The sequence below is a fragment of the Pagrus major genome, chromosome 11 (genome assembly GCF_040436345.1).
Source record: "Pagrus major chromosome 11, Pma_NU_1.0".
Lineage (NCBI taxonomy): Eukaryota > Metazoa > Chordata > Actinopteri > Spariformes > Sparidae > Pagrus > Pagrus major.
The window spans coordinates 14,489,989-14,562,077 of record NC_133225.1 but is presented as its reverse complement, the minus strand read 5'-3'; the positions used below and the strand labels follow the sequence as shown (position 1 = coordinate 14,562,077).

The 72,089-nt window shown below is 41.5% G+C and overlaps 3 protein-coding genes across 9 annotated transcripts in view; all 3 read right to left on the bottom strand.

Annotated features, from left to right (window-relative positions):
- tle2a (TLE family member 2, transcriptional corepressor a) overlaps positions 1-6,598 on the bottom strand; it is a 44,886-nt gene extending 38,288 nt beyond the window's left edge. For all 4 annotated transcript variants that reach the window (XM_073477070.1, XM_073477072.1, XM_073477073.1 and 1 more), the window contains exon 1: positions 6,141-6,598. In XM_073477070.1, coding sequence (XP_073333171.1) covers positions 6,141-6,164 — 24 coding nt within the window. In that variant the 5' untranslated portion in view covers positions 6,165-6,598. The remainder of the gene's footprint in view (positions 1-6,140) is intronic.
- Positions 6,599-22,684: 16,086 nt separating this feature from the next.
- plpp2b (phospholipid phosphatase 2b) lies at positions 22,685-42,926 on the bottom strand. The gene is made up of 6 exons (XM_073477047.1): positions 42,444-42,926; positions 30,041-30,192; positions 29,502-29,764; positions 28,819-28,876; positions 27,044-27,220; positions 22,685-26,086 (listed from the first exon to the last, which is right to left on the bottom strand). The coding sequence occupies exons 1-6, from the start codon at positions 42,517-42,519 to the stop codon at positions 25,928-25,930; spliced, it is 885 nt and encodes a 294-aa protein (XP_073333148.1). The 5' UTR covers positions 42,520-42,926; the 3' UTR covers positions 22,685-25,927.
- A 9,289-nt stretch (positions 42,927-52,215) lies between these two features.
- mier2 (mesoderm induction early response 1, family member 2) lies at positions 52,216-65,430 on the bottom strand. 4 transcript variants are annotated; one of them, XM_073475829.1, is made up of 13 exons: positions 65,234-65,430; positions 63,923-64,073; positions 62,324-62,437; positions 62,103-62,214; positions 59,832-59,911; positions 59,303-59,372; positions 59,029-59,180; positions 58,492-58,573; positions 57,268-57,362; positions 57,002-57,132; positions 55,924-56,066; positions 55,197-55,294; positions 52,216-54,367 (listed from the first exon to the last, which is right to left on the bottom strand). In XM_073475829.1, exons 2-12 carry the CDS (start codon positions 63,947-63,949, stop codon positions 55,239-55,241), a joined length of 1,062 nt encoding a protein of 353 aa, XP_073331930.1. In that variant the 5' UTR covers positions 63,950-64,073; positions 65,234-65,430; the 3' UTR covers positions 52,216-54,367; positions 55,197-55,238. The 4 variants fall into 4 exon arrangements, with proteins under 4 accessions (XP_073331930.1, XP_073331931.1, XP_073331933.1 ...); XM_073475830.1 differs by having other exon boundaries at positions 55,197-55,291; positions 65,234-65,319; XM_073475832.1 differs by lacking the exon at positions 65,234-65,430 and having other exon boundaries at positions 55,197-55,291; positions 57,268-57,359; positions 63,923-64,039.
- Between the last annotated feature and the right edge of the window lie 6,659 nt (positions 65,431-72,089).

Below are 72,089 nucleotides of genomic sequence, written 5' to 3'. Positions count from 1 at the left end.
TTAAGCCATGTTTCTTGTGTTGGTGGATTTACGTAAACTTCACTCCACAATTTACAATTATTAATCTTTTTGTCTTTTATCACCAAAAACAGAAAAGGGGTGGTAGTTTCTTCTATAACTGACTGGGTTAAATGGGCAGATGATATTGTTTCATATCAATCAGAGGACTGAAAGCAAAACTGCAGCATGGCAAACTTTATGACACCAGCAAATATCCTAGTCATCCAAAGAAACGATATCATAGCGTATCATGATGAAACTGGTGATCTACAATAAATACCGTAACAAAAAATGACTGGCCCTCCCAGTTCATGTCATGGTTTTTCTTGTACAAAAAAGTAAGTTAAGTTCTGCAGGTATTTGGTCAGAAATCAAAACCTATTGAACAGTAGAACAGATCATTTTGACCACATGTCCATTTTAATTCATCCTATAGTTCAGGGAAACATGAAAGTACACATTTTGAGCTGATCGTATAGTAGATGTTGAGATATTTTGACTTGCTGGAGGAGCCACAGAAGGTGCCAACAGTCAGAATTCATCCTCTGGGCACCATCAATGCATGTACAAAATTCCATGTCAATCCAGCCAAAAGTTGTTGAGATATTACAGTCTGTACCAAAGCGTGGGATCGACTGACTCACTGCCATCCCTAGAGCCGTGCTGCCAACAAGGCTAAAAAAAAAATAAATAAAAAAATACTGTGCCAAATGTTAAGATCACAGTTTTTTATTTGTTTAATCGGAGTTGGATCTCCCTGTCTGTCTCTTTTAGCTGGGAAGATGCTGTGCTGTTGCCTCCCTTCATATAGCTCATTAGTCAGGCCACTAATTACACTGCTTACCCACAGAGTCGATCATCAGAGTAAACACCCACCAAGCTCTCTCTCTTCTCCTCTCTCATCCAACTACCACCAAGGACGCAGTGACAGTAGGTCTAACCCAGAATAACATTCCCGAATGTGTATCTTTGAGTATCCACCCACATACGCCAAAAAACACACACCTCCCCGTCTCTGAGGGCCATGAAACATGTAGCCCAATACACTGTCCTTCCTCAAAAGCATTTGAAGTTAAAGATTGAATAATTTTATATAAACACGACTGTCAACATTCAGCAGTGATTTGGATCGTTGGAGTGGCTTGCAGGTGGGGAAGAAAAGACGCAGGTTCGTCGCCCCCCCACCTCCATCCTCCCACCTTACATCAGGTTGCTATCTGCTTGGCTGAAGCATGCTGATAATCTCTCAATGATTCCTGCACTTAGAGGGGAGGGGCTGCCAAGCACCTGTTTCATTAGCGCCACACATCTCTCTTCCTCAGTCCCCCCACCGACCCCTCCACCTCCTCATTCCTCTCTCCTTCCTCCCGCAAGCCTCGTTATTCAAATTTCCCTGCTGTCAGCCCACATTAGCGAAGCGCCACAGTTTGCCTGTCAGCTGGCTTAATTGCTGGAGGTGCCTTCTTTTATTAGGTAACCCCCTCCGCTCGTTTGTTCCTTCCACCGAGACGCAACTCCACAACAGCTTGTGTAAACGTGAGATCCCTTCAGCCTCTTTTCCTTCATTTCCTTCTGCCTTCTCTCTCTCTCTCCCCCCCATCTAATCGGTGGCTGAGCAAAGCAGGCGAGCTCCTGATCGATAGCCACACTCTCACCACTGGACAACAGTGGTGATAAAGAGCTAAAAGCATGCTAGGACTGGGAGAGTGGAGGCTTGCTTTGAGGACAGAGAGGAGAAGACCTCATCTCAGCTACTCATTCAAAGTGCTCTCCCCACAACAGCCTGTGTCTCCTACCTGACCATATCCATCTTCAACTGATTAGATATTAATTTAGAAAAACCTTCCTTGAAGTGATTGGATGATAAGAGGAAAAAGGAGACACATAGATCACATGGTCACACTTGAGTTTTGTTTTTTTTTGTTTTGTTTTTACATGGCTCACATTTACTGTAAGAGTGTCATGCAGTATGGGGCTCGCACTAGTCTTGGTCTCAACCCCTCAAAGTCTTGGTCTTGTCTCGGTTTCAATACACTCTGGTCTTGGTCATGACTCTCTGTTTAGGTGGTCTTGATTACAACACTACCAGCATTTTGAAACTCAACTAGGAACTGTGTTTAAAATTGGTCACTATTTGGATCTTTACATTAGGTCTGCTAGCAGCCTCTTAAATCAAAACAATCAAAACAAAAGACGTAGTTCGATGATGAACAAAGTTTTTGTCTTCATTGTTAAAAAGCCACCAGTGTCAATGAAAATCTATACGACATGACTGGCAGAGAAATGTTTATGTTACATGACATATAATCTGATGTTTTGCTAGACATTATAGCGACAGGCAACCAAATCAAGGGCACCACTGCCTTGAAAGAAATGACCAGTTTCTCTGTGTTTGAACAATAAAATTGGTATAGGGTTACATATTTGACTACTTACACTTCTGAAGGTGAAGTTAACTCATTATACTATAACAAAGAACGGGTCTAAAATGGTAGAGCAGGAACTGATAAAGACAAACATCAAGCCAAAACTCTGACTTTTGGGGTTTAAATTTGTTTAGGTCCATGGGGACTGAGCTACATAAAAATGAGCTTTTCAAGATAATCCACTGGGACAGGCACGAGCAACAGTCAGACAATCAGTCATAAACAAATCCACATGAAGTGTATTATCCAATCCAACGCATTTGGAAGAAAAGACTGGGGCAAACACATCCAAACTGTGTGTACCAACCACTACAGTTACCGTTTGTACATATAGCAGCTAAGTCTATGTTGAACCAGGAAGAAGCTCTGAAAAGTTTAATGAATGTTTACAGAGGACAGTCTGGGTAGCAACCAAATCAGTGGTTTAAATGATATGACGTCTTAGAAAGCTGTGTGATCACTGTTTGCCATGATAGACTAAAAACACATTACCGAAATGGGTATGAATGACAGCAATAATTCAACCAAGATTCACCCACGATTAGTAGCCTTCAAAAAAAAACCCTCCCCCAGCCCAGGGTATTGTTCAGGATAAAATGGTTGTCGAGGGCTGTTGCTAATATTATGAATAATCTTATTGTGACCTTGGAGAGGTTTGGATGTATTTGAGCACTCACTGACAATTAAATTATCTCCCACAGATTAGATCCGCTTTGGCAACAGAGAGATCTTTAAATCAATGGTTAGTATCATTGCAGGCCAACAAAACAAGTTGGTAGTTTCTGATTTGAATACGGTTTCATATTCTGCTTGGATGCTTTCTTCTTCATCCATTTTCAGCCTTGTATGTTTCTGTCACTGTGGGGAAACTGAAAGAACATTAAGGCTTTAAGACAGCTGGCCATGCCTGCCATGTCCTATACACTTCTCAGCTAGTCTACTTTATTTGGCAAAAATCCCAAAAACCATCTGAGCACATACGAGGGCCTGAAGCATTTTCAAGAACGCTTCTCTGTCATGTTTATGTCATGTAGGCACCATAGTGTCATTGCGTCTGTTCACATAATTAGATTGTTAATCTCTTGTGAGGAGAAGTTCGGCTTAGGTATGTTTCTGTATTTAGTCAGGACATAAAATGAATGTGCAAGATGTTTGATTACAGATGTTTGCATTGCACTTTGAGAAAAAGGATTCTCTAGTCACCTCATGATTTTATTCAATTATGACTTAGAGGGCTATGATGCTTTTATAACACGATACTCGATGCATCTTTATGCAACTAAAAATGTTTTATTTCTGTGCTTTATTTTTTCTCCACTTGCTACTTGGAAAACATTGTTTATTTGCCATCATTAGAATAAACAGATTATTTTTTTCCCATTATCTTTGCTCACACTCAGCCATCCTCACCAAAACTCAAGAAGTAGCCCATTTTATAATGTGTTAAGAAAATGAATTGACCACTCTGATAATCTTAATAATCGATTAAGCAGCGATTTAGTCATTTTCGAGCTCAAAATTAAGAATTTGTTGCTTTTCTTGGTCATTTATGACACTAAATGAAGAGTCTTTGGGTTTGGGGCTGATGGTTGGATTAAAGAATCAATTGGAAGACGTCACTTTGGACTCTGGGAGGAAGATTTTTTTGGAAATTGACATTGTATGGACTGAAGATATAGATTAATCTATAATGGAGATAATCATTAGTTGCAACCCTAGTTCATCATCCAGTTGGTTCAGCCGTAAGAGTCCAGCACAAAATTGTTACAGGGAATCATGATGTTGAGAACTGGGTTTTAAATTTCTGATTGACTTTCCTGCATTGAGACCATTCAAGAGTATCGAGAAGCATCTAAGAATCAATGTTTTCCTCCAGCCCTAACTTCACACCATAGAAATAAAAAGAAATTGTGACTATATGCATGTGCTCTATATGGTGGAAACAGTCTAGCCCAGAAAAAAAGTTATTACCAAGTTCATATTTTACATGAACAATCTTAAGGGAAGATCTGTTGTAAGAATCGATAAACATGCAGGTTACATTAGGTGCTAGACGCTACAACCGCTCTTGTTTGAGATCTGAAAGTGCACCATATTCTTAGGTTTTTATGTGAAGAAGAATAGCTATACATTTGTTAATATGGGTCAGGTATTTATGTAATATATGGGTCACATCCTTCACAGCAGACCAGTAGCCAGTGATGACAGGCTCCTGCCAGTCTTGCATTTCAGGGATTAAACAGTTTGCCGGGGTGAGTGGCCCTTCACTCGGAGGTGCAAACAAGATCTACTGATGGCCCGACGGTGCTGCTGAGATCTGCAGAGGGTTGAAATGAAACGAGGCCGCTGGCCTAAACATTCCACCCAGACCCGCCGCAGTCTGCTCCTCTCGCCCTGGGACGCCTGCCCATACATTAAGATGTGGTTTGGAGCTCTCACAGGAACACAGCGAGGAGAGGCTGGATGAGAGGGATTGGGTTTACAGTGCAAACCACAGACCCACAGTCTGCCTCCTGCCCTGCCTTCCTGCAGTCAGCTACACTACATACACAGCTGCTGCTGGGGTGTGTGTGATGTTTGTGTGTGTGCTGTATGTTTGTGTAGAGGGGACTCACAGGATCCTTTTATCACTCAGAGGAAGTACAGGGTGAAATAAAAGTTGCAATGCATCATGGTAGTGCAATTTAAGCATTATGCAAACACACTAACAATGCAGAATTAATTAAAGTGGCTTACACACACACACACACATTCACATGAAGTTATACGTCACAGTGGGCTTAATCTGGCTCCAATGCATGGGACATGAATGTCAAAACACTGTCAGGGGTGGGGGTGGAGGGATGTAGATGAGGGTTAGGCAAATGAGCAGGTCTTAATTGATACTTCACACAGCTGGAGGACCAGTGTTTATGTATTTCAGTCCGCTCAAAAGCTCTCCACCTAACTCGACTAAAACAAATTAAAGCCGTGCAGCATGAATATCTCTCTCGTAGGGATCTGTCTCCAAACACAGACAGCATGCTGATTTCAGTTCTTTTTTTTTTTTTACAGTCACATACTGTATAGCTTCTAGTTTCCAGTCTTTCAAAAAATCAGCCACACCATTGAGGTTGTTGAAAAGAAGAAATAAAAAAGAAGAAGGCAGATTATTATTTTTTTGTTTGGGGTGAAAATGAGTGGTACTTGAGAGGGGCAGATCATCGAGTGAAGGTGTCAACAAGCCATAGCTGACTCACCCCCCCTCCTCACCCCTCCTGTGTGAGGAAGGGACAAACAAACACACACACTTCATCATCTGGGTCAACTCCACAATAGTGTGGAAATAGAAGGAGGCTCCATGTTTCTAAACCGGCGGAGGTGGACACCAAGGACATGAGGTTTCACACACAAAGCCACTCAGCAAAGTTGGACACCGATTAAGGTGGGCTAAAGATACATCTCACTGACCTTCATGAAACAAAGATCGCATATTAGAGACTATGAAGTATATTCAACACAAAAAGGAGTCCCCGGAAATACAAGAGTAAGGGATGACAAAGACAAACAATTTTCGGCTTGCACTTTCTCACTGAGGACCTATAACTAGAGCTCAATACGGTTTATAAAAAAAAATCACCACAGACACGTCGTATTCAATGGAGGTTCCGGGTATGAAACAATAACCCGGTTAAAAGGCGTGTAGACGGCTTCATAGTAGCGTAGCTTACTCACCGGTGGTCGGTTTTGAGGGAACATTGTAGCCGCCGACTTGTGCGTCTCCCTCTGCGTGTCTCTTCTCTCGTATTCGCCCTTCTTCTTTCTCCCTTCTGGGGCGGAAAGCTTCGTCGAGAAACACGAGCAGCAGCCGATGCACTTATTGTTGGTCTCAGAGAGGCATTTGGCCCGGTTTCAAAGGTAAAGGCGAAGCTAGTCTCGGCTCGCTCATTCCTCGCTCCAACACTCCTTTGTTCTGGGTTATATCTCCAACCCCAAACCGCACCGCGCCGCGCCGCACCGCTCGACGTGTAGTAGTGAGGGGGGGGACGGCGGAGGAACACCCGGTCCAACGGGGAAGCTTTCCTTCCAAGTCCTCAACTTCCAGCAAATAACGCAATCGGTTTCCCTCTCCGGTATCTCCTCGTCGCCGCCGTGTGTAGCATAAAAAAGGCCAGAGAGAGAGAGAGAGAGAGAGAGGGAGAAAGAAGGGGGGGGATGTGGTTTTTGCTTGTGGCTTCGGAGACGGACACACCACCGGCACATTGAATGCAGCCGCAGCCTCTTTTGTCTCTGCACTCTTTTCACACACACAACACTCCCAGTCCCTCACTTCTCTCACTCCCCCCTTCTCTGATCCTCAATGGGACATAACATATGAGTAGCTTTCTTTAAGGAGGAGGAGGGAGGAGGAGGAGGAGGAGGGGGGCACCTAAAGACATTGGCTTACCACCCACCCCCCACTCACTCCACAGTTTGTTTTATCAGAATTAGTAACCTAATGCTTTATCATGAAGAACACCCAATCCTATCCAGCCTTTAAAAAAAAGCTGGAAATACTGAGAGAATATCACACAATGCTGCTCCTCAAATAGCCTGATGATGTTTGCGGGGAAACCTTTTGCTGCCTCTCGTTTGCTGCTGCATTGTAATTAGGTTCATCCTCGTGGAGTCGTGTAATTGAAAAATCTATCCACGCAATTAGGGGAATTTTAATTTTGGGAAAAGTGCACAAAAATGTCTTTAGGAAGAAGGGCTGCAGAGGAAATATTCAGTGATTGAATGAAAATCTCCACGTGGGGCTCGGCCTCGGCACAGTAAACACTGCTAAAGCGAGCCAATGAGCGTCGAGGGGACCCACGTGGGGCGCGCTGACCGTTCGCTGATTGGAGCGTGCGGGGAGCACAGTGCTCCGCACGTCAATCAAGCGAGCTACAACTTGCTGTGTGAGGTTAACCCCTTCCTGGGCACAGGGAGTGATTGAGGGCTGGTGTGGTGGTGGCTGTATCAGGATTCAGTGGTTTTCCTTTTTCTCCCCACAAGCCCGTCAATGCATTGAAAAATCGCAGGCTCCCCCACCATTTCGTCCTCGTTGATGTGGAAATAAATAGACTCTAGCTCTAACTTCTGCATCATCCTGCTCGTTTCTGGATGTCAAAAATTAATCATGACCACAGGGAACTGACCGGACAAGCAAAGACAGAATAGATCTAAATAAGGGCCAGAGAAAGGCGCCAGAACCCACACAAACAACAGTGATAATGCTGCAACGATTGCATGCCCATATATCGAACCTGTGCATTGTTGTTACCTGGAATAAAAAAAAAAGGGGGGGGGGGGGGGGGCATTATTCTGGAGACGAAGGGAGAAATGGTGGAAAAATTGGTATTCTGGTGGCACGACCCCTTTGGCGGGGCTCATAATTAGAGAGAGAGATATTGAAAAAGCAATTTCTGACAGTGGAAATCACAACCTGCCAGAGGTGGAGTTGGAAAATATAGATGGGTGTGTGTGTGTGTGTGTGTGTGTGTGTGTGTGGATATATGTGTGTGTGAGAAAGAGACAGAGAGGGGGTGTGGGAGGGAGGGAGGGAGGGAGGAGGAAGAGAATAAAGGATGAAGGACAGCAGGGGGGATGCTGAGAAAGACGAGCCAGTAGGAGGGTTAGAGATTGAACGAGAGGGAGAGTGCACACGGGTGATGAAAAAAAAGAGTGCATGCGTGCGTGCGTGTGTGTGTGTGTGTGTGTGTGTGTGTGTGTGTGTGTGTGTGTGTGTGTGTGTGTGAGCAGACAAGTGAGGGAATGAAAAAGAGGGAAGGGTGAGGGGAGCAAGTGGGAGAGGGAAGGAGGGAAAGAGAGAGGGAGAGAAAGAAAGATTTTATTGCCATTTTTTCCCATGAATTTTAATGCACAGCACTGGTCTCCCTCCCGGATTCTGGGATCACATTTATTAGAAAAAGAAAGTCATGAGGAATGCAGTGCTTTGCAGTCTGCTGCTGCACGGGGAGATGTTTCATGTTGGTGTGTGTGCGTGTGTGTGTGTGTGTGTGGAGGTGGGTGGGGGTGCTTGCCTGGCTGGGGGTGCACAGGATGTATGAGGCAGCGTCGTGCTGGGGGGAGGCATAATAATATAGATGATAGAAAATGATAAGTGAAGGACACATATTATTGCTATTGGCAGGTCAGATGAAGGAGTGTGCTGTGTGTGTGTGTGTATGTGTGTGTGTGTGTTGGCTGAGCTCCAGTGATTAAATACACCAAGTCCACAGTGCCCTTCTCTCAGAGCAGCGGGACATCAAAGTGGCCCCACAATAGGGACGGGACACAATGGTCGTAACGCTGCGGGAGCTTTTGGTTTTAGCTCGGTCGTGTGAGGTTGTAAAGAGACAATTGTGTCAAACTCGTGCAACTAAACACATGCTCACCTACGCACACCTGTCTCAGAGGGCGAGACAGTGGAAAAGTGCCCGAGGGAGCAGCAGCATCTCTTACCAACTACAACTGCCAGTTATCGATACAGCAGGCAAATTACTACCGAGTGGCAAAACATCAGGAGGGAGTGTCTTTCAAATGAGGTGATGAAAACAAGTTTGCTTCCCACGAAACTTAATTCCCTTGCGGTCGCCAACAAACATGTGAGGATGGTATTAGCACTAGATGATGCCCTGATAACAGAGGATAAGGTCTACTGGACAGATGATGAACTAATGACGTCTTTTGTTCATGGGAAGGCAGCGCCACGAGACAGTTTGGATCAATAAGCTTCACTTGTCTGATGCTTGTGGGATTGTACTCTGAGATCCCATAAAAAAACAAAAAACAAAAGTATGAGTTGCAGAAACCCTCTAAAAATCAAGCTCAGAAGAAAAATACACTTGAACCACAGCAGAGTGAGCAGTGGTGTTGCTGCTGGTGCGTTTATTCACCTATAACTTCACTATATTTGCTCTAGAGCTACTTGTACTATTGATTTCTGTAAAGTGTTCAGCTATGTTAAATACTGATGGTAAACATCAGGTATTGAATCAAAGACCATCTCTCCAGACCTACAACTGTGCACCAGCCACACTGGCCTTACAGACCTGAATGCACTGGAGCTACAAGATATGCTGCATTTTGAGATTGCGTCTACATTGTTTCTTGACCCACCCTCATGCCTTTGGGAAATCGAGTTAAGTTTTGTAGTCCACAAAAAAGTTCTGGAGCTTCACAGCAAATCAGTATTGCAGTGTTCTCCTAAACAACTGACATAGATGGAGACTTGTTTTAAAATGTAAAAAACAACCAAAAGAAAAACATTAAATGGCTCCTTACAGCTCGTCTGGTGTGAAACAAGTCTACAGAAGCCTCTTCACTTCTCTCCATTTGTACCATTCTGGGCTACTGTAGAAACATGGCGGTGCAACATGGCCGACTCCGTGGAAGAGGACCTGCTACCTCTGTAGGTATTAAAGGCTCATTCTAAGGTAACAAAAACACAATGATTCTTTGTTTCAGGTGATTATATACTAATAAAAAATAAAATGATCAATATCATATGACATTTCTTCTGATAGATCCCTCTAAATCCTGCACAACAGACCTTTAAAAATGACATTTCATTTCAAAATAAGCACTAGAATACAATTAAATGGAGCCCTGGAGGCAAGTTAAAGAGGGGATTGTTCCTTTACTTTGCTCAATTCATCAAATGACATCCCATGGGATAAAGGATCATACTGGAGGACGGGCTTTAGCTGGGGTCATAAACTTCTGGTTTTGTGGTGTCCCTATTTGCTCCCCACCCTTCCCGGCACCGCCACCTCTCCCCAATTCCCCCGGTGCCTTCGGGATGGGGTCGAGAATGGCTCCTGCCCAGCGTGGGCTTGAGTGACATGAAGACAAGGCCACAGTGTTGTCACAGTGGTGCCTTCCCCCACCCTCACCGCCACCCCCACCCCTACCTCATTTCGCCCCCCCCCCAGCCCTTCCCTGTCCCTCATCAGACAAGCTGGGTGTCAGCGCAGAGACACACCGTGATTTATTGGTCTCAACTCCTCTGGGGTAACCCCCCGCCCCCCTCCCCCCTCCCCACCTTCTCTAACACACACACATCCTCACACACACACACACACACACACCCTCAACCCCTCCCTCCTCCTCCTCGAACTCCCACTCTACCACCCTCCATTTTTCCCATCCCCCCCTCTGCCCCCACACCCCTCCATCCATCCCCTCCCCTTCTGTCCTCTCCTGCTGCATGGCCCCTGGGAGAAGGAAGGGGTAATGACCCACATCAGCAGCAGCTATGCTCACATGCACACACACACACACACACACACACACACACACACACACACACACACACACACACACACACACACCTCACTCTCCTCCTTGCAGGCACATACAAATAAATACCCTCTGTGACACACATACGCACACGTATGCACACATAAAACAGACGCTGACACATTTCCGCCCACAGGCATGTGTATCTGGGAATTCCAGTGTCGTGCCGTAACGTTGTCTCCCCGCTCAAAAGTCTCCTCCAGTCTTCACACCACACAACACAACACTGAAGGGATCAATACTGAATCATCTGCATCTGTGGTATTTACTAAACAGTTCTTTCTTTTAGCAGAGAGGTCCCGTTGTAACCTCAGAAAGAGGGAAAGTACACCTCTCCTTTTCCCTGGCATATTTTCCTAATAAGTCAGAACAATGGGATGATTTGTGTGTCTCTGCAGTGAAGTGGAATACAATCTCCTCTTGACTTTCCAAATGTCTGTGAAAGCACCAGCTTGCACAATTTGGCCCTGAAATCCAGAAATGTAATGATGAAGCAAGAGAACCTTAAGAAAGTTTCCTCATGGCGTCTTGTTGCAAAAACTACATATGTGCCAGTGGAATTTCTCGACAAGGTCAACCCGACGGTTCATATTCTCACAGTCTGCTGCCGAGAGAAAAGAGCATCTCTACAGTGGCTGATTTTTGAATTCAGGCAGTTGAGCCACACTGAAGGGAGAGTGAAGAGGTTAAATCTGAGCATTGACTTGCAAATGCTACTGACAGCACTCTGCGCGTGCTGTCACTCATCTCTCACACAGCGGAGAGACGCTCTCTGGCAAAATGTGTGCAGTTACTACCGCGGGATTCCACTTTACATGAGTGTTGGCAAGCCTGAGTGCAGGTCAGGTGTTAATTTGTATGTTAGAACAGGGAGGAGAATACATAAATTATTTTTTTTTATGCAGAGGAGGATAAGGGATGTAGTAGAGAATGAAATGATATGTTGGATGTTCAAACTGAGAGCAAAAAGCATTGTAGTTTTTGTGTTTTTTGTTAAAAAACAAAAACAAAAAACAATCACCCAGTGATGAATAAAAGATAGATGTCAACTTGTGCTTGTGGTTGACTAAATTACACTAGAGATACTGAACTTTCCCCTGAATTAATAGCACTAATAAGTCACATTTTTAAAGAGTGGGATGTTAAATAATGGAACGACTTCACTTTTGTTTCGTTACAGGCAGTTAACAGTCAATATAATGATGTCTCCCATATCTAAACTCAAACACTGTGTTGATGAAAGTCTGTTGTGTGTTTCTACCTGTAGACGGACAAGCTGGATCACTACACTATACTGCCACCTGCTGCTCAACAGAGGTATTGCTGCCAGATTAAAACTGAAAAAGGCTGTAAGGAAGCCTGCACAGTATTTCTTCTGTCTGTGATTCCAGGGCACAGTACTGCTGCTTAGGTAGCCTAATAAGTCATAGTCAGCACTCTTTCATATTAAAGCTAGGGGAGAGGAAATGTTCAGGAATTGAAGCAATTAGGACTTTTAATCCATAGTTATATAACTTCAAATGTTGGTACAACAACCTGCTGTTCTGGTTGTTTTTTAATTTACCTGCCACACAGCAAACAGTCCAAGAAATACTGACAAACAGCTCCTAACTGTGCCTGCAGATGAATTACATATTTAATATCCACTTGTGAATAGTGAAGGCTTTCTACGGTTAGGAGAGAGCACTGAACTAAAGGCTACTGTATACTGTATCCAGCAGCACACTGCAATTATACTTTTGTACCACTTGGTGTCGCCATTATACTGTAAATGCCGAACTAACAGTAAGTCAATGAGGATTCAAGACAGGAAGGTGCATGTTCATAAAATTGGAGTATTTATGTGTGTGGAGATGTGACGTATGCAGGTATACATGTAGCCTATCTTAAGTCAACACATAGATGCACAGGTGCAGTTAAATCATATGATTTACTCTCAGGTGTTTTCACAAACATCAAGCCCACTGATGGATTTACCCCAGTGGGTTTACAGAAATAATAATAATATTTCAGAAATTACAGCACTCAAAATAGAATGTAATCTTAGCTCGCCCCTTCACTGTTGCCCTTCACCCATGAGGTGCCTGTGGACAGGATTATATATCCTGAATTTAAATGGAAACTGATTTATATAACCTCTCTACCGCCCAGTGAGATCCTCATACTTTCACATGTTCACACAAATATTTATCATGTTATGAAGAGTTACGACTTTGATTTTTTAAAATTGCTGACATTTAAAAGCTGCCTTTTGTAAAACCTATAAACTATCGAGTTCTGTTAAATTCATTTTATTGTATTTCAAGTAGAAAAATGCCATCTGGTTAACTAAGTGGTTTGGTCAACTTGCTATATAATACATTTTCATCAGTGAGATTATTAAAATTGTGAAGATGGCCTTGTCAAAAAAAAAAAAAAATGACATTGTTTTCTAAAACTAGATGATTTTTTGTTATCAATGACAGACCTGTAACTTTATGTTCATATCTCATTGTGTCAGGTGTTGGATGCAGCTGTGTTGTTAGGTACTGTCCCAGCAGGGTTTGACTTCAAGTCCAAAGATGTTTCAAATCTAGATTAAACCTGAGAAAAGGCTTGTTGAAAAGCAAAACATTTTTAAACATTTAGGTTACTTGTAACTGTAAACAGAAGACATCAGCTGTTTAATGTAGCCCACAGCATCCTCTTCTGCTTGTTGTTGTTGTTGTTCTTCTTCGTCTTCTTCCTTTTCTTCTCGTCTGAAACATGAAGCTGTGTTTAACAGTTATCTCTGCGTGAACTATTAAATTACAACAGCCACAAACTAGTGAGCTCATTGTTCACTTAGTAATGAAACCAATATGTGTGGAACTTTTTATTCCTTTAACTCTTTCAACTATTAAATGTGAAGCCAATTTACCCCCTTATTAAATCTAGAAGAATGCATCGTATTTTATTGATAAACTGATCATATGTTTTGTTTTAAAAATGTTAACCAGCAAAGTTACGAGCAACTCTTTGCATCAAAGTAAGTAATGCGAAGTAGCATAAAACTAACATGGATTAGTGATAAACCACCATCTGTGTTCGTTCCTTGCTTTCACAATGCTATTCGGTGCCAACTATATTACCACAGGAAAATGCAGGGAAGGGAGCAAATTGAAAACTTGCCTCTCCTGCTTCAAATGTGTATAGTACTTAACTTGAGTAAATGTATTTGGTCACTTTCGAACAATGGTAACGATCTAGTCGGTGACACTCTCGTTCCCACATTCTGTGATTAAGGGACAGCTTGTAGTTTTGATTCCTGTTTTTCTCTCTCCCTCTTTTTAACCTCCTAATTGCTGTGTCATAAGGCGAAACTGCAGACAACTTCAGGTCAAATTGCAGCCAGGGAAATTTGAGCCATAATGTCTACCTTACGTGATCCAAGAAAGCAAAACTTTCTATATTATAAGCTCCATCTTCACTGCTTTTTATAATGCAAAAAGAGAACTCAGCCACATCCATGTTTGTTTGTCTCTCTTTACTTTTCCTTATTATTATTGAGGTAAATGCAGGTTTTTTTTCTCCTTCCTTTTCCTCCTCCAGTTCTTGCCAGCGCTTTCCCTTCTTCAGAGGATTGTTGAATTTGATGGAATATGAACCACCTTCTTCTTCTTGGCTGGCAGCGTGCACACTAACATTTTCCCTTCTTTCATTCACTATTCCCTCTCGATGTGCAGATTTCTGGCACAGGAAGGCATCTTGTATTTTCCAGGGGAGACCAGACCCAGGCCTCCCATTTCCCCTTGTGGTCCTTCAGTCTCTGCTGCAGCTACATGGACAACAACTACCCAAGAAAATAAATGTAATTATCTTAAAGGAAAACTAATTTGTTTCTTTTTCCTTTCCTTCAGTGTGTTATTACATTCTTGTGCCTGTAAAAGATCTTGAAAGGTAAAAAGATCCAAGTCCGCACCAACAGAAGCTCCTCTCTCCCACAGAAAACACTGCTCCTGAAACGCCTCGTCAGTAGTCCTGCCTTTAATTCTGTGACTTCATGACATCACTACGTCACACATTTGCATAAATTATGCTTGGCGGCTAGTTTGGCATGTAAGAATTGATTTAGCAAAGCTGTTCTGTTGTTGTTAGTGGGGCTGGTTCAGGCGTGTGTTGCTGACCAATCAGAGCAGACAGGGTATTAAGGAGTGGGGGCCTTAAAGAGACAGGAGCTAAAACAGAACGTTTCAAACAGAGAGGGACGACAGGGCTGTTATATGAGACCAGTGTGTTTTTTGAGCATTGAAGCATGTAAACCTATTCTAGCAGTAACCCAAAATAAAATGATTAAAATATGTTGTCTCCTTTACTGTAATTTATGGCAAGAATTAGACCTGTCCCAAGAGTCAGCATAAAGTAGTGTTATCACAAAGACAGACCATAATTGGAGTAACTACATAAACAGGAGTGTTATGTGAAGTTAAGTTCAGGTTGATATAAACACCCTTGTACCCCACTGGGGGTGAGTGAGTGTATATTCAATGTAACTGATTTACTAACCAGTCAGGCCGTTCAGTTTGAGTCCCTCAAAAATGTAGTTAAAGTGTCATTTACAAAAACATGTTGCTATTTGTGAATTACCATCCCTTAAACTGTGTCAATGCTGAGTTAGCGGTGTTTGAATCGTATGTGTTGAGCTCGCTGATGGGTTAAATCCACACACACATGTTATGCTAGGCCTGTATCTTCTCTCTGGCCCCATAAGATAATACAGAAGTCTGTGCAATCTAAATCTGGAAACTTAAACATAACAGAGCAGCATTATAAAAGTGTCAGGAGTTAAATACTGTAACCTAGCTGTGCGAGAGGCTCATACCATCCTCGGCTGATGAGATGGGTGGTCCCTGTATGAGCCCATGCATGTGAGCTTTACAGCATGTTACTGTATATTATTTTCAGAGACAAACCTCCACCTTTCTTGATTATCACTCTTGTGCATTAATAACTACAGCCTGTATTCATCCATGTGGCCTCCACTACGCGCCTCTGGTCCCTTTGGAATGACATCATTCCAGCCCTGAAACAGGACCTTGGGCTGTTTCCCAACAGAGGCCCTGTCACACACGGCCTCTAGCGACGTGCCCGAGGTTTGTTTACCTCTCAGTGTCGCTGCTGCTCCACAGCGGGACGCATTTTCCCCTCAACCATAAATCTATAAAGTCCTGCATGACTTGCAGGGTTGAGGGGGGGTGACGTGAAGCCCCTTGCCGAGGCGAGAGGAGCGGTGTGTGAGCGTAAATATATAAATATATAAATCCCTCATCGGGGTCACTGGTGGTAGTGGTGAGGATGGCTCACAGCCAGATAAGCTGCTTCTGCTCTCTCCCTCTCTGGCTCTCGCTCCCAAGGCTGCCTGGAAGAAATGTGCCATTATCCGGCAAGGCCCCTACAGCCGGGCCCCCGAGCATAGAACTGCTGTCCAAGACAACATGCAAAGGCCAAGAGACTGGAGACTGGAAGCTGGAGACGAGAGAGCTTTAGATACCTCCTCAGACTGTTTACGACCACCTCTACTACAGCCAAGAGCTGCTCACTGCTCCCTGCCTCACTACGTTTCACTCACTACTTCTTTCTTTCCAGCAGGTCATTGCAAGCGAGAGTGTAACGTCTGCAAAACACACTGGCTGTGTGGGCAATGATGAGTCCAAACTGGACTGATCTCTAGAAAATTGGGTTGTGAGAGTGTGCGTGCGTGGTCTCATCACTCCTGACAAGGATCTTCTGAACTCCCTCTCGGAGACACAAAATTGCAAGAGACTGAATAGTATATTTCCAGTATTACATTAATGTAAAAATCTTTGCAGCAACCACCTGCTCTGACTTACTACTTATCAGACAACGAAGTATAACTTTCTCATATTGTTGAGATGCTCCAGATATGAGCATTATAGCTAAAAGTCAAATGCCAAACTATAATCCGATTTTGATAATAAATGACATAAAGCCTGACATTATCATAGAGCCCAGAATATGATTTTTTCCTCATTTCTCTTTAAGACAACTTGCTATAAGACACCTATCCTGGTCACAGCTCAGGTTGCGAGTAAAATCAGCAGATCAAAGATAATATAACTTTCTGTGACAACTTCCTCATCCTTCCTGGAAATGCCCAAATGGCCCTGAGGCAGCAGCAGGGGGATATAATCACTTTATCATATCCAGGTTCTATTTTTGGGTCTTCCTGAAGGTTTGGTCCCTATCTGCAAACTAGTGCTTGGTGGCCCAAGGTACCAGCCACAGCTCATCATTGAACAATTACTGTACCTTTTTGACTCAACACATGGAAAGAACATTAAATTTTGATTCAAAGTGTCAGAAGGAAATGTAACCATATGTGCTTATCACTGAATTAGAGGTGTAGTTTGTGAGAAATGGCCAGAACTCAAAAGTAGGAAGGCACTTTTTGCTGTACCTGTCTTTGGCAAGTGACTGGCTGTTAGCAAGTGAACATGGCTGGACACCAGTCTGGGATTGAACATACTCTCAGAGACCACAGAGGTCAGTTTGAAGACGGGATACAGTATGGAGGTGATTTACAGCAGTTCTAATCAGGATAATAACAACATTTATTAGGATAGATGGGTTATTTTACCAAAATAATTTAAGATAAACTCCTGAAGAATAAGATCTCAATAGGGCATTTTACAGTGTGCCAGCCTACATGACCAAAGTGCTGCTGAACTTCTGGCTGCAGTTGTTTGTCACAGTGAAGCTTCCCTGCTGCCATTAACTCAGTCTGGCCTGTCAAGTGCAAAGGTTAGTGTCATTATCATTGTTGTTGTCATCAACATCAGCATCATCATCAACATTACCAGTCTCCTCATCTTCCTCTGTCTCGATGTCACTCTCCCACAGGCTTAGTTGTGTATTTAAAGGTGCCACAAACTAATCACGGCTTTGGAAGGGAAAATGAATAACAGGTGTCATGTCGTTAAAGGGAAAAAAACTCTAAATATATCCAATTTGATTAAATCTATGGATCAGTTCCGAGGGCAAAACAGCTGCAGGTTAGTGGGCTGGAAAAATTAAACTAAAATAAAATGCTCTCAGTGAGTTAATTGTAAATGGAAAGGAAACTAGGATGTTGTCCAATAGGAACAAACTTCATGCTCCATTTATATGTAAACAGGCTACCTGACAGCACTGTAACTGTAGAAAAATGAGCTGAGTATTTTGAAGGATGACGCTCCCACACTACAAACATGTCTACTTTTGTAAAATGACTGTCGGTTTCCTGTTGTTAATGCACAAATTTAAAAGGAAAGCTCAGAAAGCAGGGATGTGTGCCTAAACTGATCAAATATGTAAGGTCAGTAGCAGCTGCCTCATTGAAATGCAGTCTGTGAGTAACACATTGAACCTCTGCACGATTTCAAAACTCTGATCATAAAATTATTCCCTCTGCACAGACGAGGTTAGAGCAGACAATCCATGAGATTTGAGTCTGGTGGGCTTAATTATAAAATAACATATTCATGCTGTTATTTCAAATTACACAAGGCCGTGACACTGGCTGACGAACCTGCATTAATAATGTCGGTATGTGTGTGAATGTTTGTGTGCGGAATAGAAAAGGGGTTAATTAGTGTGCCTCTTTGCAAAAGCAATACTTCTGGCAATGGAACAGGAAGACCAGCTACTGTCTATAATGGGAGGAGGAGAAAAACAACAGAGACTAGCTGCTCATTTCTGGAGGCATTTTAATTGCTAGAATACAGCGCCAAGCTAAAAATGTCTCCACCGGCCTGCAGCATGAGAAAGTAACAGAAGCTGCTCTCTGTGACACCTCTGAATCGGTGCTGCAGAATCATGTGTCATAATACATGAAGCTAGATCTTCAGACAACTGTAAAAGTTCCTGTTGTAGGCCTCTGTACAAATTCTCCTCTCTCTTCTCTCCTCAAAGGCCCCTCATGTCCTCAGACACAGAGGGTCAGAAGTCTGTCTGTGTCACTGCGGGTGTGTGACTGTGCAGCACTGAGTGACTTTCTCAGAGGCCGCTCCCCCCTTCGAGTGCTGAAAGCAGGATATAAACAGTTCCAGCTCAATGGAACCCGCAAAATAATAAAGTTAAATTTAACACAGGTTGAAGAACAAGACTGTGCCTGTGCCTCCCATTTATCCACTTCTGATCATGGAAGTGAAGCAGCTCTCCTCCATGTCTGTTTCAGCTTTATAAACCCCTGATTCCCTTTGCGTCTTATGTTGCCTCCATGTTCTCTCTGTCAGTTTCTACCAGGACCTCGAGGGTCTGGTGAGGCCACCCCAATTTCAATCTACTCCTGCTGGAACATGCCAGAGAATACAATTATTCATTATTTCAGGACCTTAAAGGGACAGTTCACCCCAGAATTAAAAATACATATTTCCCCCCAGACCTGTAGTGCTATTTATCCATCTAGATTGTTTTGGTGTGAGTGTGAGTCAAGTTTTGGAGTTGTCTGCCTCTTCTCAAATATATATGGAAACAGGATGCCACTTGGCTTGTGGTGCTCAAACCGCCAAAAAATACAACTTGGCAGCAATGTGTCTTTCCAGAAATCATTACTCAAGATAATCCACAGACTTTGTTGTGAGCAGTTTCATTCACTTTCACTGCACAGAAGGAAGAGTGTATCTACTCAAAGCTGAGAAGCTTGCCAACTGAGCTAGCAAACATTACAGCTCAAGCAAAGATGATGCCATTGATGCTTACATTGTGCAATGTCACGAGCCTCTTGTCCATGAGCACACCCACGCCTAATTCTCCGAGGTAATATGGTTGGCGGGTGTAGTTTGGTAGAAAGAAAATAGTTCCTCCATTAAACTGCTCACAACAAGGTCCGTCGATTATCTTGAGTAACTGGGTCATGATCTGTCAATCCGGAGAATGAGGCATATGTGTCCAAGTAATATTCGTGATTGATGAGAGGCTCATGCTTGTGACATTGCAGAGTGTAAGCATCAACGGCGTCCTCTTTTGCTGAGCTGTAAGGTCAGCTAGCTCATTAGCTTGGTCAAGTAGCCTCTTGTGCATAAGCAGATGCACTCTTCCTCCATTATATTCTAGAGAAGGCAGACAACTCTATGACTTTCTAGCATTTTGGGTTGAAGTGTCCCTTTAAATCAGCTTCAAGGATCCCAGAATTTTCTCGCTGCACTCCTGTCCCACACTCATTCCTCACTCCTGTTTCTGGTCCTGAAATTCCAGCTTGAGACCATATGGCTGTCGCCCACGGGGACACTGACCAAAGTGGGCTGAACGTTTGAGCATTTAACAGTCAGCGACGTCCACCGCAGCATCAAAATACTGGCAGCCGAGTCTTTTCTGTCATGCTTTACTGCTTCCAGTGCTGAGGTTTTTCCCAAAACCGCTCATCTCAAAAGCCACTTCTCACCAGGCTCTGGGTCATTCACAGAATCCCATCCCTGTGGAGCAGACCATTCATGATTTGTAATGGTTTCTAAGGAATTATCTATTTGCTTTGTTTGTCAGACACACCACATTATTTTGATATAAAACCTACAGGTCGTGCAGCATATTTAGCCTCTCATGAAACACTGTTATCAGGATATATATATATTGCATGACAGAATCTGCTATATTATTCCATATTTCCAAGGTTATTCACAGCATGCTGATGGTTTGGTGAACAGTTATAGAGATAATGCAAACCCACAGGAGTCTGTCTATCTTCAGGTAGAGTATCAGTTTCATCCGCCTCATTAACCCCTCGGGCAGAATCTAGATCCATCTGTCAGATACACAGTGTCTTACTATTTTCATCCACAGGCTGACATACTGTTTAGGAAGCTCAAAAAAGCCCTGGTTACCATAGTGATCGTCTCTCATAATGTAACAAGGTACATTTACTTTTAGGCCTTAAGGATAATATATTCAGCAGGGGTGGATTATGTATCTCAGGAGAAATTAATGACAAAGCTGTGAACTCACATATTGTAAGTCACCCTGAGGAAGAAGAAAACCCTAAATGGATAAATAGTCATGTAAATAAAATACCTTAATGTCTTCCATTCCCAGTTGTTTTGACACCACCGTTAAAAAAAACAGCCCCCACGTACGCATAACTTTCACAACATGCAAGTGAGTAATATTGTTTTAAATAAGGGACGACAGTGGTTTTCAATAGCGCTGCCAACACAACTCCCACAAATGTCCCCACGGGTCCAGTGTTTATTTCGTTATAAATATATGTGTTTATTTTAGTGGAGCGTTCCATTCTCAGGCCTGGACGCACTCAGGCAGCGGCGCTTCTTTGATTAACCCCTCCTAAATCCTTGGTCCTTGGAACCCTCCGCTTGGTTTGAATTATTCTTATTTCAAAAACTCATCCAATGCACAAGGAAGTCATGTTATGAATCAGTCACTTGACAGAATGTCTCCAGAGGTAAAACTGTAAGTCTTTAAGCACTGCTGCACACGAGCACTCAAACCATATGCTCTTAACTTTGTACTCGAATCTGTCTCTGAACTATTGCAGTGACCTTTAACCTCGTCTTTCCTGACAAATCTCCACTCTGTACTGTGCAGTATGTCAAGGCTTTTGTTGTTGAGCTGACAGGAGGAAAGTCAAGTGAAGAAAACTCCAGTGACTTTGGTTTTCCACTACATTCAAAAACATTGCCTACAGGAAGGACAGATTGATCAGAGAATAGAAATCTCAGCTTCTTTCATTGTACTAGTGTGGATACTGTAATCTTAAAGATGGATGACTCAAAACCTTTGCTGATAAAACCAAAACTTTTTGCATGTCAAAATAAAACTGGAGTTAAAAGAGTTCGGGCGTAGAGACCTGTTATCGGGTTTCTGAGAGCATATGGTGGATTCATCATGAAATAAACTACTTCCAGATAATAAGTCATTAATAAACCACGGGTGCCCTCCACTCCTTGTTACAACATCAATATAGAGTATGTTGACATTCTGACTTGTTCACTGAAGAATTTTTACTGTGCAAATAAAAAATTCAAGGGAAATTGCTTAATCAAGATCACAGTGACCTCGCCAGGAACATATTTCATTTAAAAAAATTCACTATCTGTGGCTTAAAAGGAGGAAAACATCACAATCTATCAGGTACAGCTGACATGAAATACAGTATGCCTCAAATCTTTGTATCAAGAATTTAGATCGTTATTCCATCCTGAGGGTTGGGTGCATCAGATGGCTTTGAAATGTAGTCAATTACTGAATTCTAATTACTGTACATGGCAATTTGTGTAATGACACCACCTGCGTATAGATCAGTTACCTATAAACCTTGTCATGTTGCCAACACTGACTTTGCGACAGTGGCACCAACAGTAATACCACAGGGCAACACTGACATGCAGGTGCGGATTCCTTTTTGATATGTTTTTGTTGCTGCTGGTTTTTAAAGCAACAAAATTTTACTTCCTGGAGAAAGATAGCTCACTGTTGGGTCTCATCTGCAGATTGTCAAAGACACTTTGGGGTGGCAACCCGGTTGGTTGCCACCCCAAAGTGTTTTTGAGCACCTGAGGCTAGAAGCTACAAGGCCAGTTGGAGGACTTTGCTCTGGTAACGCAAGAGGAGCACTCACTCAAAATGTTCATCTGAAACAAAAAGGAATAAAAACTTATGTTATCCATGATTCATCATTAAGAGATCACTTGTCAAAGAAACCCTGTGTCAGATACACTTTTCACGAGTTAAAGCAACACTGGTCATTAAAGTTTCATAATTTTGAAATTGCCATAATTAAAAACAAAATGAAAAATGTATCAAATAATTCTTGATGATGTAACTATAACCTCAATACACATTAACATGTTCTGATTAAATGCACTTATTTTCTGTAATCTGATTTCACAATCCCGATTACATGTTATCTGTTACTACCCATCCCAGTCTATCATAACATCAGTCACATTAAATGTATAAATTAAAACAAAACAATTTAATTCAATGTGGATTATATCTTTATTTAAAATCCTTTGTTTTAGAGCCTATAGATATAATCTATGTACAAAAAGAGCAAAAAACACAAATCATACCTACAAGTTGACATATAAACAGGAGGCTGGCCAACCAGTGCCTACTTTAAGGCACTAATTCAATAAAGCATAACAACACATGGAGCCACATCACCAGCTGAGAACCTCAGTTACCATGAGGGGAATCAAACACATGACGTTTCTACATCCTCATTTGGGCTATTAGTCTGGCTGCAGGAATACACAGATGATTTAGATGTAGGCAGCAAAAAGAGGGGGGGCACTTCACTGCAACCAATTCCAGCTGTTTCTTGTTATAAATCTGTGTTTTTAATGTGTAGAAGACCCCGGGGACTGGAGTTCACCATGGGATACCCCACACCCCTCCCCTAAAAGTACCCAGCCTTTCTCTAGTCGCAGCTCAGCTTCAGGGCTTCACAATCACTACCAGGTGAGATTCTCTCTGTCTTCCTGTCTCCCCCCCCATCAGGTTTGTGGTCTGTCTGATGTGTTGTCAGTCCTCCAGGGGTCTGCATGCTGTACACGATCTATACAGGAGGCCTTATTCACAAATTAACCCCATCTATCAGCACAGGAAGGGGAAAAGGAACACAGACGAATCTTTGAAGTGGCAACGGAGCGGTGTTACTAGCTTCAAAAACACAGTTGGGTATGTAACCCTTTATCATTACAACAGCCCTTTAAAAGCCCTGCCAAGGCATCTGGCTTATGTTTGGACCTGGAATTGGATCCGTTTGTGTGGCGACTTCAACAGCCACCAGTCTGAAAAGGCACAGGCCAAAGCACACTGTACAGGCAAAATTAAAAATGTACCTACACATGAAATACAAACACACAAGCATGTATATACATCCTTCACGCAACATGAAACATGTCTCATAGCATTAGTACATACATTATTTGTGGCTCATAGTGGCAAGCAGGGGTGATTGCACAAAAACAGCGCTGGCATTTCCAACCTTGTAAGAGTAGATAAAGAACTTCTTGTATTTAAAATAAATTAAACACCATTTTCAAAATGGCTGTCTCATCCTTCTTTGATTATTATAGTTGGAGATAAAAAAAACTGAACGAAGAAGACAATATAGAGGCCAAATTCCTTAAGATTTGATTGGCAATATAGTAGTGGTATGACACATTATAGTCCAACAGGGATTGAAGTCGTCTGCATCAATGGTTTCTACCACTGCAGTCCATTTAACACAAGGGAAACACAAGTCACTCATAAACTCCACAGTTACATTTACACATTTTTAGAAAAGCATCACTAAATTTGAGGGTGAATCAAACCCTGCCTGGACATCAAGTCTACCCTTAAAGGGTAACCTCGGCCAATTTTTCAGATTAAAGTGTGTTTACAGGTCTTGGGGGGTAAGTGAAGAAAGAAGTATAAAGCGGCATGTAATCTGCTAAATTACCCCCAGTGATGGACATTACCCACAATGCAGCTCCATGCATCACTGGAGGCAATTTATCAGATCAAATGCAGCTTACTCTGGAGCAACAAAAGGCTTTATACTTCTTTTGTCTCATATGCAGCTGTATTTCCCAGGACCTTTAATGTGGAAATTGGTGAGGTTACCCTTTAAGACTCATTATATTTCCTCCCCACAGTTGAAATTTCAGACTAGCTGGCACCATCAAGCTGATTCAGCAAGTCAAACTCTTTATCTGGACACACACAGTGATACAACACGACGCCCAATAAGAATAATTGCTGGGAGTTGAATTCGACTGGAACCAGTGAATCAGAGTTGATCAAAGTAGTGTGAGTCATCGATCACGAACACGACAAGCCTGTGTAGTCACTTTTAAAAACATTACATTGTTCACCCAGACCTGTTTGTGTGGCAGTTAGGAGAACTATTGTCAACTACTTTCAGATGCTAGTTTGGCGTGTTGGTTAAGTTGACATACATCTTTTTTCAAAGAAGCTTTGGGGTTGGCCTGCAGCTGACATTTTGAGTTTTGGAGCTTTATTGCCAACAGGGTGGCATGATCTACGGAGAAAACTAGCTCATCGACTGTGAACTGGTTGCCATTGCAATAATTTGTTATGATTTGCAACACTCTTCTAATGTGAAGCCAGTTTAAGGTGCACTCAAGTGAAGCTAATCAATCAACAAATTGTGCTTTTACCAACAAATATTAACATTCTTGTCTTTCTTCTTCTGACTTGTTTTTTTTTCACTACTGCCAACAAATTTGGCACCCTACATACAAAAAAAATCAAAACATAAAAAATGTTAAAGCTCCATTAAGCGATAAATTTGATGTTAACATTAAATCAAAGAGCTCCCCGTAAGTAAAAGAGCTGCTAGTACTGCCGATCCCACTGTGAATCAACAAATTCCCGCCCCCAGATTTCTGAGGTTTTCAGGCACTTTCAGACCATCTATACAGCTGAAACCCAACCACTCTCACTGACCTATTATATAAAACTGTAGGCAGCTATTTCCTGTATCATTACCATGTTTCAAGCCAAAAAAAGCATATTTTTCTCTTGGCATAAAGGCGAGTGAACATCAGACCTACATTTGTCATTTGGCCGGGAGGACTCTCATTAGAAGACCCACAGTCCTCTGTTTTAGCTGTGTGTATAGCTTGGTTGCTAACACATTAGCACCAATCGCTTGGTGTATCATAACAGCCTTGTCACTGTGGGTTTGGAGTCTTTCACTTAATGCAGCTTTAAACACATACGCTTCAACATCAACAACGATGTAATAAAAACAATATACTCCTCTCTCTCTTACAGGAGAAAAGGAGGTCATCATGGTGTCTTTCAGGGGGGGCTCAGGCACCTTGCGATGGGTTGCAGCCCCCTCAGTCAGTCCAGTGGTTGGGGAGTAGGTAGGGTGTGAGTGGTTGACACAGGGGGAAGAAGATGGGGGCTTGGAGGCTGCAAGCTACAGACCAGATCCTTAGCTTTACTCCTTCTAAACAGACATATAAAGAGCTGGTGGCAAAATTCATATAGACACTCTAAGATTAAACATCTCACACTCATAGGACTTCTCACATAGCATCAGGAGTCTGCAGCAGGCAGCCTACAGAGTCAGGACCGCAGGTGACCCAGGTTATCTAAACACTGCTGACTGCACAATCAAGGTTGAAGGCCCAGAGTTGGACCCTATCACACAGGTTTGGGTTCTGCAGGCTGCAGCCTTTCTTCCCGAGCCTCATCCGCTATCACACGGGGCCTGGATTGTGGTGATAGTTGTAATGGTTGCCATGTTCGGAGTCTGCAATCTGCAGGCTGGGTTTCCTCTCCGGCTCTTCGCTATCGCCTGCGTCAGATCTAGTGCAACGTGGCGGACGCTTCTTGAAGAAGTCTGACACAAAGTGCACCTGCAGAGGGGAGGAGAGGAGAGGAGGTTAGCTTTGTTCACAGGGGATATTTTTCACACTGAGATTGCTGTAAAAGCATGTGAGGGATACAGAGGAGGTAAGGGCAGGGCTGGAAACTGTGATTACATATGTCTGGACAGGTTCGTGCACAGCTGTTAAGTGACACTCACACTTACACACATCTGAGAGGAACACACAGAGAGCAGGCGCAACCCCTGTCGGCCATAAAACACTATGCCCAGGAGGGTCTCTAATTGCGCACAGCAATGTGAAGGCCAAAGGCGCGGGCTCACTTCACAATTAATCACACACGGATACACACACATGCACAAACACACACTCGACCACTCCAAAATTTCCACAAGGCGGTGCTGACAGCGGCTCACTCAAAACAGGGAAGTGGCCAGACAATAAAGAAGCCCAGCTGGATGAAGTGAGGAGGAGAATGGACTTATTGCCTGAGAACATGCCAGTGTGAGTGTGTGGGTTTGTGTCAGGTCACACTTTGCGGCTGTCACACTACCCTCATGCTTCCTGTCTATGCGGATTTTCACAGTGAGACTGAAAGAAAGCTGAAGAAGGGATTCTTCAGCAGCTGTTCGCCATTGAAGGGAGTATCACTAACAGAAGGATTTCCATTAAATAATATTTCTTATGATCTGGACCGTCCCGCCCGTGTTTGCTTTTCCATAAGCCAGAAACCACAGGGGTAAGACTCATGGTTAAGATGTCATCAGGTTGAAGGCTACCTCACACAACATGTCAAAACATGTTGTGTGAGCATGATTTCTTGAGATAAGTCTTACTTTTTTTAAGCCGTGAGCTGATGACATCATTGTGTTTTCAGTATAAAATCTCAGATCAGATCAGAAGTCTTCAATAGTGGAAACATCAATTAGGAATTCTGAAATTTTGCGGTGTTTCCCTTGAATGAAGTTAGTTGCCTTGGAGACTCACATTGAGCACAGCAACGAGTGCTCCCTGCAGCAGCCCCACCAGGACGTCGCTCCAGTGGTGCTTGTAATCAGAGACTCGGGTGTAACCCACATACACCGCGAAGGCCACCAGGAAGAACTGGATGGTGGGCCGGAGAAGTCTGGCCCACTTAGCTGAAAGTCTCGCCTGCACGTAAAGCTGGAGAGTGGAAGAAGAGCAGAGGGTGGTGGATCGTGGGGTGGGGTTGAGGGGAGAAAAGACAGAAAAGAGAGAGATCAGTGGGAGAGACCATGTTTTTAGGCAGGGATAACTTGCGGTTTTTACTGACATATTGTTATAACAAGTGTTTTTTTGGTCGCCTTAAAGGTTTTCACACCATAAAAGGTTTGAAGAATGTAGACATTAGGGCTTTACGATATGGTAAAAAAATCAATTGATCAATTTTACAGATGTTATGATTGTGATATGACATACGATTAGTGGGAGCGATCATATTTGCAGCCTCCCTTGTGCCCCCATGTTCGAAAAAATGCTGCCCATGTGCCCTCTTGGATGCCCCTATGGTAGATTAAACATGATGAAGTGCCCTCTAGGGTGCCCTTCCAGTTCACTATAAATGTATCACAGCTTTCTGTGCGCTGCCCATTTTATTTTCTCTGCCCCTGCTCCTCTAACATCCTCAGTTCAGCACTGGTACTGCACCAAACACACGTTTTCTTGATACTATTTGGATTATTTGTGCAGCCCTAATTAACATAATGTTATGTAAAGATAACTCTTTATGCTGACGAAGCATTGAAGTAATGCAGCAGTCAAATTTCTGCTTTGCACAGCCATCTCTATATTTGCTTAAATAGATATCCCGTCCTATCAGGTTTCAGGCTAAAAGGTATCTCATCCAAAGACCAAAAACAAAAAAGTCAATGATTGGGACATTGAGTGTGCCTCTCAATGCAAAAGCAGTGGCTGGTATGTGCCTCAAATTGGATTCAACAGTAAAAAGGTGTCGAGTACCAATCTAATTTATGTCTGCTATGAACTGAAACTCCCTTTTTTACTGGAAACCAGCAGATGCCAAAAAATTATGAACCTGGCAACAGTACAGGCTTCTCTGGGCCTCTGCTGGGCTGCTGTTGAAGGTGCAAAATTTGGCATCACACCACAGACCCCGCCACAGAGTCACACTCTGCACACTCGACACTGCAGGACACAGGCTGGATATCACGGCTTAGCTCGATTTGTTTGCAGTATTTTCCAGGTAAAATGGAGAGCAAGGACTGAGAGACTGAGGAATGGACACTAGTTTGAGATTTTCTGTCTTTTCTTTCAAATGTTCTTTCAACTGAGCACCGTTGCTTTGCTTGGCCTCCTGAAGCCTGCTGTCTAGCACTGTTGCCTGGCTTTTCACACAAAGAGATGAGGCCAAGGGTAATGAAGTGGATAGGACTGGAAGACACAACACAGCACATGGTTTGCTTTCATCATTGCTGGGAAGAGAGGCAGTGGAGGTCTCCAGATCACTTCTCTCAGTATACACATTTTTCCTCTGAACTCTTGCCTTGTCCTTTTATGTCCGTTGGCACAAACCACCTCTATGAGCCCTTTCTCCTCTCGACAATTACCCCTGGAGGACAGATCCAGATGCGTAAGCCTGTTGTCAGATGAGCCCATCTGGGGACTGTGTTCCCAGATTCACACTGAGATATTTGCATGGAGATATTTTCATGTTTACTGTACACAGAGATGCATATTTACACCGTGTCTTGAGACTTTTAGTGATCATGTGCTGTACTTACCGCAAGGAAGAGCATGCAGTACATCCCAAAAGAGGAGTGACCAGAGTAGAAGGACAATCTGGAGAAGAGAAAAAAATCTAATTTAATGTGTCACAGAATATTAAAAGAGACATATTATGCTCATTTTCAGGTAGGCCTATATCATTTTACAACTAGGTTTACATGCTCAAAAAACACAGCAGTTATCTCAACCTGTCCAGTGTAGCAGCATTGTATTCTCCCTCTGTCTGAAAAGCTCTGTTTTAGCTCCTGTCTCTTTAAGGTCCCCCTCCCGAATACCCAGTGTCCTCTGATTGGTCAGCTCACGCATGCCTGAGCCAGCACCGCTCACCCTGTCTACGGTTGGCCCTGTCATGGTTTCAGCTTCCATTAAGCTTCACTTCTGACGTGAATATAGGCATAAATTATGCAAATGTGTGACATGGTGACATATGGATGTCAAAGAATCAGGGAATTCAGTGCGGGACAAGTGGCGAGGTATTTCAAGAGCAGTGTTTTCTGAGAGAGGAGCTTTGTTGGTGCGAGACTTTGGGCTTTTTAACTTTCAAGATCTTTTACATGCACAAGAACCAATAATAAACTGAAGGAAAGGAAAACAAAAGCATGATCGGTCTCCTTTAAAACTGTAAAATCTTGTTAGAAACGTGTGATACAAGTATAATTCTGAGATATTCTCCTCTTACCTGGACTCTGTGACGTCCTGAAGCTTGCCAGTGCAGTTGATCCCCTGCATGTATCCCGTGCAGACCTTGGGGGCGCATACGGCCATGAAGTTAGGCCTCGGGCGGCCGATGGTGTACTTAGCAAGGTCAGTCAGCGACTGGCTAACAGCTGCTCCGAACAGGAAGGTGCCCACTACCTTGTAGAGTGCTGCTACATACTGGTTGAAGTCAGAGTTGGAGTAAATCCTCTTGCTGTAGACCAGATAAGCCTCTCCAGAGGAAATCTGAGGAAAAAAGGAGAACAATTAAAGAGTTTTTCTGAAGCTTTGTTCCATTTTTTTTCCCTTTTTTGCTTCATTAGATTGAAATGACTTTTCCTCCTCATACATGAACACTTTGCCCAATTCCTGAAGGCTATTTAGTAATGGAGCAAAAAGCACAGGATGTTGTTAAATGAGCGAAGTCCTGTAAACTTTCCATGATTTTGCCGTTACCTCAGTGATACGTAATAAAGCTCCCTGTGAGAAGAAAGGGGAGATTGATGCTGTGGCTGAACTTACAATGATGACTGTGCAGGAGATGGTGACAGCTGCCAGCATGCCATGGGTGATGGTGTCTGGTTTTAATGGGTACTTGATGCTCTCGTCGTTACAGTAAACCCCTCGTTGATATGGCTTGGACACGACGGTCATAATGATGAAGGGCAAAGCCGCTGTAACGAAAACAAATCAGACAGATGAGGTGAATGTTCACTATATTTGGAGAAATTGTGCTTTTGGTGAAATGAGATCAATGTATTTTATGTCAGTGACGTATGATGCTTGGTCACCGCCAAGATTATAACTGGGCATACAGACTAGGAACGAAGTTGTTCCAAGTTAATGGACACCAATATCTAAGAAAAATGTTTTGGAATAACATATTTGTCTCGCTTTCTGAAGGTCTGCAGACATTACATCATTTCCAAAGCCGGGAAGTGAAAATGTTTCTCTAAGGATAGCTAAATTGTTTTCTCTCTCCCGCAGGACCTCAAGGTCTGAAATCACAATGATGAAAACAACCCACTAGGAGAAAAAAAAAAACATGCAGTACTTAAATGTGAGGGTAGAAATGCACAGCGAGGAATTACAGAAATAAACAGCGCAAAAAATAGCATGTGGGCATATGTAAAAATCAACATCGCACACAACCAGTGGACACAAGTGTGTATAAACAAGACTTTACACCAATTACAGCAGGCACAACACACACGGCTGCAACTCTTTTGAATGATGTGGCTCTGTCCAAAAATAACACCAAATATAGCCGCTCACAGCTCCTGAGTGCACGGATGATGTCCTTGAGTTGTTCGGAAACATCCTCCCCCAAAATACTTCCTCTCTTTCTCTCTCTAAGCCACATCCCTGCATTTTGAGGTTAGATGTAAAAGTGTGCATGATGAGTGAAATATAAAATTTTAAGACCTATGCTCTAAACAAGCTTACGAATACATTTTGCAGATGCTCTTTTTCTTTAAAGGTCAAGTCAAATTGGTTTCAGAGACTGAAGGAGAGTTTAACACAGAGTTTGAGAAAAACATGAGTGTTTTTTGAGTGAGAACAGGACTATGCTGCAAGTAGTTTAAGAGGTTCTTCTGGATGTTATTTTTCCCCCCGCCATGAAAACTTTTCTCTGTTGGAATCCGTTGTAACTGACCATATCCTCTAACTTTGAAAAACCCACTTTAAAGCCTATAATGGTGGGTTGAGTAAGACTTTAGTAGATACTGTGTGTGGGAAGAAGACCTAACTTGATAGACAGATATGTTTACTTCATATTCATTTTAGTTAAAGCTTGTTCGCATTTTTCCATTTAATGTCGCTGTTGGTTGTTTTCGAGTGTAACTCAATTTTAAAATATTGGCTCTGGTAGCTCGAGATGGGTATTAGTCATTATTTTTTACATTTCCCATTTGGCACAGGGCTGCAGCTAATGACCATTTTCATTGTCAGTTAATCTATTGATTATTTTCTTGATTAATCACTTAAGTGCCTGCTCTACAGGGGTGTAGTGCTATTTGTTCAAGTACCGGAGCGCACCTAAGACACACACGACGCGTTACATTATGGATCGCTTCTTAGTAAACACTGTTCCTACAGTGGCAAGTTGATATTCATTAGTCGATTGTAACTGACAGCATGATTAAACGTTACACTGACTTCATCATGTTGAGAAGACAATGCAGCAATCAGCCAAAACATGTTTGGAATGATTACATTCATACTTGTTAAGAAATTACTTTTACCTTTTAACTTCTTCCAAAAATTAAAAATTAAAAATTCAGTTTACTGTCATAGAGGAGTAAAGAAACCAGAAAATATTCACACTGAAGAAGTTGGAATCAGAAACTTTTTTCCCTTAAAAAATTACTGGAACTGATTAAATGATTATCACAACAGTTGGCGATTGATTTAATTGTTGATAACTAATCGATTTATTGATAAATTGTTGCAGCTCTAAACAATTTACTGACTGATATAAACAGTCATGAGTTGCAGCCCGACTGAGGAATGTACCCTCCACCCTGATATCCACTACCACTATCCATAACAGGCAGACAGACAGTCTTGGGGCCACTATGGAAATGCCTTTCGGCCACATACTAAATGCAAGAAAAACAGACGTGAAAAAACACTGCACACACTTGAAAAAGTGCCCTCACCAATAGTATTACATTCCTGTGTAAATGAGCAGCGCACCCCTCCCATTCTCTCAAAAAATGTCTGCAGCTGACATAATTCCAGGAGGACGTCCAGCGAGACTGACTGATGAGAGACCAGCGCTGAAGGCTGAGACTGAAGGAAAATATACAAGTGGATGGTGGATCAGGATTCAGCTGAGGTCAACACTCGGTAACACCCTTCATGATGGATATGGAACAACAGCCTACTGTAAATGTATGAGTGCTGACTTAAACATGTGGCTTTTTTTTTTCTTGAATGCTAAAAAAGTTCAAAAGGATGTAAAGAAGGAAGTATAACATGCTGATACGTTGAGTTATGACAAAACTTGTGATCTGCGATACTAAAACTTTTGATTCTAAGAAAAAAACCCATTATGACTCAAACTGTCCAAGCGCTGTGATGTCGTAATAAACCACTAATTAACTAATGAAGAAGAGAAATTCCCCGAATAACCCACAATAAACAACCATGCACAATGGCACCTGCACAATGACGTCGCTATTGTCTGACATCGCATATATCCAAGGTGACTTGAGATGAGTGCGGACATTGTTTAGCGACATGCCAACTGCACACATGTTCCACACAGACACCATATAGACAAAGAGTCTCATTGGCTCGGTAACGAAGGGCAGCAGCAAAATAGAAGCTTTGTGTCGAGAGGAGAATAAACAATAGAGCTCTATAGGATAAACACACATTGCACATTGGACTCCTGGTAACCCGACCTCGGTGGAGCTCGGTTTAGACTCGACAAACAGGGAAGGACGAAACACAACAAGAGATGCCAGCTGATTGCAACACACACGAAAACCTCTAATCTTCTTTTGACATTTGAAAAAGGGAGGCATCACAACTCCCCACTTCAATGTTTCGACACAAGATGTACAAGTAAAAAAACACCTGCCTTATCAGTTAACGTTCAGTGAAGTTAACTGAAAGCTTGGCTGGCAGGTTTCAACACTTTTCCAAGATGCAAATTACAAAACAATACATGAGAGGGAAATGCAAAATGTCAGAGTGAATACTGTGTTCAGACTCAGAAAGGTTAGTCACAAGGGAGGCTGAATTCAACCACCAAAAGTATTTAAAAGTCACTAATTTATACATTTTTATCTCATGAGATTGGTATCTTCTCTCTTTCTCTCTCTCTCCCCCTTTTTTTCTTTTTACTTCTTATTTATATGAGGAAATAAACTCTCCACGTCCCTTTATACAGTTCTACATATGAAATTCATAGATTACACATATGTAAAGAAAAACCAAAGACCCAGGGAAAACAACGACAACAAAAAAATAAAAAAAAACAAATACATGCAAAAGAAAAAAAGGGCTCTTTGTGTTTGATCCATGATGACAAGCTGTACAACACAAGCAGTCATTCTTAACTAGACATTTTAGTGCCTATAGGCAAATTCAGCATCAACCACCTGCCTGACGCACTGGCACCACCTTCCCCCTTTCTCTACTACAGCCTTGTCTCTTTGTGAGCAGCAGCAGCTGGAGGACACCTGTCCCTGCACAGTAACTTCCCACTGACGCCAACTGGATCACTGTTTACACATCTACCAGTCAGGACGTGACTGGGTGCATGAAGCCTCACTCCACATACTTTCCTCTTAACACCAACAAAATCCTGTGTGTCACAACAGCACAATATGGGGTCTCTTGTATTTAACAAACATCCTGCCTCAGGCGCCCTGATATGGATTTACTGATGTGGCTTTTGGGTGGCAGCTACTACATCTGTATCCTGCATCCTGCTTCCAGCTGGCAAGAAACGCAGCAGTACGTCTTTAAAAAAAGTCTTGTGGCTTACCTTTCCATGTCACCATCGACGATAAATGGTTAGACTTAAATCATGCAGGGCTGTACCGGATAGAGTGTCACTACAGGAGTTATTACTGTGACTCCAAGCTTCTGATGTATTCTACAAAGGTCAGTTTTTGTTTTTTTTGTTTTCAAAAATAAATCAATCAATGGCCTAATAGGTGCACTAATATGCAATTAAAATGCACCACAAATAATATGAAATGATTAAGACATGAATGCAGAAATGCATAAAGAAATGTAAAACGAAAACACATAAATACATACAGTATGTTGGGAAAATAAAAATGCTAAAGGAAAATAATAGGCTATAGAAATAAATACGAAAATAAAGAAATACATTTAAAAATGAATTGATTAATGAATTGAAAAATTAAATGTGAAAATAAATAAAAGGGAGCATTAATACAAAGGAAAATAAATACAAAAGTCACATTTCATACATTAATTAACGCCTACATTTATCATTGACAACATTTTTTGTGAAATAATTGGTGTATTCATTTATTTATTTGTGAGTTGGGCAGTATCGGTCCTCCATATATGTCTTCATATTATTATTTATATAACATTTACAGACTTCTCATGTATCCAGTGTTGTCATGGCTCAAATGTACATGGCATGTTTTGCCTTGAAACATTATTTATGAACGTAATGTTCTCGGAGTGTTTACATTACCACACATGAAAACAAGCACCGCCCCTCTTTGGGGGTCAAATCCATACATGCCGTCGTTACATGGTGACATGAAATCTGTTTCCACTCGACATCTTCCGTCAGCCAACACTAACTTTTTACAAAGTGTGGACTGTTTGCATTTAGCACAACATTAAAAACAAACTGGCACTGCAAACAAAAGCAAAGGACAGAGTTGTTTGACCGGATACTGACATGTATTATAACTACATCACAGCAGGATTTAAAGGTTTGTGTAAGGCTGGCATGGTTAAAGTCTGGGGGAATGTTTATTTACTTATAACAGCATGGTAAATGTCACTTTAAAATGGCAGAGGGACATAATTATTTCTACATTGGAGTCACATGGCGTAGTAACGTCGACCTGTTTTTATGAAGCTTTTAACACTTGCCAGAGCGCGGCCATTAATCACAGCGGAGCGGCGGGGAAATTAAGAGAGAAAAGCTTCAAAGAGAAGTGCCAGCAGCTAATGAAATATACCGACTTGAAGGATAAATAGCTTTTGAATGTACATCAACATCATTACATTCTCAAGTATCATTTGTATTTATCTGTTTAAACATACGTTAAGGGGTTTTATAAGTGTTTTTATGCTTACAAAACTTGGATTTGCCAGTGTGCCAAACCGACTGAGTGAAGTAAGGACACCTGGCCTTGAATAACCCTCCCCTGGCTTGTAAAAAAAGTATGAATTTTTCATTTCTGTATTCATAAATGAAGCACTTGACACTTGTAAGTCATAAATTAAAAAGTTTGGATGAAAATTAAAGCGCTCAAATAAAATGATGTAAAGAGTATTTACAGTGCAGTCGTGGGCAGATCATGTGGTACCACCTAAGTTGTGTGGAAGAGTCTCATGATGCAGTGCCTGTCTGGATAAAATCTGCAAGAAACAAACTAGCCACTCAGGCAAAAATAGACCCATCGGCAGACAAAATAGGTCTACTGGACACCACGAGACAACCCCGCAACCCAACTGAAACTGCTCCAGAGCTGCCTCCACTTAAAGACTGAGCAGTGTCTCTGACTTGAGCTAAACTCGGAAATCTATGGTGGAGAAAACCCACACGGAGGTAAGGAAGACGGGGGGTGGGGGTATTTATCCAAGATCCAGGAGAATCTTCTTTCTAGACACCTGCTTCCAGGGCAGGGAAACGCTGCCAGTTTGGAACGTAGCCAGAAACCTAATCTCCAGCTGCCAGTCAGAAATCTCCTCTAACGGGAGTCTGTTTGAAGTCACAGGATGCAGGACTCGTGCTTCCTGTGTTCGACGAAGGAAGGCCCATTTTAGAGGATTTGGTTGCACTATGGGAAGTTTAAGGCTTCTCATTTACCTGGCCGCAAATTAGCATTCATTCGCAGTGGCACCTCAGTGTCTCCCCCTGCTGAAGAGAGGAAGATTTTAGCACAAACAAAGATGTCAGTGTGAGAAGAGATCCGCACTCTTTCCTTCACTCCTTCCTCCAGTGCTGATTCACATCCTCCTTTCTGCTTCTTTTTTTTTTTCTCATAGTCTCTCTTATTACAAAGTCATTCATTCTTCTCTCTGCAGCTCCATCTGTCTGACTGTCACTCTCCTGATCGCAGCGTCCTCCCACACACTCTTCATTCTGTTGTAAATATAGAGGCCTCAATGGGACGGTGCTTTATTTAGCTCGGCAGATGTGCAATTACGCGGGACCATTTGGCCCACAATCGCAGTGAGATTCGAGGCTTGTTGCGTCCTCTCTCTGCCTCCCTCTGTCTCGTTGTTTCTTTCTACCTCCGTTCTTGTCTTCGTCCCCTCTCACATTTCTGTTTGCCTGGACTCAAACTGCCACCATCATCTGGAAGTTATTTTAATGGTTTCAGAGCACCCCACACCTACTTGCCCTGGCTTCTCTGACATAACCTGCTGCACCTGCGAAGCCATGTGGATGGACAATTATTCTCCTCAAGTTGAAAAACATACAGTCTGGGTTTTCATTATGCATATTTGCAAGGCGTGTAAGGCCTGTGAGGGCTGTTCTCATGCCCCGGGGCTGCCCTGTTTGGTCTAAAACTTTCCAGGGTCACAGCTGGAACATTTGCTCCTCCATCTAATTTCTTCCACTCTCATTTCTCGTCTTTCCAGCGAGAAGGTCACTCTCTTGTCCTCTTCTTTTCTTTCTGCCTCTCTCTTCCCCTTTCTAATCCATCTTATCCTTCTGTTGATAGCTCGTGTTTCCTCTCGGATTAACGCCCTTCCTTGCTTCTTTTATTTTTCATCCCTGTGTCACTCTGACTCTGCCTCTAAACTCTCTCATCCCCTCCCACCGTGGACGAGGACAGAGGCAGGCATTTTTTTTCTCTTCTAGCTGCAGTCACTGTTTCCACTTGTTCTTTTTCTTTCCTGCTCTCTTTTGTTTGCTTTGTTGAGATGACAGCAAGAAAACCTACAGCATCGAATCTCAACGTAGGTGATGTTCTCGACCTTTAAGAGATGTCTTGTGGCAACAAAACAAGCCAACTCTCTCTCTTTGTGACTGTCTCACCCCAAGCTGGACTGACTAATGTGGAAGGTATGTGCTGAGCCTACAACCTCTGTCGGGGTTGGCCTCTGGAATTCTAATTCACACGAGGAACGCCCAACTTCACCGGTCACACCAAATCCTGCTCCTGCTGCCCATTCTTTTATTTTTAATCCCGCTGTTGCGCTCCGAGCATCATTTACGCATGCTTAGCTCCAAGCAGTGCGGAAGGAGACGGGGTGGCAGGCGAGGTTGCACGAAGTGGTGGGAGGGCAGCTAAATCTGGGCCGGCAATCAAAGAGTCTGGGTTTGGTGGGGATCAAAGAAGTGAGCCGCACAGGTTTAAACCTCAAAACATGAAGGTCGGCAGGAGTTAAAGACTGGAGCTATCACAAGCAGTGCTGAGCTTCTCTGAAAGTTCACTAACATCTGCATACCACTGCCAAATATATCGTGATTTTCTGGTATAATTACATATGGAAATGCAAACTCTACTCAACACCAGTGACCTTTTCCTAAATTCTTGCCCCTGTCTGAAAGTAATCATTGTTTCTCTCTTCTCCCTCTCTATGCATGCATATGTTTTCCCTCCAACTTTACTGCAAAGAATACACATGTTGGCAGGTGACAATGAAAGCTACATCTGTGCCGGGAGAACAGCAGGCAAGGTGCTAAAAGCTGTCAATTTTCAGGAATGTCTTAAAAATAATGATAGATTTTACAGTAAACCTTTAAACCTATTTGTTGTTACCAGTAGGCTTTGTCTGCCTACTGGTAACCCAAAATAAAATTATGAACCTGAAAATGAGCATAACGTCTCCTTTAATGCCTCATAATGAATATGGTAATGCTTTTTGAACAACCACGACAAAAGATCCTCATCCACTTTTAAACTAAGATTGATAAAAAACTTTACCCGTTCACCAGAAACCCTTGTACAGTTAAGATATTTAGAAAAAAACAAGAGCACAAAGAAGAAGAAGGAGAAGGAGAAATAAACTGGGCTCATATTTCTCAGAGGAACATGCCTGTTTGTTTCAAAGGGCTTCAGTTTCCATGACAGAGCTCTCCTGAGGAAAACCATTCCCATCAAGTGTCTTCACTGCCTTTCTCTGAGAACTCGGGACAATCAGTCTTCCCAACGCAAGCCGCATGAGAGGCCCGGCTCCCGGGAGACGCTGCGGCAACGACGGCGCACCACCGACACACTCGAACTGGCATCCATGTTTGCACGTAAGCGCATTCTAATACGATGAAAATAACAGAAGGAAATATGTAGCAACTCTGACAGTTTTACAACTGTGGAGCTTTGGGAGCAAACTCACTGTATCACGAAATAACAAAAAAGGTGAAAATTAAATGATGGGAACAGTTCAGAGCTTTGTTCACGCTTTAAAGGAAAATCAGAAACCCCACTGTCTTATTCTTTATGTGTGATCTATAACTAATCAAACCAGTAAAACTCACAGGAGTCATACACACAATACAAACTGGTGACACACTTATGACTCAATGTCAACTTTGTCGCACAGTTGTGTCCCTGCAAATCAAAAGAAAATCACATTCAGGAAAGTTAAACTTCGGCTGCTCCCTGTGCATACAGCGGACATAACGTGTGTGTGTGTCTAGAGCATTATAGGCTATAGAACAGAACAGGTTTGTCGCAATGTACAGCACAACGAGTGCAAACAGGCCTTGAGTCACGGAGGTTTAGTCACACCACTCATAACACACAGCTCGCTGCCATTCATATCGCCTACAGAAGTCATGCAGAAATGCGAGCTATGACTCCAAAACAACCTACACCTGCAGTGCTCTGACTGCGAGCCGTGGGCAGGGAGAGGTTAAACCCGGTCTTTCCTCTGTGTGCTTTCAGCCAACACCCACCATCTATTTGTGCTGAGTGTAGACTTACAGAGACAGAAGAGGAGAGAGGGAGGGAGGGATACAGTGGAGAAAGACACTGAACAACAAACTCAAGACAGCGGCAGATATTTGAAAAGCAAAAACAGCTCAGATGTCCCTCATGATGCATGAGACGGGTTTCTTCTCTATAAACTAAGCAGATAATACAGCAGACTTTGTGTCTAAGGTATCAGTAAACCACTCCTTGGCTCTAGGCAGCCATTTTGTGTCAGATTTCTCAATTTAAAAGCTTCAGTGGTTGTTTTCCTATATTGTATGCACATATTTTATCTCATGGTATGGTAACCTTTCAGTGCACAACAACAATCATCCGTCCAATATCATTAAAATAGCAAATCGAATTTCCCCTCGAAGGATAAAAAAGAATGGAAGTTTTGAGTTCGAGCCGTCACATAAATCGCTCTGCAAAGCCTCGTTTCCACACAGTTTTGTTTCGTGTCCGTAATTATGGATGTACGCCCCGAGAGTTCAACACAAGGAAGCACATTTCTTTATGGATAGACAAAAACGGCACTAAAGAAAGAGAGGAGAAGCTCATTTTCCCTGTTTTATGCGCATGGAGCATCAACAGGACAAAAACAGCCTGGTCAGTTTGTCCAAAATCTGCTGCAGTTTGTCAACAAACTGACTAACGTAAGAAGGATTTTCACAAACGCGTCACAGATCACGGAGGTTCTCATGGGAATGAACAGACTTACAGGTGAGTCGCATATTTACATGTAACATTTGCTTTGTGGTATCATCAGGTATCATGTGTTAGAAAGTGTCATTAAGCTTTCTGAGCATTAATTAATCTACGGTAATTAGAATGATTATTTATTGATCTTTTACGTTGTTTTTAATAACCTCCTTTTTAAAATTTGACCTAATTACCTCCACCAAGGAGGTTAGGTTTTCATTGTGTCCATTTGTCAACAGGATTACACGAGAACTACCGAGAGGATTCCACTAAACTTGGATGGAGGATGGGACTCGCCTCAGAGTAGACCCCATTAACTTTTGGTTCAGATCTGGATAAAGGGACAGATCCAGGATTTTTTTTTCTTTAAAGTTGCAAGATTGCGAGAACACTGCATCTGCTAGGTCTTTGCTTCCAAAGCGGAGAACAGGAGACTAATATTTAGAGTCAGAGGTAAATGTAGCAAAGATAACGACCAGTGAGCAAGAAAGGCAATAGCAGAGAGGAGAGAATAAGAAATGTAAATAGCCTCAAAATGCAGACAAAACCAAAACTAAAAACTCTGTTTCCATATGGGCAAATGGTCACGATGATTACAAGCTCAACCATGTTGTTATTACATGGCTGGGGCAACCTCACATAAGCTTGGGGTCGACTTGATGATTATTTGGGTGGGTGACGTGGGTGGCAAAAGGGAAGGGAGAGGCAAAAGAGTGGGACGCAGCTACCCAGACCTGACCGACCAACCCAGCCTCAGACGTTAATCCCAGACTTGTGACAGTGAAATGGCGAGGCTTATCAAGTTCAGCAGTCTGTGGACGTTCCCACAGATGGAAAAAATACGCCTAAGCTCTCTGAAAAGCCAGCAGAGGGGGTGAGGGGGGACTGAAAATGCACAGCGGAGCAGATCAGCACTTACGTTAATCATCATCCCTGCCTCCAAACTTCACAACTGACACCAGTATAGACACAACAAGGGATGAGCATGCCGCCAAACACCAGACCATTACACAACACACGTCTGTCAAGGGCTTGTGGCATTAATAAAGAAAACCGACGTCCTGCCACAGTGGCACATTCCACACACACGCAAGATCTCTGAGGCTGCAGGGTGGCGGTGAGGAGCTCTCACATTTGTTATTATCAGACACTTATTATTATCACTTGGGAGGACCAAAGGTGTCATGTGTTGGAAAGTGTTATTAAGCCTTTTCAAAATTTGACCTAATTACATCCGCCACAGTGTCCATTTGTTGGTTTGTCAGCAGGATTACACAAAAACTACTGAACTGTTTTCCACGAAACTTGGATGGAGGATGGATCTCGGCCCAGAATAGAACCCATTAACTTTTGGTGCAGATCCAGAATTATGGTTAAGCAGTTATGAGTGGTCCAAACATTTAGAGTGATACAGGGCTATCAAATTTGAGAGTGGATTAGGCTTGATTGAATTAAAGGGGATTGTTGGCAGAGGTATGTGCTCTACTGAGTGCCATTCTAGTTATTAACGGACTCATACTCCTGTATTTATTTATATATTTGTTCAAAATCTTCTTTATTGCCTGTTTAAATTTTAAATTAGAAAAATATCTAGTTATTTAATCTATTTATTTGTGGAATAGTTATTTTTTTTATTAATTACTGTTTAACTGTTCAATTTGATATCAGTTAATAAAATGCTTCATGGCCATTCATATGACGCTGTGGTCCTCCGTACAACATTTCATATTCTGCTCCATTCATTAAAGATTAAAGGCAAATGTTGACTGACTATAACCACAGTGTGTGTCACTGATATGATTCATTTTCCGACATGTCATTATTGGTTCATATTACCCAGAGAGGGAAAGAGACAAAAACTTGCACAGTCATGATGTGATCTAGATCCTCCAGAAATGGGAAAACAAACAAAAAAACAGCCAAAATTATTCATTAATCTGAACTGAAGGTCTGAAAAACAATGGGCTGTGGAGCAATGTGGAAGCAATACTTTGAGAAATGCAGTGTATGTGGGATGTGGGGACATTCTTGAGAAGATTCCTGGCAGACAAAGAATTGAAGAAAATGAGGAATAAGCGGGGCGCACACATGCATATCGGATTTCCATAAACAAACATTCAGCTTCCTGAGGCTGTGTAAAGTCCTGCAACGTTTTTTTTCTCTCTCTCTCGGTGTGTAGGATGGAGCATGCAGCCCCGCGAGGAGAGTGAGAATCATGTTTCCACTCCTGTGACACATTTCAGCCTGGACAATATTGCAGTTGGGATCAGCGTAAACAAACCGGCTGACAGGCTGCTCTCGTGGAGCTGGACTCAGGCATGGAAATCCACTTACTTCATTTGCCTTCTAAAAGGAGACACTGGGATAGAATAGCTTCTGCGTTGCCCCGAGGATCTGATTAAAAACTTGTTTTTATGTAATTTGAACGCGTAAATAAACAAACAAAGCAGAGATCACATTATTTAGATGAATCCCTGAGCTGCTGTCATGGGTGCACAACACACAAACAACACAAGAGTGTTGACAACACATAGATCACATCTTTCTTCTTGTTGACAACACTCGAGAGCAATTCCTAGATAAAAGATTATGTTTTGTACTTGGCGTCCATAACTTACCAACTACAACGCACATGACGTCCATCACCACGTACAACTTCTTCTTCCTCAGCTCCTTCATCTTCTTCTCGGTCATTTACTTTAAAAATCGACGACTTTAAGAGCGAATAACTACTTTTTAAGTAAGTCCATCGGCGCCTGCTCGCTATGGTAAAGAAAGCACAAGCTATGCAAATAACCTGCTAACCTGCACTACGAGTTCTTCCGGGATCCTCTGCACTACCTGTGCTGACATTGACAGCATAGGTGTGTAACTTTCTTTAAAAAGACAGCTGGTTGTTTCTCAGCAGACGCGCGGCAGCATTGGAGTCGTGCGTCCTGTTGTGCGCATCGCTTCCTTGGATACAAAAGCAGAACTGCAGAGATCCTCCGATTTCACAGCGCTGGAGGCGTCCGGAGAATCCAGTAGAAACTCTTTGCTCCACACACACATACACACACGCCACGCCACTGCACTGGTCCCTCCTCCCGACTTCCTCGTCTGGCTCCTCTCTGGCTATCTGATCGTCGTCAGCCTCGAAGTTTTTACGCACAGGCGTGCAAAGAGCGAGAGAGAAAACCTCGCGGCGGTTTGCTTGATATTGCTCTCCCTGCCTTGAAAACCAACTTATTTTATGGCTTTTGTGAGAGGAGACAAAGTTTGTGAGGAGGAGGAGGTGCCTGACAACAGTACAACCAGACATAAAACTGCTCTGCCAGGTCAGGAACACTTCAGAAGAATGAAGAAAAAGAAGGAAAATGGGTTAAAACCTGAAACAAATGACTGTCATTACACCTGACCACATTATCTGAAGTAATCTGGACTGAATCAAGGACATGATGGATTTCAAAGCACTACAATAAGGCTGTGGCTTTAATTGAGGATCACTTCTGAAATCCTCACATACATGAGAGCCCTACATGATCTCATCCCAGCATGCACTTCAGTTTTCCCCCGCAGGACAAACACTTGAACTGCTCAGTTTTGTCAAGAACTTAACCTTTTCCCAGAGTGCACCCTCCTCACATATCTGAGAGAGATTTATATTGAAGCCGACTAAAAAGCAAACAGGTCCAAACATATTAGTCAACACCTCCGTGTCACTGGGAGGTGAACACACACTGAGCACACTTGGTGGGTGTTATTAAAAAATATGTAACTAACAAAACTTACAACCCAACAAAAGCTGTGAGACTTTAACGAGCCCTGCTGGGACTGAAGGAACATTAGCATGACTTAACACCAGCAGGACTCCAAGCTGCCAGGATGTCCCCCCCCCCACCAGCAGCAGTCAATACCAGGGCACCACCACTCACTGGCTGCACCCGGCCGTGTGTGTAGAAGAGTCATTTGTGTGTATTAACAGTTAAGTCTGTTTGCATGACAAACACCATGTTTACCCCCAAGTCTATTAGTTCAGCACACTTGAGTTGAGTAGATAATCTCACATGCACTAACTCTGGCTGGCAGCTTTATTTGACTTCCTGCATGTTTGCAAACGGAAGAATTAAACGCATTAAAATAAGGATATGAAAACTGTCCAGTTGCCAGTTAAGACTGTGCAACTGAAATCATCAGTGAAACAGAATAATATCTGGGGTGGGGAGTGATGGAACATGATACTTCAGTGTTACAGTACAAGGAGTACATTTAAAACTGAGTTTTCTCTGCCCCCTTCTGGTTGTTACCAACAGTACCAACGCCAGATCGGCCCTCTCTAACATCTACTTTTTCTTTTCTTTTCTTTTAACAGAAACAGGAATGAGACTCCAAGATTCATTTGGATATTCTGCACAAAAGAGCTTCACAAATGTGCCTTTAAATGTTGTATTTTAGCCTCGCGTTAATCTTTCAGTATATGGCTTGTGGAGTTGTGATCTCCAAGTCTGTCGTGCTGTGAGCAAAATATGTTCACTTTTGTCATAAAGTGAGAGAAACAAGCTTCATAGTAAATGTTTCTGAATTATTTAAGATAGTGTTTGTTGTATGTTGTTGTTGTTGTTGTGAATTATGTTTATAATGATTGTATAGTTTATGTGCTTTAGCAACATCATCTTGTATGCGGCCAGGCCAATAAAGCCACTTGAACTGAATTGAATTGAAAATGCTCTATGGTCCACACATTAGCAAATGCTATTTTGATACAAAGTAGCGGATGTAGAGGAAAAGATGGGAATGGGTGTTGACCCGTGTGGTTCTGAATGTAATAAGAAAGTCCACGATTCTGCACCGAGGACAAAACCATACACCGATGTCAATATTCCTATTTTTATGCATCCATTCTCACTATCTTTAAGCTTGACATTTTTTTCCCCCAAGTGTTTCCTCTATCTCGTTCATGCAGCATGATCCAGTCCACCTGTTCACTGTCAGGAAACACTCACATTTAAAGCAACATTATGTAGAAATTGGTGCCCCACAGTTTGTGAGTGCAACACCACTGTCATAAATACAAATCCCAGGTCTGTAACGATTTGTCAGATGTAATGTAGGTGCTAACTACAAACAAAAGTCATTACATCATCACATTGTTATGTGTTGAAAACATGTATGTTGAAGTAAACATGTATGTAACGCTGTGATCCTACCCTCTCACTGAAGTTACATAGTGCAGGAACAAGTGATGGGTGTCTGAGAGAGAGACACCATTCACCCTGTTACAAAACACTGTACCACCAACATGTGAAGCTTGTGAAGCTGTTATTTTAAGGTAAAAAAGTTACATAATGTTGCGTTAATATGCAAAAGAATAATCACGTTCTTAAATTGGAATAATATTCCCCTGTCAAGATTTACTGTTTTCTATTGTCATGACCAAAAACGAACCTCCATCGTATTGACAAAGGATGATGGCCCATTCTGCCTAAACTTCAATTTCAAGTCACTGTCCATGAAGCTTTTCACCTCATTCACAAACAGTACAAATAGTCAAGGCCAAGCTAAATGGTGTAATATGTTCTTAGTTTGTTTTAAAATACAACACATTCATTTCAGCTCTTGCTTAGATGTGAAATTCAGTTTGAAAACATAATAAAAGGGACTAACCTGACACAGAAAACAGGATGGGAGAAATGTTAGTATTGCCAAATTGCCTGATTTATTGTAACTGTAGATACAAAGGACAGAAACACAAATACAATGCAGTGAGGCTATTAGAGATGTTTGTTGGTTAATTGCGCACATTGCTTTTCATTTTAACCAACAGAAAAAAGAACAAAGGTTCACCAAGCATCCTCATATGCTTTTCTTCAGCTATGCCTGCTCATACATCCATAACATTAAGCTTCAGCAGTCTTCTTCCTCCTGCAGTTCATTAGTTAATTGAGAGATTGAAGTGTGATCCGCTCCCTCAGAGTAGAAGTTTTTGCTTCTGGGGTTCAGAGTTGGAGATCCAGGCGGTCAGACTGCTCAGTGCAGGGTCAGGAACTCCAGGCCAGATACTCTGCTTTATCCTGGGAACAAGAAACAGAGAATGTAAATGGAAGCTTTGGCAAGTTTATTATTATTTTTTTAAATTTATTTTGTCTGTTAATCTTTGGAACAAATGGCCATTGGGAGCTGAATGTTTCAGTCTGAGCTTTGAACTCCTGAAAAAGAACAGCGATATTAATGTTAATAGTTTACCCAGTCTTAGCTACCAGTCCCGCTGTTTATTCTGTGATGTTTTATGGTCAACTGAAATGCAAATGCAGATCTCCTGCCTACAGTAAATACTCAGTGGAGACAACTCAGCTCATTTAAGCAGAGAAAAACAAAGCATCTATTTCCTGCTTGTACGCTGCACTTTTATTTAAAGAAACTGTAACAAATCTACTTTCTGTTGTCGGACTGTAGAAGAGTAAAAACATATTAACTTTATTAGCTGCCCTCACAGAAACATTTATGCCCACTTTGCATTTATTCTCCTCAAATAAATAATATGCATAATAAGCAGTGTAGCTCCTAATCAGCCAGTTAAAACATGGTCGAGGGAACAGGAGGCCTGAAGAGATAGAGGGACGGTTGCAGTTAGGTCACATGAGGGCTTTTCCTGCCGTACTGCTCTAAACATGCACTTCATATCTCTCCTATGTATGAAAAATATGTACTAATGTGGCTGAAACTATCCAGAATAACAAAATCGAGCCTCTTTCATTGTTGATTGTCTCACTGTTTGATTCCTAGGTCATTTAATTTTATTCTTCACACAAAAATGAAGGAACTTAAAGGTCCAGAGTGTAGGTTAGAGTAGGATTTAGGAGGATATATTGGCAGAAATGGAATATTACTTAAATGTAAAATGTATCATTATTTTTTCATTAGTGTATTATCACCTAAATCTAAGAATCTTTGTGTTTTTGTTACCTTAGAATGAACCCTTTATAAGCTACAGAGCAAGGGAGGTCCTCTTTCATGGAGTCTGCCATGATGCACCGCCATGTTTCTACAATCTCTATGTAGAGCTGACGCTGTAACCTACGCAAGTGGCCTACGTCTTGGTGAACATTTATACATGTGCGCAGGCTTGTCTGCATTACTGGTGGCAATGAGCAGACTGCCAGCTCTACTTTCCCCTTTAAACTCACCGACTCCTTCGGCCCACAGCTGTGTCTCTGGGCCAGAGAGAGCAGACAGGCAGGGTGTCTGCAGGGAGGGTCGACTCTCCATACAAGCCCAGCTTGAACGACTTGGTTCTGGCAAGGCAGCATTTGCCAGGGTTGCTCGCGAGGGGCCAGAAGGGACTTCAATAGCCAAAGAGTGCAGTGTGTTTACTGGGGAAACTACAGGCCCCATACCTGTTATTACCACTGCTGCTAAGCACCGGAGGAGAAGCTGGCCAAGCAGACCCATCAGAGTCGTTGTGGTCCGTGTCGCTACGACGTGCATTTACATTTAATGTCAGGCCATTGCGTAGGGCAAGCACCTATGCTAAATGCCATTAAATCCTACACACTGGACCTTTAACATTACTGCTACATTAGAGCTCACTAGCTATCGCCGATACTGGACAGTTTCCGCAGTTAAGTGTACAAAATGGTGGGAATATACACTGTACATGTTTGATAAAGCTTACATAATTCAATGAAAGTTACTCTCACATATTTCTTAAAGATTAAAACACTGACCTTAGTTTTGTGATTACGGGCAGCTGGTGGTTGAGATGCCTCATAATGATTTGGAGCTCTGCAAATCTTACAGTAAGACTAATAACCTTTTTCATCTAAAAAAATACCAGAAAGGTGAGATTACTTCACTTGTAACCTACCTACAGTAACCCACTGAGGTGGACCAGCTCGTCCTTCTCCTGCCACTGTGTGAGCCGTCATATAGATCTGATAGACTCAATATGCAATATGTTAATTTCTAATTTCATTAAAATTAACTTTTATTAAAATGTGCAACAAATGTTCTTTTAAGACTTTTTCAAAAATATTTTCATGTCACCGCTTGTTATGAGTTTCTGTAGACTGTGTATGAGGCACAACGAAGAGTACAGTATATTGGCCAAGTATATCAGGGTGTTTAAGCCTGCTTGTTGCATTGTTCTCCTTATGACAGTGGAGGCTGTACTGAGTGGTGAGGCCATGCTGCTCCTCCACAGGTGGAGGCTCCACCACAAGGAGGACTGCACTGTTGCTCTGTTCCTTCACCTGCAGCCTGGAGCCAGCAGAGGGCACTAAAGAGCCTGGGAGAGGAGTTTAAAGGAGAGAAATCAAAGGAGAGGGTAGTAATGTTTTTAAGTTTGTCAGTCTGTGTGTGTGTCTTCATGGCAAAATGTGGTCCTTGAGACACCGTCTGTAGTGGGAGCTAACTATGAAGTGATTTTGAGGATTTTGCCAGATGTTAATATGTTTCTGCCTGTCTGTTTGTTTGTGGAAAGATTGTGTAAGTGCGATAGTGGCACAACCACGCATGATGCAGGTAGGAACTTTGTAGATGTGTAGTTGAGATCAAAATGAAGGGAAAAAAAGAAAAAATGCAGAAATAAGGCAAAGGGAGAGGAATACAGAAATAAATACAAAAATAAATAAGTAAATGTTAAAATAAATAAATTAATAGTAAAATGAGAAAAAAATAAGCTGGAAAGAAAATAAATTGTTATTTTAAAGCAGAAATATCAATTTTCTTTCATTTGTGTTTTCATGGAGGTTAAAGTGTTGGTGGTGGCTATTGATGGATATGATTTCCCCAACTATTGCTTTAACTTGTCAGTCCCAAGTAAATACTGATTGCACAGTGCTGGTGGAAAAAATGACACCATCTGTGTATAGACTGGTTTCCTTTGAACCTCACTCTTCACTATTTCACTCGATTTTTTTAAAATTGAAAAATTGAGGTCAAATCGCCACAGGACGGAAGCGCGTCTGCCATTGTGAAACCACAACCTTTAAGTGCAGTTTTTTAAGGTTGAGTATCAGGTTGCAGGATTGGCCCTAAATTTTATGCCACTCTGTTAGTCGGAGGGTTGGTCTTTGTTGGCAAACAGGAAAGTTGTTCCCCTGTGTCAATGTGTCGATGTAAGGCATTTATTACGCTGTGAGCCAGGAGAAACAAACCAAGGACACAGAGAGGGGGACGGATGTGAAAACTAGACTCCAGGTCAACAGCTCAGTTTGTTAGTTCGTGGTTCTGGCGGGACCCAAAAGCATAAACAGTGGGCTGAATATGTAGGTAAAAGGGCTTTTTATAAAGTACCTGAGACTTTAAAGGCTTGACAATAGCCCTGCAAAGAAATGCACCGAGGGATGCATTGTGAAGTTGTGCTGTTAGTCTGTTAGTGCTGTCCAGTATGAAGTCTTATCAGACACCACCACACTGCCCAACAGTTTGTTCCCTGCTAATATAGGACCTGATAAAATACAGAAATATACAATAGCAGACACAATTTTATCCTCTGTCTTGATATTTGTGAGGTAAACAATAAACTTTGAACACTTTGAACGTATTTTAATCACAATATAGTGATGAATTGTGCTGTTAAAAGCTGCATTTTCATCACAGCCCTGTGCAGCTGCACTCTCATGTTCCAGATGTGCCAGATGTGCCAACACATTATCGTATCTTTATCAATTATGAGTCTGTATTTTTGATGCAACGATACTGTCGGTGTGTCCAGGACAACCTCGACCCAGAAAATGCACAAATCAGGACTGGTCATGGACCAAGGCATTCTCATGACAGCAGGGCAGGACTGACTGTCATCAGTAGGGCGGCCACAGCACAGGAGAAACCGGAAGGACGCAAGCAGTGGCTGAGATTGTTTTTTTTTTTCCTAAAGACTGAGTCACATGACTGTTAATGATTTAACTTTAACAGAACAGGCTGTTCTTTGGCCAATTTGTGCTCGGAAATATTGAGAAGAGTTCTCTACTGAGCCTTTTTGACTTTCTGAGCTGTTGACACAAAGTCTCAAAATTTAATGGATTGTTGACTTGTGAGAATTAGATTTGGTAAACACACACACACACACACACACACACACATACACTGAGGTAGCGGAGGCGCAGTCGGACTGTGTATTGAGTGAATGGACTGAGGGTTTACTTTTTCTTCAGAGAGTCTTCACACTGCAGGCGCTGGAGGTGCTCACCTAGAAAAGGAATAAGAGGAAAAGGAATAAGAATCCCCCCTGGGGATGAAAGAAACATGGATGACTGTGTAATGAGGAAGAAGAATGAATAGATTCAAAGGTCTGAATAACATTATTTTTCTTTCTAGCTGATTCGAAGAGATTGAATTAAAAATGTGTATCCATCCATTCATCCTATAAGGACAGTCAGTGTATAACCACACCTGATCATCTGTGCTGTACTGTAGCTGGTAGTTCTCAAAGCCAGTGCAGATGTTCTCACGGGTTAGAGCAAATCTTTCAGGTTCATGCCACTGCAGCTCCAAACACCTGGATTCATCTGTGACTGGTCTCAGATCAGACAGGACCGGCCTGCACAGCTTCACTGGTGAAACAAGAGTCAGGGTGGGATACATTACACTGTAAAATTTAAAGGTTTAGAAGTTTAAAAGTCAGGAAACCTATTACCTCAGAATGACTAATTAAAGTAGACTATTACATTTAAGTTGTACGAGCTAAAAAGTCTGGGTTTGGGTAATTAAATTCAAGTTTAGGCGTACAGAGACACTAAATACTCGCAAGACTTTTTGCATTTTGTGCAATCTGGCGCCCCCCACAGTTTCTGAGTGCAACACCACTGTCATAAATACAAAGCAATAGACACATTTTCAGTTCTCCACTTAACATTTACAACTTCCTTGGCTGCTTAAAGAGATTTGCGTGTCTGAGTATGTCAAGTGGTGAAGGAAGAATATGTTGTTAGGCTGGCATCTACACTGCCTGTTTTAAATCCCGTCTCAAAACACATTTTTAATTCCTTGTCTTTTGATTCAGTTTGAGGGTTGCCTTTCTTGTTTTTATGGTCTTTGTGTTTTATTGTGTTGTTTTTGCAAATTCTGACTGTTCAGCACTTTGGCCAACTGTTGTTATTTTAGATGTGCTTCATAAATACATTTGGGTTAGATCGGATTTGGAAGAATTCAGACATTTTACTCAAGTAAAAGTAGTAATACAACAATTTGTAAATCTGTGTTAAAAGTAAATGCCTTGTATTTAAAAACTTGAGTAATAGTACATAAATATTAACATGAAAATATGATTAAAGTAACAACAGTGGTCATTGAGCAGAATGGACGAGTCAAAATCAAGGAGTAGAAGTATAAACTAGAAGTGAATGAAAATACCCAAATAAAGTACAAGTACCTCAAAATTGTACTTCGGTATAGTGCTTAAGTTAATGTACTTAGTTACATTCCACCACTGAGTATTTTCAGGGTGGTTTCCCTGCTTATACGACACTGTTAATATCACAAACAAGTGCAGGTGCTGCATCAGCTTTCAAAATAATGAATACTGCACTCAAGCAATGTATTTTAATATTTCACCCATGTTCATTTTAACCATTTCATTTTTTTTTTTTTTTTACAAAATATAATAATTATAAACAAACATAACAGAAGCAGTACAATATATAAATGGCTAAAAATAAAAGTGAAAATAAAGAATTAACAAAAGGCAGTGATTCAGCGCCTTTTCCTGCCTTCGTGGTCTTGTCCTGAACCCCCCTCGTGTAAACAAAGACAAACCAAACATTGATCTGTAACCGACTTGGCTTTTGATAGGATCACAGGAAGAGCTCCCATATTAACAGACAAAGAATAAATAGACAGATGGAAAGAAGAATGCTGGGCTGAATCCTTCCCTTCCCTGGAACTTTTCCCTCACCTCTTAAGAGACAATATACTGACACACAGAAGCAAATACCACATATGTAAATCAAAACATTATTTTCAATAATCACAAATGTTCTGTGACTGTATTTTCTCAACCTTCAACTGGCAGATTATTCTGAGATGTGAATCTGCAGATTTAAACTATATTAACTACATATGTCCTAATTCATTTGAAGCTCCTGCTGTGCTTTACAAAAGATATGAAATACGAAGAGATCATAAAAATGCACTGAAAAAATATAAAAAATTGTAATTCTCAAAATTCATATGACAGTTTGACATCTCTAATCGATGGGGCCATGAGAATTTTGAGAGACTGGTGACTAAAAGGTGAGAAACTGTTATGCAGTTCTTAATGAGAGATTTACACTATAACATATTATTATTATTATTATTATTATTATTATTATTATTGTTATATCATTATTAGAAATGTTAATGAGCATTCATATGTGACATTTTTCAGTATATTTCATTATGTCTGGCAGAGGTCAGTGAAGGAAACATTTCAGAGGAAAAGAAAGATTTGTTTAATCCACGATGTCGCACTAAATATGTCACTATTGTACCTTTGTTCACTCATGTTCACTGATTGGATGTTAACTGGATGAAAAGAGCAAGCAGAAAGAGTCAGAACTGTTGACCTTAATGTTAGGGTGCTTTCTGGACCCCGACATCTGTCATTACATTAGATTTTACTCATGAACAAATGCGCTTCAAATTAATCCAATAAATGTCTAATAACAATCTGATCTGTGTTTGTGACACCTTTGCAGAGTGATATTGAACGCCTCTCACTGATTAACGGTCTTAAAAATCATTAAAGTTGCAGAACCTGAGAAACTGTGTTTGCATTCAGTGACTTACCTATATGTCCCTATGTACATTTTACATTTACATATTTCATTTTTGCCTATTATTCATGTCAAACAGGCCCTTAATGATACAAAATATTCAACATGATTAAACAAAAAACGGTGATCAGAAAAGATGACAAAGCACTGCACCTTTATAAATCTCTATGCAAGTCTTCAAAATGAAGATCAGGGACGAAAACTTCCACAAAAGCCAAACTAGAAAATAAAACCGGCAAAAATATTGTTCTCCTTTTACTTTCACGACCATGTTCAAATCTCAACCTCAGAATTATAATTTCATATAGTTTCAGCTTCTTATATTAAATAAAATTCTTAAGAAAGATCACTTCAGTTTTAGACAGATGGAATGGGGGAGGCAGGAAATTAAAACAAAGACAAAAACAGAGTTAAAGGACCAGTGCGTAGGATTTAGAGGGATATACTGTGAGAAATGGAATATGTTATTCATAATCAGGTTTTCATCAGTGTAAAATTCCCTTGAAACTTTACCTTAGAGGAGCTTTTAAAATCTACAGAGGGAGCAGGTCCACCATGTTTCACTGCCATGTTTCTACAGTAGCCCAGAAGAGACAAACAAAACATGGGCTCTGGAGAAGGATGGTGAGGCGAGTGGTAGTGGAGTTGGTAGCAATCTGCAACCTTAACACCAGATGCCATGAAATCCTACACACTGGGCCTTTAATGTTCATATCAAGTGTTCTATATTTTCGAAGGGACAAATTTTACTTCCACGAATCTGACTTCCACCCACTGTGGAAAAAGTGTTGAGCAATATGCAGAAAATGTTAAGAAGCAAGTGATTGGCTCTTGCTGGAAGAAGTTGAGAGAACTCTGAGCTGCAGTCAAACTCTTCCATTTTGATAGAAAAAAAAAAAAAAAAAGAAACAAACAAAGTGGTTAACATTGTAAATCATTGATCTGTTTTAGAAAAAATAGGCTGCTAGCCACTTGCATCTGGTTTGTTTGCAGGGTCACAGCAGCTGTCATCACCTGCACTGTGCTTTCACAAGTATGTATTAAATACATCCAATCAATAACATTGTCCTGGTGCAGGTTGTAGTAATAAACTGTTAATAAACACATTATCAACACCCGAAAGTTTTGATAAACACTCATCATTCCACTATTGATGGATGGAGGGTTCAAGTGTCTCAGTTTAAAAAGATGGTTCAGACAGACGAGTAACCTCTCAAACACAGGTAGTAGGTCCAATCGTTCTTCACAAAGTGAAGTAAATGCACTTTTGTCCTGGTTTCTTCAAGCCTGGTGTAAATACCAACAGTGATCACAGATCAAATGAAGAGTACCACTCAGTTTTGATTTCCCCCGTCACTGTGTGAGAGAGCGGGGATGCTGGACGGGAGAGGGGTGCAGCAGGCTGCCAAATGCCTGGAAGTGAGATGGGAGGAGGGCAGATGATGGAGGTGAGGCAGACGGAGACAGGCTGAATTCCACCTGCAGCCCATGGGTGGAGCCAGTCCCGCCGCCTGCTGTACCACAGTCAGGGCCCTCAGGAACTAAAGGTCCACCGCACATGTGTAGCTGGTAGAAGCAGGAGCCTGGGAGACGAAGGTCGTCATGACAGGACGGAGGGCTCCTGCCGGCCCACTGGGAACTCAGGGGGGAGGGCTGGGACTGGAGCTGAACTGGAACTGAGGGACAACATGTGCCTGAGCCAGGATCCCGCAGGTCGTCCATGGGCGGGAGAGAGAAGGGACAGCCGAACAGCTGCTGAGGACATCCGTCACCACACAGGTCTGACAGCCCCATCACCAGCTCACCATCTGTACAGATGAAGTTTGAAGGAAGAACAGATCAAGCAAATGTCTGTTAACTGCAGTCATGTAATCTGTTACTGCTTTATTTATATGCTGGATGTTTTACGTATGTTTTCGATTTATTTAGCTTAATCCCAGAAAATTTTAATGGTCTGAAACTTGTGTACACACACATACTGCCTCAAAAAAAAAATTCATTACCCTTTGATGATACTGAGATAAAAGCATGAAAATGTAATTGATATATTGTACTAAGAATGATTTTAACTGCTATGCTCTTTAGTTATTAAAATGTGTTAAAGTGGCTCTTAATTTAGCATAAGTGGAAGAGTATAATTATTTTGTTTGCATAAGGCCTTATGGGTTACATGCTCTTGCCAACCATATCTGAACAATATCTGCTTAAATTGGTCAACACAAGAGCCATATGAATGATCTCAATCTTTATTTTGTTGATTGCATTGAAAATTCATTATAGGTTGAACTCTCCAAGTGATTTTAGTTTTTAGTTATGGATAAATGTTTGATACATGAACAGTTATTTGGAATTCAATTTCCATTTTGTTACAAACAGAGTTACACTTTTCGCATTTTGAGCAATTTGGCGCCCCCCATACATAAGTCAAGATGGTAAGGCCTGAATTCATTCTGAAAAGACTCAATACATCTGACATTAGAGTTTATTGCCAAAGGAGACTTTTTGGTCTCAATCCATTTGGCTCTAATCAGTTTGAGTTGTACAGTTTGATCTGTTGTGGGTAAGTTAATGAGATTTATTTCAAGTCACCACATTACTCATATTCACTCTGTAATTATCTCTGCTTCACTTCTTTACCTGCAGGCCCAGCCTGCTTTCAGTGGCCTGTCTGGACCGAGTTCATGGCTTTAAGAGAAAGCGGGGAGTTCGTCTGCGCCGGGGACGGCCCTCCTCTTCTGGAGCACCATGACAACAGGTGTGCATGCACACAGATACACATACAGACATGCAGACATGCCGGCACATACACAACAACACAAGACACACAAGAAGCAAGAAAACAGCGGGGAAACAAAGGAGGTGAGACATAAAAATGATTCAGAACATAACATAATGAATATGTGATGTCAACATAAAAGGTAATCAAATTAAGACATTCATTAGAGCTGCATGTAAAACACGGTGACATGGTATGTATATTGTTTATGTACAGAAAGATGGGTGAAGATGCACAGCTCTTTTTGATTTCAGCGCAACTGCAAACCAAACTAAACCCTTAAAGCCAACTATATGCAGGATTGTTTTACTAAATGCTCTATTTGCTTCATTGTTAGAGCTAAGTGCTTAATGCCCACTTTCCACTTTAAATGGAACTCTGACTGATGGGTGGAAATTATCTGAGCTTTTACTGTCCGTGTGTTTCTGTCTTTCTGTAAACACAAGATGATGGAAATACTATTACAGGGTATAATGGCTCTAACGCTTGCTTCACTATTAGTAATGATGTCATCTATCTGTGGCAACAGCTTCCAGACTTTGAGCCTCCACCATGAGATGCTTGTAAGGAAACACCTCCAAGTTTTACCTTGTTTATCCAGCACCAGGCTCGACTGTGGAGGTAACGTGGACTCCAGCTGCCTAGTGCCCATGGAGCTGTGAGTCGACAAGCCTGAAGAGTTGTTGCTTCCCTCCAGCTCCCCAACTTCACCGTCCTGGTCTCCATCGTCCCTGCAGCACACAGCACAAACTATGTTAGGGCAGTGTAGTGTGCATCAACAGTGAAAAGCTGGAGTGGGTGGCAGAACTTCAAGTTATCAAGACACAATATCAGCAGAAGAATGAAACGCTCTAAGGTGAAGTGACTGTTATTATGATCAGAACAACAAGCATTACAAAGTCCTTCATCTATATCAAATTTTTGTTCCAGAAACATTGGCCCTGTTATTTTATTTCTTTGGTAAACAGCATTTCATACATGTTATTTTGTAATTTGGAAGAACCAACTGTTTGAGGTCACGAGCAGAGGTGCACTTACAGTAAAAATATAAGTATGAATGACTTCTAGTTAAGCTGGAAAAAAAAACATTAAACCAGGCGAGGAGGAAATTTTTGATAACGAGATGCCAAATGGATTATTCTTGGAACGGCTACGACAAAGCTACAACTAATGGGATCAGGAAATAAACAGATTATAAAAAGGTCTGCTGTTACTGAAAGAGGCTCTCAGAATACATTACAGATTACACCACAGATTTAATGGGAAGTTCAGTTGAGAAAATACGGTACAGGAAATCCTCACTGCAGGGATAAATAGAACACATACATACACATTAAGAGGTTTTAGATGACTCACGGCCTATTAGTTCTTCTGCTTTCCTGCATGATTTTATATTCTGCATTAATACTTATGTATACTTAATGGTAGAAATTAGTATTGACTCTTCTTTTAAATAAATAAATGTTAGACGTACAATACATCATGATAATTAGGAACACTGAAGGGCTTTTAACCTGGGCTTGGCATCATTGGGTTGCACACTGCAAGACACAGCCTGTTTGCAGATTTATGTTTCGACTCAGACGTGATCTCTCTTTCTACATCTAGTCATCCTACACATTTAGCTTGACTATGATTCTTCTTATCAGTTGTGAGCGATACTCACATGCTCCCTGATTGCAGGCTGTACTTCTTGCGGCTGAGTCTGGTGGCCTGCTGGGTAAAGTACTCGTGACGTTCAGACTTCTTCCACATGTAGTAATACTCCACACACTCCCCAACTGAGCGCGTTCGTACCTGGAGAGAAGGAGAACGATTGTGTTTAATGATGACCAATGAGTACAAGAGGTAGATCTTCAGTCAGGTTTGGACAACAAACTTCAGGAAAGATTCACCAGAAAAGTGTCAATGTGTCGTCTCCTGAGCACTCACCTTATTAGCCTGAATGAGGTGGAAGTTTTTCCCGTAAACTCGATAGCCGTGCTCAAAGTTCCTACACTCCTCCTCACTCCAGGCGCACAGCTCTTCTTAAGAGAGGGGAAATTATTGGTGTATTTTAGCAACACACATTAATGTATGGTTTAGTATCAATTTTATTTTAAATTGTTTTGTTTTTTTAATTTAATGCATTGCTACCACAGGTTTGTGCTGTGGATTTTCACAAAGCGGGGATTTGACAAGACACCTCAATGCCTGGTCTTGGCTGGAGTTTTGTCTTCATTGAGACAGCTGCAGAAAAAGCAGGACAGGATGTGGCAAAAGTTAAGGGCTCTCTGGCCTAGCAATGGGTCATTTTTTCCACTCCAATCCAAACTACAACAAAGGTCATGGACTTGGACTTGGTCACTGGAGCTTCACTGCTGAATAAGAGGTCATGCGGTTACACCAGTGAGTCAGCAGCTGATGTTGCATTGACAGGGTAACAGACAGTCATATTTTGCAGTATCCTGAAGCAGACATGTTTTCATAGGGCTCAAACATGAGTTTTCATAAATGGGATGCAAAATGAGTCCACATATTATTTCATATACAAGCTCTAGAAGGTGTGTGTTCAAATCAAATTTAGTTTGTTGAGTGTCTGGAACATGTTACTTCTTGAGGAGGTTGTTATCTTTAAACAAGTTAATTCTCTTATTTTTCCATGAAGGCCTCTATTTATATGAAACATTGCGTTCATTGACAGCAATTTGGTAAAAATTAGCTTAATTAGCACTCTGAACCCCCCCTGAGTTCCTCACTATTGTTTAAGCCTCATCTGTGTTGATCCCCACAAGTAGTCTGATTTCAGATCAGCCTCTTTCAAAGAATAGAAAGAACTGAAAACCAACTATAAACCTCCTTCACTTCATCTGCATCAACAAATCTGACAATGGTATCAAAAAACAGCCTTTGTTCCTGTCTGTCTCTGATCTTGTTCATAAGCTGCTCCTTGCATAAAATGCATAATACATTCAATTGTTTGACAGAAGGACAGCTTTCAGTTTGCTGGCTGTTGCTTTATCATTCATGATTAAAACCGTATCAATAGCAGCAGCTTTAGTCATGTGTGGATGTTAATACTGAGTGAAAACAACAGTTTTGTAGTTTCTTTATGAAGGAAAACGTAGGCTTGAGCTCAGGATGTGAAGTCCCCAAGTAGTGTAGGAAGTTTCTTACCACTAAACACTTTCACATTGAAGTGTAATCGTCTCAGTGCCTCTTCTGCATTGAAGTTGCATTTCACTAGTTCATACAGCGCCTGAGGATCAAGAGAAAAGGAGGAGAACGAACCAAAGATTAGACTGTTGACCTTTGTATTTACACTGAGTGAAATACAAAAGCCCTCCTGTTTATTCAATGTCGCAGAATAACGACCAATAAATGATCCATGGCATAAGATCCACTATCAAATTACATTTAGTTGAAGTAGATTAATCATTAGGAGATTAATAAGATCAGTGGAAGACAGACTTCAAGCCTCGAGACAACTGGGACTGAGTTTGTGCTAAAAGCGGTACATCTGATTAAATCAGCAAGAAGACCACTTCAGATACTGGCAGACCTCAGTCCATTCATAACCACCAGTTCCTTTCAACACATTTAAACAGCATAGCTTTACTGCTCAACACAGAATATTTCAACTGTGTACTTTTGGGTAATGTGAGTACTTTTAAGCTGACATCGTCTTCTGGGATGCGATTTAAATTGGTGCACCTGTTCATTGTCTGGGACAGCGTCCGCTTGTGTTTGTGTGCATGCTGCCCCCTCCTGGACACGCGGTCTCTGTGCATACAGCAAGAAATCCTCCACTTCCTGCACCGGCAGGACACCTGGCCTCCACAGCAACTGGTCCTCGCTGCTGTAGGCTGGAGTAACAAAGAGAGGATGGATGAGTGAGGTTCATACAACAAGCTAGATGGAATCTCCATAAAACAGCCATTAAACTTGTTTCCAACCCCTACAACATATAATCTTTTCAGTCGCTAACCTCTGTCCTGGTAGGTGGATGAACCGAGTGGTGGGATTTTCGCCTGGTACATAGATCCAACCATGATCTCCTGAGAAGGAAATCAGAGACGCATTCTGTCACATAAATCTGATCTGTGTTATATATGCTGTTTGTTAAAGTCTGTTCTGTGTGGCAGACCTTCCGACCTTCCAAGACACAAAGCTACTTAATAATAATACTTAATAATTTCATATTGTACGATCCTACAGTACATGATTACATCAATGCCAAAGGTCATTACCAACGCAGGATGAAGTGTGATGTAAGAAGGATGTTAAACCTCCACTGCTCACTGAATCAAATGTAAGACAGACCTTTACCGAAGAATTAAAACAAAATTTATTATTGTTAAATTGTCATGTGAAAGGTGTTTTATGCAATTTTCTCTCCCATAAAGCACTGTAAACTACAACATACTGTAAAATATGCTTAATGTGTCTTACTTCACCTAAATATTGTGTCTGTTTCAAAGAGGTTCAGTCATCATAAGATGTGTTTTAATGCCTACCTTGTGCTCTTCATTGGAGGGAATAGAGGCATCGTCGGAGTCCTCGTCTGATGAGCTGACTAATGTGTCTTTGTCTCCACCTGAGAGACAAAACATCAAAGAGGAGGACCAGACGATCATTTCAAAGACACATACTATATGTTTTAAGATTTTGTCAAAACTCTTGATGCTATGTTGAAGTCCGTCTTACTGCTGACAAATCACAGTAACTGTTCTCAAACTGGAATAGCCTCACGGTTGTATGCCTCTGCCAACCTCTCAAGTTGCAGTTTGCATCCATACCTGTCCAGACTTATTTAATATAGCTTACAGTATGTAGTGAAGCCTTTGAAGAAAGTTGCTAAAGTGTATTTTTTGGTGAAATGATGTCATCACTATATTGACATGTACGATTCCAGTAAATAATTTCCAGTGAGAAACATGCTGTCTTCTCTTAAGATTTATCCACAGTTTACCTGGAGGAGCTGTATATGCGAATGAAGTCCAGGTGGGCCACATGTTTGAATAGAGCAGACAATTGTCTGCAGTTGAATGAATTCACAGCAAGCGGGCATGTCGACGTGTAGATCGTGAGACTAGCGCATAACTAGAAGCATACAAATATCCAAAGGAAAGAAGGGTCATTTTGCACAATGACGACACAGAATGAGAAAACGTCTGTGAACTGGAGGGATGAAGAAATTTGTGAACTTCTGGCAGTTTGGCGGGCAGCGCGTCATATCCTGCCTCCTTGCATGCTCCTACCCAGGCGTGGAGTATTTTGTAACATGTGTGAACACGTCTGACACGGACAATCTCCTGTCGTGCGCTGCATGTGTGAAAGAGCAAATGTGGACAATATCCTCATCTGATTCTCTGGATATTGTCCGGAACGCGTATGTGAAAGAGGCTTTAGAGAAGAGTACAGAGGACTGATATAGATCTTCCTCACATGGCGCAATGACAATCACCTGAAGCAAAACTACTGAGCTGGTTGTGGCTACTGCTGTATGTCTATTAGTTTGTAACGTTATTGAGAGAAAGAACAAAAAAAGTTAAACTTCTTGTACGCGTTCACATGCTTGTCTAATTAAGCTGATTCTTATAGAACACAGATTCCTCGACGCGGCAGCACAGAAGAGCTCTATAATCATCGCAATTTAGACAAGATTAGTGTCACCAATTTAGTATCATACCAAATGTGAAATATGGTCACAAAATCCCCTTCTGATCCTGAGTGTGATAAATAATGATCAGAAAAGTGTTTTTGCAGAACTTTATGATGTCATATTCTGGATGTAAGTAAACCTTTTGGATATAAAATGTCAACACTTCGTAGCTTTATCCTATATGTGTGAAAAATTGTCAAAATCAGCATTTGAATTCTTGAGTTATGGTCACAGTAACCTTGACCACCAAATTCTTAACAGTTCATCTTTGAACCCAAGTAGACATTTGTGCGAAATTTGAACAAATTCCCTCATGTTGTTCCTGAGATATGAGCTCACAACTACGGGGGATTGAAGGACAATCAAAAAACATGATGCCTCTTGTTTTGTTTATTATTAACCATTAATCAACAGGTAAATCCTATTGCGAATGAAACACACAGACAACAGTAGGTAGCACTGAAAGTTAGAGCGGGACAGAGTGGATATAATAATAAATATAGCTTCAATATATCTATCTCAGTAAAAAATGCTGAAAAGAATCAAAGAGGAGCAGGCTCTACCTCTCTTTTATCTTCAGAGAAACTGTGTGTGCGATCAATTTCACCTCCATATAAATGAAACAAACGCAGCGTACCTGCCATATATTCAGTTTTCATTGTATCGTGTTGACTCAGCACCAATACTGTCACTCACTTCAAACAGAATCACTACCAGGGAGAGGCTGCTTGAATACATTTAAACTCCATCACTTCACAAAATTGTTTCTTTGACATCATTCGGTCATATGGAGAGAGACACACATGAAGCAGCACATGCTGTCACACAAGAAGGCAAAAACAAATCAAAGCTTTTCATGTGATTTCCTGACATTATAAACTCTGACATGTCATGTTATTGAAACGTACTGCCTAGCTGTAAGTGAGAAGCTGCAGTCTCAGCAAAGAACGGATTTAAAATTGAAATATAAGAAGATATTTCACCAAAACAAAGGCTGTAGGACAGTTTAACTATATACAGTTTCATTAGAAAAACGCTTGTTCTAAGCTTTCTTTTGTGGCAAAACTGAGATGTTTAAGTTATGTTTTAGTCATGTGTAAATGTACGTCATTGTGTGCATTACCTTGGAGGCGACGGAGCAGATCTGAGGTGTTTGAGGTGACTGAGGGGGTCAGATCATCAGCTGACGATTCTTCTTCCTCCTCCCCAGGAAAGAGATCCTCAGTTATCTGATCCTGTGTCGGACAAATACACAACGGACAGCACATTATAGCAAAGAACACATTAAAAAAAATACACAAATAATGTTTCACAAATTAATTAACTTTTATTGTTGTAATTCACCTTGTCTAGTGTCATGCCTGGCAGGCTGGCAGCCATGTGACAGGTCTCCTTCTCTGGATCGGACATTGTGTAGCCGTACAGAGCCAGCAGCTCCTCCAAAGGAAGCTCACTGGCCTACGAACAGAGACAGGTGGAGGGAGATGGTTGGGTTGCTTCCACATCTGTCAGTATCTTACATCTGTCAATGATCTGAGGAACACGATTGGCATTGTTTTCCTCCTTTGCAGAGTCACTGCCAAATGGCTTACACATTGACAGAATCAAACAGCAGGGTAAAACCCACAACAGGTCAGGCAGATTTGGGGAGGTGAAACTGGTGTGATAACTAACAGCAGTGTGTTTTATTTATATCATTTCCTGAGCTTTGTTTTCAGAGGAAGCTTCAACTGTCTTGAAAGTGATATTCAAACTGGCCATAGACAAGATTTCTGCTTCAGTACAGTAGATGTTGGTAACACAATGTAATGGATATAGAATAATGAAACCATCACCGTTGACACTGGCTCCCCATAAACCTTGCTAACACTGTACAATTGTGTCTGCCACGAGGAACGGTAAACTGGTGACTGATTTCTATAATAGACGTTCTGACCCGTGTTGTTGTTAATTGTGACTGAGGAAAACGGAAACGACCCAGTTGTCTTTGCAACAGCGACACCAACAATAATACCACTTGGAAGAGCTGGGGGGGAAAAGGACGCCATCTATGCTTTGCATTTTGTGACAATGGGCACAGGTAGGTGTATCACATCTATCATCAGGATCCGTTTGCTGCTGCTCCACATAAATGTCGATCTCGGGAACCCATCAGCTATCCTCTGACGACGATTTCGCCTCTGGAGGGCAATGGCCAATGTTTCTGGGATTCTAGTGTAACCAGTGGAAATCTGGATAACGAATATCTGGGACAAGACTTCCTCTTCCAAGTGCTGGTCACTGTTCAAGGATTGAGTTGGAGTTGAGAGACAACTCTTAATTTACCTATACCTATAGCTATAGAAAGCTAAATCATTGTCAGACAATAACCAACGGGTTCTGAGATTACATTTTGATGTAATGTAATGTTAACACCAAAGCCTGCGTCAAACATGATTGGACAATTTTACACATAAACCACAAACAGAAACCAAAGCGCTTCAGATACCGAAAGTTTGTCCATCTCCAATAGATTCTGAATTCATATGCAGAAAACCGTTTAAATCGATTATGTAAATGCTAACGGACAGAGAGGAAACACTGCGACACAATGAGGAGTGTCTGAGCTGTCTTTGTGTGTGTAAGTGCAGCTCAACAGGAGTCTGACTTAGGGCTCGGACACAGAGCTTTCTGTTAATGACTGGATGCACTGTCAGGAAATATTTACTGTAAAGTCCCATGAAATTAATTCCAGTTATATCTGTTTAGGGTGCTTTATCTGTTTGTATCCAAATATTGTTTCTGCATTAAAGAAATCTTAAAACAATAAGACTGAGGAGACTGTGACCATTAGTATGTAAGTGTCGCAGCAAAGCCTACAGCTAAGTTCTCATGATCGATGACTACAGCTCTCACACAGCAACCAACTTTAACATATACATTCATGGCTGAACTGGACCGTACAGTGTGGGACTGCGCTGCCATCTTCATGGGGCGAAAGTTCTCCTCCAGCTCCTCTACGGCCTGTTAAGACTTCTGCTTCTCCTGCCGAGGGCCTTCATCGCTGTACCTCATCCACAACCTCCGCATTTATCTTCAGGGGCTTTACACCCACCTGCACACACAAACACACACACAGACAGTATTATTTGGAAGAACAGTCATGTAGGGTCACGTAAACCAGCGTGGGGGTGCAGTACAACATGGCAGCACATTCCTGTGTGCATCCGTGGCGCACAAGCACACACACAAACAACATGAGGGATCAAATAGTGGCTGATCCTGGCTCATCCCATTACAGATCAGCTGACTGCTGACTTTTAAACCTCCCTTTTTAACTTTTACGACCCAGTGTGGTGATTTAGGCATGGCAGGTTTTGTAACTTATATATTCTTACTCTTTAAAGTAAGTTAGAGACAGCTGGTTTTGCTTCAGTAGTAGCTTTTCATATGAGGTGATCCAAGGTTGTTCGAGGCTACGTTTTCCACTATAAGCCTGTGGTTTGACAAAGACTTCAAAGTGGGATGTGCAGTGTTTGATGAAGCCCTGCAAGTTGAGGCCACAAGTGGAAAAAAAACCTCTGCTACAGGAGAGACTACAGGATGGTGTAAACAATCCCACCCTGGTTCACACAGACGACCAACACTCAATCAATTAGGTAATACTCTTCAAAGACGCCTCTTCTTGGTTGAAAAGTTGTAAAAGTGCGGTGGAAACCTAAATATTAATACGGCGTGCGTGTCCTGACCCACTGGGCGCTGTCTGTCTGACCAGGGGCGCTTTCCTGTGACTTGGTGCTGAACGTCTCTTCCTCTCTCCGGCTCACTACGAGTGGCACAAGAAGGAAATAACTAGTTCTCAGCATGTCCGAAAGAGACGGTCGGAGTTTGCCGCCGCCGAGTCTTGACATCTCTCCCAACTTTTTCCCCACTCAATCCACTTCGTCGCCGGGGCGCACCTGAAATAGTTCAGCACCACCGTGTCAAACCCCGCCGGGCTGCCCTATTGTTTCTCCGGCTTTACTATCACGGCGGAGGGGAATGGCTCTTTAAAGCCAAGAACGCGGAGAGAGGCGATACGCTGCCGGAGAGCCTCTCCATTTCTCCCCTCGCTTCCCGGTTAAAATGCCCCCACGTAGCCCTCTTTCAGCCGGCGTTCACCGGCCGGCGACACCGCCGACAGCCGTGTGCACGGCACGGAGCGGCACAAGTGTTAAATCCGGCCCGGTTTCTCTATCATTCGCCTCATTACATTCCTCGTTTTCGCTCACTTACCTCCGCCATTCCGTTTCTGCGCAAGCTGCGTATTGCCCGGATGTTGTAGGTCTGCTGCTCTGCACAGCTCCGTTTATTGCCGCAACGATTCACAGCCACAGTTAGGTGCTCACTTATTACATTCACTATTTCCAAGTAATTAAGCTATTTTTGTGTCTCTCGACAGCTGGCGTTAGAGAATTGAGAATCCCCCTCCTCCTCCAACATACTTTTTTAATGAAGTTCCCTCCCACACTTTCGGTATCAAGTCTAAAATTAAACTCTTTATGTATTTTTTGAAAATCATACGTGAATCTAAAACAAAAATAAACAACAGATTTACCAGACCTACATGCTCGTGGCTACTTGTTTTATAGGCTTTATTCTGCTTGTTCAAACGACAAGTTGCCGCTAAATTCAAGTTAAAGTGAGATGTCACATGTTGTCTATAGGCTCATGCTGGATGTGAATGAGGGAGGGGACAGGACATGGTCACAGCAGATAAAGATGTACTGTAAGGATCTGTCATCACTGCTTACAGCACCAACACACACTTAATGTAGGATATACTGTATGTTGACCAACACGTGACTTTACTTAACCACCGCAAACCAAACAGATCATATGATGATGATTCACTTCATCTGTCCCGTGTACAGTATGGAGGCAGCGGTGGGAAGTTGCTTTTGTACTTTTGAGTTTTTACTCGAATATTTCCAAATATTGTTTTACTTCACTACATTTATTTGACAACTTTAGTTACTAGTGTGCAGATTGAGTTTAATCCAAATAATAACAATGAACAAATAAATGATGATGTAAAATTATAGATATATGGGTTAAAACGGACTCCTAAGGGGGAAATTCACAAGCTACCCGGCAGATAAACTATACAAACCTATATAATATAGTTAAACCACCTTTATCAGCATCAACGTTAAAGGTGCACTTTGTAGTTTTAGGAAAGAAATTTTAATCAGAAGAAAAAAGATCTTCATTGATTGATTTTTTTTTTTTTTTTTTTTTTTTTACATTTTTTTTATGCCTAAACCAAATAAACACACTCTTCGTTTTCATGACTGAATAAACTGAATAAAGAAACTGACCTTAAAGGACAACACAATTTCATACTGTGTTACTTTGTTTATAGTGGCAGACCCTGCCACCTTTCTATCTACAAACAGTGTTCTGGGACCTTATTTTCCTTTGAGAACCGCTTGTTTATTCAGTCATGGAAAAATAAACATCTCAACTTCTTCTCCAAAACTTCATAGTGCTTCTTCAAAGCGATGAAAACACTAAAGCAATATAAAATTCCATTATTCTGAAAGATAACGTTCTGCATTATGAGCACTTTTGCTTTTGGTGTTTTTTGATACTAATACTTTTGTTCTTTTGCTCACGTAAGAAATTTACATGCAAGACTATTTGTACACGGTGGTGTTGCTATGTTTACCTGAAGCTGGAATATATGAAAATTTTAGTTAAAACATTCAGAAATTAATTAAAATTATGAACAGAAAACAAAAAACAGTTATGAAGTTATGATGTCTACGTATTGTGTTGCAGTAGATTGTATCTACTGAAGGTAGCATGCTAACCAGCTAGCACCAACCCGACCCAGTCCAAAGGTCCAGATATAGCAGTGTAAACACCAACATACCCTTGGTGCTCCGAGCTCCCAGTCCAGACAGCTAGATGAACGGCTAACTGAGCTAACTAGCTAACTGCAGCTACAGTTAATGGCTATCCTGGTGATACGCTGCGTATGAATTCGACAGGCAGCCAATTCTTACATATTGCACCTTTAAGTACATCTGAGTACTTTTTCCACCTCTAAGTTTTGAAATGAGTCACACTCCTCAGATGACAGATAAACCAATAAAACAAAGAAAAAACATAATGTGAAAAAGCACATATAATACAAAATTAAAAAGCTAGTTATTTATTTTTTACATATTGTTACCTGAAGTCTCTCACTTATATAAATTATAACATTTGTTGGGGCGTCCCCTTGTAATTTTGTTTCCCTGTTTATAAAAAAGTTAATTGTATAGAGCTTCATTTCTGGAGTTTTGTCCTCCTTTTCAATGACTTAATTAACTAATGTATGTATGAAGTTAACTGATCGGTATATTATTTTAAAAAAAGGAAAGATGTAAAGGCATCACACTGGTTTCATTAGCTCGTCTACGTCTGGATTATTTTAGAGAAGCAGTAGTTTGGTTCCCTGTGGATCATATCTACAGGCTTTTAGCACTCCCTTTTCCCAGTAGTGAAAAGTGTTGAAATATTCATGGAGATACTTCAGCTCGATGTTTTTGAATTTAAAGCCTCCTGGCATTCCGGTAAAGTAATAATGATAATTGTTATGCATGAACGAAGGATGCACTTGACAAAATAACTTCACATCCACCCATTTCTCATTAGAGGGTGTTTGCTTATTGTACATTTTTGTGTTTAATGTACTCAAGCGCTTATATCATTCTTCATTCGGAAAGTGAACACTCGGGCTAAAATGTATTCTAGTAAAGCAAATCAGTTTTAACATCATGCTTTCCAACTTTCCACCTGTCAACATCACCTCAGTCACTACAGTGTGTGTCAAAAGGTATTTCAGAGAAAAGACCTGTGTTTGTGTTCAACAAAAGACTAAACCACACAGAGAAAACAGAACAAAACATGTTGTTTGTAGGGAGAATGCCGCTGCATGCTTTGGGTTTTACTTTTAGTGTATAGAAATTTTACAGGAATGAAAGTCATGAGAGGAATTGCAATGCCGAGGAAACTTTGGGTGTGTATCCATGAGTGTATCTATATGTAGGGCGGTATAGGTCAATTTAGAGGTGAGCTGGTCTAAATGTCTTTCATTCTTCAGTGATATGGGTGTAGCTGGTTAGTTGGTCGTTGGAGTATTGCACAACAACTAAAGGATAAACAGGATATACTGAGCAGAACAATAGACGTTAACCTACTGGAAATCAATTCAGAGCCACACAGCATTGTGTGTACCTGACAGGATAACAAGAAGTTGCTGACCTGTTTATATACAGCGTAGACATGACGAGACAAATGTGCACAATCGTGTAGCAGGAGACTGAACTACAGCACATACATATACATGTGTATCTGCCTCTTTAATGAATGTGAATATCTAATATCTCATGTTTTCTACAGCCGTTGTATCAGACAGCTGGAAGAGAACATGCATGGACCTGGCTGTGTCAGTAGATAACAGTATATAAAGTGTTCATCAACAGTCAGTGGGAGTGCTCTACACTCGGTAATCACCCCCAGTGAAAGGGTTTTATGAGGGTTATACAAGCAAGGACACTTTGTTGTGTCTCCTGTTTCTTCAGGGTCTGTAACTTTGTCTGTGTGTATTGTGTGAAGAAGAAAAGCTGTTCACAGAAAGAGCAGTTGAATGTTTTGTTAAGGCTTTGTTGATAGTGTGCACTATGTGTTTTGAGTTAAGAGGGAAGAGAGAAGGCATATATGGATCACTTGTTATTAAAACCCCTAGTGTAATTTTGTTAAATATGGGATACCAATAAAATAAAATAAACGTTAGCTGCACAAGGGAAGAGGACACAATCCTGGAAAAGAAGGGCAGGCAACTCTCCCTTTGAAAGAGAGCTGAAAAATAAATGACACTGCTTTTTGACCAGGTTCCCATTAAACAATCACAGGATTCAGTAATATAATTGCTAATAAAGCTAAAAAATAACTGTGTGGCAAAAATGGGGGAAAAAATGGGGCAGCAGTACAGACATTTTGAGAAATACTGTGGTCTAATTCATTTTAACATTACAATATACTTTAAAAAAAAGTCTATCCCAAGTCAAGGTCCACTTGAGCTTTTATCTGAAGCCTTCATCGATGGTTTTCATTAGTTTGCTCAGTTGTGATGAAGAAAGCCCTTTGTTGTGTTTTCATGACTTCTTTTTGAACATTAAAATGAATTCATTACCTTGGAAATAGCGGTTTGACAAAACAATCCCAACTCAAGGTCGACTAACTAGCCTTTTCCAGGTCCTTCAACCATTTCACAACACATATGAGAAGTCCTCAAAGTGCATTGTATGAAATCATAACAGCTGAACTTTTAAGTGAACAGATCCATCTGTGCGAACTCCATCCAGTGATGAACAATGTGTGCTATGCTTGAGAGCTTGAAGAAAAAAATAAAGCAGTAACCATTTTGTACCATTTTCAAGGTCAAGAGAGAAAAGGCAAAAAATAAGCCTGTGAAAAGATTTTGGTAAAAAAAAGTTGTTTTTGGTAACTCCTGTTATACAGTACGCTGTGTAAATGTTAGGTTGTTATTTAAAAACTGTAGGTTAAATTCACGTTGTCAGTGGGAAACACTCATAATCCAAACACAGCATCTTTGGTTTCATTTCAGTGTCGTATGACGTGTGAGTGAGCTCAAAGTTTGGAATTGTTAATGGGAAATTAAACGAGAAACCTGGGTAAAAGGGAGGAATCTGTAAAGTGTTTTTGCTTTATGATTGTAAAACGAGAAACTTGAGATTCTGGAGGAAACGTATGCAAATGCAGTTGCCCTAACACACATACAGTATGTACAAGATGTATACCTGAGTATGTGTGCATACTCCTGGGAAGTGGAGGCGTTTTGATCATTTTTCCTGACATGATACCACAGTGTGGCATCCTTTGATGAGGGCTTAAGGCAAGTAAGAGGTCTAATTATGGAGCTCTTCACATATACAGAGTCTGTCTGCAGTGGGTGTACAGACAGAATGGTAAGGAGAACGCACAGCATCAGCGGTAAGGCATGAAACAGACTGGAGTGTGATGATATGAGTGTAACATGAATATAACATGATATGAATATAGTGCCTAGCTTACCTCATGGAAAGTAACGCCTAAAATATTTCCCATAGCAACTGTTGATTTTGTGTCACTGTGTTTTACTGTGAAAGTGTGTGAGCGTGGATCATTACAGTGCAATGTAAAACAGGTGCAATGAAGACTTTAGTCCACAGGGTGCAGTATGGACATGCTCATCATGCAGCGATGATAGAGACGAACTGGCAGTGCATCATGGGGAAGTGGGCACTGAACCATGACCCATAACAGCCCTCTGTGGAAAGGATCACTACCTGTGTTCCCAGTGATGAAAGGCAGATGTGAAGCAGATGTGAAGAGATTATGCTTAGTGGCTGATACTTTTGTTTTCTTATAATGTCTTTTTCTCAGTCTTACTTTTCAGAGGCTTGATCCTATCTTTTCTCTCTCTTCTGTGGGTTGTTACTGTGCAGTGTGATGTGAGAACCATGAATAGCACATTAAATCATATTTATCTCCATTGATCAGTCTGTGGATTATGACTTTGACCCAGTGCCTAACAGACTTTTAAGATAAAGTTAAAAAGATTGTGGATAAGGACATGCTGGGCACAATACTTATCCTGTTCTCTTACGCATTAATATGCATGCTTTTGATTTGCTTTGACCCCTCTTCACTGCTGTAGTTATTTCCCTGCCTGAAGTTAGGATGGAGACTTGGGGGCAGACCCAGGAGCAGGTTCGGCCTGTCCTCCCCTGAGACTCAGCTGAGAGCTTTGCTAACCTGTGACTCCTACATGTCCCAGCCAGATGCTGCATGGTAGCAGTCAGCTGACGGGCCTCAGCCCACATCAGGGTTCGCTTCAGAGCAAAATGCAATACACACAAAACCAAACAAACAAAAAATAACTCTGTGGTGAGATATGTGTGTTTGTGTGTGATGATGGTGGTGATGCATTGTGAGGTCAGGTTGGCAGGAGTGTGTGTGTATGGTGATCACTCCCACACACAAATCAAACCACATTTACTGCTTACAATCTGACATAAATTTAAACCCCTTGAGATGTATCACCTGGTTTTCAAGGGGGTCCTAAACAAACACTCCCAAAACAAATAGAAAACTGTGCAAGACACAATGATATATAGCACAACAAGATAGAACAACTTGCAAACAATCAAAATAACAATAAATTGTATAACAAAAGAAAAAAGCACAAAAGAAAAGAGTTACAACCATAGAAACCATGAGAAGTAAAAACATAAAAATGATCAGTCTAATCTGAAGAAAACTACTGTCGTTACAAGTTTAAACCAAAGAGTTGGATTTGGAGTTAAGGTTCTGCCTCATGACACGACAACTGAATGGGTTTCTGTTTGAACGTGAATGATGTAGAAGCTTTTGATGTGCAACCACTGAGCTGTCACAAGAGTCGGCCACAAACTGAGATGTCATCCATACGTATGTCACCAAAACGTGTGGTCCCACAGAGCACTGACATATCACCATGTGACACACTTTGTCACTGTTTATGACTAACCTCATGTCTTTTCATTCATACTGTAGATTTAATGGAATTATGATTCATGTCAAAGAGTCCTGTGTTGATGATTGTGACACATCTAACTATGTGGGGTCTAAATGGGGATATTTGATGTATTTAAATGTTGCTTTAATTACTGTGAGGCACTGCAGCATTGATACAAAACCATCTAAATCATAATTGACAAACTTTTAGAAACATAACATCTAATGTCGTTCCTTATTTGACCAACTAATTTGAAAAGAATGGAAGGAAGAAGTTATTTCCTCATTCCTCAGGTTACTTCCTGCGGGTGATTGTGCATTTTCGGTGCCTGGCTGGTCAACACTAGAACACAGAGCACGTGGTCATCAGCGGGCTTGAACTCACCACCACAGCTCCCCCATGATGACAACATGACGTTTAAACTCCTTTAAGCACATACGCATGTGTTTTGTTTTGAGTGCCTTTGTCTCGTCTCCATGATGAGAATAACGGGACTGTTTAACTCTATGAACTCAGCTGTTTATTGTGTTTAAAATTTAA

What these genes read in the sequence shown, in the direction of transcription:
- plpp2b (XM_073477047.1), bottom strand. Translation starts at nt 42,519, where the DNA reads ATGACCGAGAAGAAGATGAAGGAGCTGAGGAAGAAGAAGTTGTACGTG. An exon ending in CGTCATGTGCGTTGTAGTTG is followed by an intron (nt 30,193 to 42,443) that starts GTAAGTTATGGA and finishes TTTTCGTTACAG; the next exon opens with CGGCTTTGCCCTTCATCATT. An exon ending in CAGGACGTCACAGAGTCCAG is followed by an intron (nt 28,877 to 29,501) that starts GTAAGAGGAGAA and finishes TCTCTTCTCCAG; the next exon opens with ATTGTCCTTCTACTCTGGTC.
- mier2 (XM_073475829.1), bottom strand. Translation starts at nt 63,949, where the DNA reads ATGAAGATGGCAGCGCAGTCCCACACT. An exon ending in TCTGCTCCGTCGCCTCCAAG is followed by an intron (nt 59,912 to 62,102) that starts GTAATGCACACA and finishes TTTGTCTCTCAG; the next exon opens with GTGGAGACAAAGACACATTA. An exon ending in CTGTCCCAGACAATGAACAG is followed by an intron (nt 58,574 to 59,028) that starts GTGCACCAATTT and finishes CTTGATCCTCAG; the next exon opens with GCGCTGTATGAACTAGTGAA.